This window comes from Grampus griseus, assembly GCF_964374135.1.
Source record: "Grampus griseus genome assembly, chromosome: 2".
Taxonomy (NCBI): Eukaryota; Metazoa; Chordata; class Mammalia; order Artiodactyla; family Delphinidae; genus Grampus; species Grampus griseus.
The window spans coordinates 145,011,274-145,082,146 of NC_139018.1; the positions used below are offsets into that span (position 1 = coordinate 145,011,274).

The following is a 70,873-nucleotide window of genomic DNA, read 5'->3' on the forward strand; positions in this document are numbered from 1 at the left end:
GGAGCGCCCTGCTGTCACCGGTGCCGACTGTTCCACACCCGCCCGCACACGCGGGAATCCCGAGCCTTCCTGGTTTCTCCAGAAAACCCCTCTGGGAGCAGATCGTGAATTCCAGGAACTTCCTGAAGGCTTGGGAAGCGAGAGAGGCCCCCCGCCCCTCCCTCCCAGCCCTTTTCTCACTCCGTCCCTTCCACTAGGAGCCCCTGCCGGCCTGGACAGGGCAGTGACCCACGGCCCCCCTCCGCACAGCCCCCCATAGAGTTCCTCCACAGCCCCACCCCATAGTCCCATCTCCCAGCCCCAGAGCCCCTCCACCCCCTTCACAGCCGCCGCAACCCCCAAAGCCCCCACCTGGTAGAGAAGGCTCATCGTGCCTGTTTCAGCAGCCCGGTAAGGGTCAGGGCAGGTGCTTCTGGCTGAGGGACCGTGGGCACTGCCTGGGGACAGGGATGCCAGGAGAGGCTGGAAGACCACCCAGTGTGGCCGGGGTCTCAGAGGAGCATGAGATTTGAGTAAAGAAGGCTGTTCCAGCTCAGGGAGCAGATCAGGAGGAAAGGGAAGATAAATCCAAGGACAATGCAGAAGGACAGAAAAAGTGTAAGGAGACGTCAGGGGTACAGAAGGTTGCTTCAGTAAGTCTACCTTCAACTAGTATGAAACAAAAAAGGAGAGAACATGGAGGGAGGAAAGTTAGCAATAAAATAAAAGAAGAAAACATTTCCAGTCCTAAAGAGTCTTCAGACGGAATGGTCTACGGAATGCAGGATGAAGGAAAAATGACCTGCCCTTAGAAATATCTGCATGAAAGTCCAGGACAACAGTGTAAGAAAAGGTTGAAAGATTCCAAAGAGGGTCAAAGCAAAATGTTCGCTGCAAAGGAGTGAGAATCACACTGGCACCAGACTTCCTGTGGGTAGCAATGGGTGTTACGAAGACAGTAATTTTGAACCTAGTTTTCCATACGGGCAGACCTCGGAGAGACTGAGGGTTCAGACCAGACCACCGCAGTAAAGCGAATACTGCAATAAAGTGAGTCACACAAATTTTGGGGCTTCCCAATGTATATAAAACTTACGTTTATACTGTAGTCTATTAAGTGTGTGATAGCATTGTCTTAGTTAAAAATACTTCATTGCTAAAAAATGCTGTCCTCTGGCAACACAGTGTTGCCACAGACCTTCAACTTGTAAAAGACAAAATATCTTCGAGGTGCAATAAAGTGAGGTCTGCCTGTACTTGGCCAAATTATCAGTCACGTATGGGACAGAATGAAGATATTTTCACACCTTCAAGGATTCAATAAAACACACACCTCCCATGCATTCTTTCTTGGACAGTTACTTGATGTTTTTCAGCAAAATGAGAAAGAAAACTGAGAGAAAAACATGTTATTTGGACTCTAGAATGACCCTCCTGGGGGCGGTAAGGGGAGTCTCAGGGTTGACAGCTCTGCAGGCGGGAGCAGGGAGCGGGCTGGGGAGAAGCTTTGGGAACAAAGAAATTGAGGCTCTGGGAGAGGCACCTGATTAGTTTACTAACAAGAAGGAAGAAAGGAATTTAAAAGCTACAGGGAAAAACATGTATACTACAAATGAAGTTTCAAATGTAAGGCAAACTAAAATGAGATAGGATTTTAAGCTACTGAGGGAGTGTGTTCACCCAACTGGCCCTGGATGCTAAAAATATCTTCCTGGAGTGGTCCGAAGTGAGGGTGACTGTAGGTTCACAGAGAAGACTTAGCCTTCATATCAGGAAGTCCATTAATCACAAGACCCAAGGACGGATAAGCATTCCACTGAGGCTTCGGGGAATAACCAGCAAGATATTTAAAAACAGAAATGATAAAAAAAAGGACTAGCCCTGGAGTGGTGGAACTTTGCGGGGGGAAGGTCAGGGGTGGGAGGGGGAGGAAAGAGACATTTTATCACTGCGTTTCGGGGGGAATTATTTGGTTGTTTAACCTTGTTCATACGTTTTACTTTGATTAAAATTCGTAAATGTTAAACATGAAACCAGTGATCAAATTACTTCCAAAGTCCACAAAGTTCATGACTGGACAATCCCTATAGTAAACACAGTTCGCTGTTTTACTTTGTAAAGTATTTTCGTTGGCACTTTCTCAATTAGTTTTACAACCCATGTATACAGAGCATGCATCCTTTACCCTATTGTATACAAGAAGGGGAAAAAAAACCAGTTTCAAATATTTACCTAAGGGCACGGTGCCAGCGGGGGCAGCGTGGGTGGGTGGCTGAAGAATAACAATAATTATAACAGTTCCCCACCCCTACCCCCCAAGTGGATGCTTCCAGGTACCAGAGCAGGTAACTGGGACCCCTCCCTGCACTCAGGGCCACATCCCTCTGTAGTCTCAGATCAATGAATCTTTCTCTTGTTTCAGAGGTTTCCCAGCAAAGAGCTCGGCCCCCTCCTCCCCTCGGGCCAGAGCAGTTCTATTTTTATTTCTGGTCATTGCATATGGCTTATGTCCCAGCCGGTGACTGTGCTCTGGGTGCCAGGCTCCTTGGCAGCGGCCCTAATTCGGGAGCAGAGATCTACCCAGTGCAGGGACAGCCTGCAGGCCTGCCTGGAGGAGCCCAGATGATTCACGCCAGCCCCATCCTTGGACGATGTAAAATTGTCCAGCGTTTCACACCTGAAGCAAATATGGAGAAAGAGACAACCCCGGAGGTCCCACTACCTAGTTCTAATCCTAAGTAAATGCTATGTTAAAGGTACTGGTGAAAGCCTCTTGGGCGTTTCTGAGCCACCCCACCCTGTCCTCCCTGCATCCTCTGTACTCCTGGCCAGTGGGTACCGATGCTCGAGGAACAGGGTCATTGCTCCACGTGTTTCCCGGCTCTACAAGCACGATGCTATGGAAGCCTTCCTGTTTGCAGCTTGCTTTCTTTGTGCAGCACCGTTTTTGGATATCGTAAGGGTAATGCCCTCAGTTCTGCATGGCGCCATTGCACGGATGTGCAGGCAGCCATTGGGCATGTCCTTTCTCACGTGGGCGCACATGGGGGCCTTTGGGCGTGTCCGGGTTTTGCTCTCCCCGAAGGCACTGCCATGAATGCTGGTGGACACCTCCTGGGGGTGGGGATGGGATGCTCCCCAGCTTAGCTTGGGCAAGCTTTTAGCCTCACACAAGTGCTATTGTGATTTTAATTCCAAACATTATACCTGAGTTTTGAAAATTCAGAGAATTAACCAAAATAAGTAGGCAAAAATAATCTATTTTTCACTACCTAAAAACTGCTTGACTTTTATGTCTTTTACCAGTATTTTTTCTGTGCATATAAATATGTAATTACAATTATATAGCTGTAGAGAACATTTTTTTAGAAGTTTTTTAAAAAATTTATTTAATTAATTTATTTATTTTTGGCTGCATTGGGTCTTTGTTGCTGCGCGCGGGCTTTCTCTAGTTGCGGTGAGCGGGGGCTCGTTGCGGTGCGTGTGCTTCTTATTGCGGTGGCTTCTCTTGTTGTGGAGCACGGGCTCTAGGCACCTGGGCTTCAGGAGTTGTGGCTCCTGGGCTCTAGAGCGCAGGCTCAGTAGTTGTGGCGTACGGGCTTAGTTGCTCCACGGCATGTGGGATCTTCCCAGACCAGGGCTCGAACCCGTGTCCCCTGCTGGCAGGTGGATTCTTAACCACTGCGCCACAGGGAAGCCCTAGAGAACATTTTTTAAAATTAAAATGTGTGGAATTCCCTGGCAGTCCAGTGGTTAGGACTCTGTGCTTTCACTGCCAAGGGCCCCGGTTCAATCCATGGTCGGGGAACTAAGATTCCACAAGCCGAGTGACGCAGCCAAAAAAAAAAGAAAAAAAAAGTCGTTTTATTTTGCATGTTGTTTTATAACCTGCCTTTTCACTTAATAATATAGTGAATATTGGGCATATTGGACATCACATAGCTCATTTAACTAACCCCCTATTCCTATTGATACTATTTTAAACATTTTGGTAATTTTAACAGATAACTTTAACTTTTTTATTATTTATTATTATTCATTTTTATTTATTATTGTTATTTATTATTATTTAATATTTGCTGCATTCATAATATATGTAATGGAAGTGTGAGTTTCGACCCCCCACCCCAGTGAGGGCTCATCATGGCCGACGCTTGCTGTGTGTGCCTCCCCAGCCCGTGTACCCCACCGCCGAGAATTTGAGGGGTGCACTTCCACTGCAGTCAAAGGCCACACACTAGCAGCTTTGTTCTCAGAGTGGACGGTTCACATAAGAAATTCCCCAGACTGTGGCTGGGAGAGAGCTGCGGAGCCCTGGATGAGCCACCCTCCAGGCTGGGTCCACACAGTTAACACTCTGGAACGTGCTTATGGTTAGAAAGAGCAGGACAAGCGAGGGGAGTAGCTTCCGCTCATCAGGGCCCGAGCTCAGTACCTATTTTCCCGAAGGAGTAATGGATCACTAAGCGGTAGCCCTTGTGTGACTTGTGCATGTGTTGACAACACTTCCTGGGAGGTCCAAGGGGAAGCCTGTTGATTATGCAAATCATATTGGTATTCATTGTTGGTACTCACCCAGGACTCCAGTGGAATTCACAAATAACTCGTTGCCCCACTGTTCGATGCTGGGGATGGAAGACACTGTGATGGGGGCAGGGGCTATAGGCTAAGCCCAGAGCACCACTTCTCTGGGCCTCTCTCTCCCGTGAATGTGGGTGACCACGATGTGAAACTAACAAGGGCCCTGTGCTTCCGGCACCGTCTCCATCAACACCTGCCGGTCCTGGGGCCGCTGCTGCAGGTTGTCTGTTCCACGAGGCTGCAGCCGGGTGCTGTCACTGGGTCAAGATGCTTTCCACTTGGAAAGCCTTCGGAGTGGTGCTAATGGCTGAAAGTTTATCATAGATAGAGGAGGCTTGACTGGGGGCACTGAGCCACCCACGTCCCCAGAATAAGTTACACAGTCTAACCTGTTACTCAAGGCCCTCTGCCGCGAGCCCAGCTCACCGAAGGCCAGCCCACACCCCAACAGGACTGCCAAGGCCATGGGGAGATAGTTGCCGATTTCCCCTTGAAAAATACTGCAGCCCCCCCTTTGCCTCCTGATCAGGCTCCCCTGCAGAAGGCAGATCCTTGCCACCCCCCTCCCCGCCCCCCACAGCGGGGCGCTCACGGCCTGCGGGCCAGTGCCATGCGATGGGAAATGCTCAGCCAGCCTCTGCCCTCTGGGAGGACACGCCCTGCACCAGATGCCACCCCACTACCTGTGCAAAGGCAGCTCACTAGTCATCCCCATCACGGGAGACCTGAAGCAGGCCAGGCTGGCCCGGCAGGGGTCTCCCCCTTATTCGGTAATAGGGGTCTGTCCCAGCCGGGAGCAGCACATGCCCACTGTCAGCTCTGGTCAGGGACTTGCTGTCGTCCTGCTGGCCTGCTGGCTGTTTTGAATTCTGTTAACCAATACATTGCCCAGTGCACCCCACGCCTCTGTGCAAACTCTCCCCGCGCCCTCAGCTCTGCACCTAACTGCCTTCAGTTTGACCTTTTAATCTGACACCTGGTCACTGCCCAGGGCTGAGGTCCTGTCCCCACAGACCCTCCCCCACACTGCTTACGTGCTCTGTTTGTGGACACGCACGAGTAAATCTGCTTTTCAAGCACCGGGAAAACCTATTGTTTACTTTCTTCCTTCTACACCACTGGGGGCCTCTCTGGGTCTCTACGGATCCCAGGTTCCTGAAATGGAGGCTTCCTGAACGCCAGGCACCACCCCCATCTTTTGGAAAGGAACCCCAGCAGAGCCCTCGACCTCTTTCAAACCTTTGCCGTGACATCAGGACGGATGGCTCTTTTTTCCCCATCAATGTTTTTGAAGCTTTTGGGCTCTCAGCACACAATTATTTATGGAAGCGGCTCCATCTCGCGTGCTGCTGTCCGGGGAGTTCTGAGCAACCAGGAACCGTCTCTAAGAAGGCGCAATCACGGCCGTCCTGGGAACACGCTCCCACCAAGACCGGGCTGGCTCCACACGTCTCGGCACCAGAAAGACTTTTGTTTGAAAACGTATGCTTGTTTCCCTGACAGTTCAGTGTGTGCCTGGGGCCATTCCCTTCCCACCCCTCCTCCTCGTCTGTAACGCAGAAAACAAGCTCTCATCAGGAAACGCCTGCCGGTGTGGATGGAGCTTTAGGAAAAAGCATCTCTCGTCCACTGCAAGGCCTTCCGTTGTTGCTATTTTACGTTTCTTCATGGTTTTCACGTAGCCTATGTATGAAGAGGTGATAAGAATCACAGTCCTGGGTCTGTGCCTGGTAGAGCTGCGACCGTGGGGCGGAAGCACAGCCGTGGTCCAGGCCCTCTCCCTGCCCTGCCCGTCTCGGACAGGCCCTGCTTCGGAAAGCGGCTGGGGCAGTTCATGACCATGGGAGATGGACCACAACAGATGCTGTCCCTCCCCGCAGATCCCGGGGACCCCTGGCCCTGTCTCCACAGTGCCAGCCTGGCCCCCGTGGCAGAGCAGTTTGGGGTCAGTCTCCAAGGCTGACCTGGGGGACCTAGGTGGGCTGCATCTAGGGCATTTTCTGGACAAGCGCTGTGCCCTGCACGGGAACCTGCTTTTCTTTTCAGCGCTCCTGGGGATTGAGGCTGATAAGCTTTCTGTGGGGTGGGAGGGGGAATGTGATGATCCGAGGGCCCCGGGGTAGAGCCAGAAGAGCACTGACCCGCTGCAAAGCCTTCGCCCTCTCCCAGTGTTAAGGCCTGCCAGTTCCAGGCTGGTGTGCGCCCCTCAGCCAACCACATCCAACTGCTTGAGCTGGGTCATTTCAGTTCCCTCCCCTCCCAGAGCCTCTCCAACGCCCATCAAAGGACCGGCTCTGGCAAATAATGAATCATAAATTTTATTTCAAAATGTAAACGTCACTAAACATGCATACACGTTAAAACAATAAAATTTACAATTTAGTTAATTTTTTTTTTTTTTGCATAGGACATCATTACAATATAGAATCTATGCCTTACAAAATACATACAAAGTTTTATCCGAGCAAGCCAAGGCCAGATTGGGAACTGTACAACTGTAATACTTCACTGTAGTGATCCAGGAAAGACGAAACATGGCCTTCGGAAGCATGGTGTGGTGCTGGTTAAAAAAAACAACAAAGAAAGTTCCTATGGAAAAGGAAAACGTGTGCTCGATGGAAATGGTCTTGGACCCTTGGATTCTACCTTGGGATTTTGGCAAACAATTCCAGAGAAGCTCCATGGATGGCTTTGGGAGGAGGAGGGGCCCCTTGTGCAGAGACCCGGCGTGCACCCGGCCCACCCACACAGCAATTCCCGGCCCCGTGGGAGCCACAGCGGCCCGCGCCCGACAACCCACAGCTGCTCGGGAGAGCGACGCCTCCAGCCCGCAGGGTCCTCGGCACTTGGCACAAGGAACTCTCCAAGGTGAGGCGAGGGAGCGAAGCCTCCCACCCACACCCAGACAGGCACCCCGACCCAGGACTGGACGCCTCCCCCCGGGTGTCTGAGCCACACTGGGAAGTGGCCCCCTGCTCCATGGAAGGCAGGCTGGGGAGGGAGGCATCTGGCCTCGGACAGGCGGCCCTGGGCTGAGTGGGAGAGACGGCCTTCACCCAGACCTGTGGTTGCCGGGCAGGCATTCAGCTTGGTTTCCAAACGAGCACGTGCAGCAGCCTGTCGCCATGTCACTAGGAAGACGTCCCAAGCCCTGAGAGAAAGCTGCTTACGCGGCCCCGCCGACCCCCATGCATCCTGTGTCCCCCGCAGGGAATGCATGATGCGCGGGGCAGGGGAAGCCACTTTCTCCCATCCTGTTCATCTTTAAATAAAAGGAGTAAGGTTTTAAAGCTGCATGAGAAGGGGAGAGGCTGGGTGGGGTCGGGGGAACACTGCAAGTCCAATACCTCGATGGGGGTCAGTAGAAACCAAGTGTGGCCCCAGGCTCACGCCTCCCACCGAGTCCAACTCTTCTAACTGATGAGAGACAGAGTAGCAGGTGGGGGAAGGGCCTCTCCCTAAACGGTGTTCAGGCATTAATCAGTAGTAAGTTGGACTGTGCATCCGAATTCTGGTACAAAATTCTCTGGGATGTGTCTGGGACAAACCTTTGAAAACTCAGCCTCAGAATCGGGAAAATCAGTTACAGGACCTGGCTTTTCCCAGGGTGATCCTGAATTCAAAAAGGGTCAGCCCACATCCTTGATTTTAGCTTTGGAAAATATGGTCACCAGAATCGCACGTGGAATCTTTGGACAGAAAGATGTGGGTGACCTGCAAAGCATTTCTTACCGGCTACAACATGATGGATATAACAGGCCCTTCAAACCTTCCAGCACTCAGTCTTTAAATGACTTTGGAAAAAGGGTTTGGAAAAAAAAAAAAAGTGATAGCTGTCAGAAGTCAAAAACATCAGGTAGCCTTGTAAACACAGCCGAAACCAGGAGTTGAGAAATGAGGGGACGCTATTGCTCAGATCACGCTTCCCTGTTCGGTGGCCCTCTCGTTTGCTGAGCTCTAGGGGCGAGTCCCTGGGGCGTGCTTGGACGCTGGCAGCCACCTTAGCACCTGCTTCTGGCAAGAAAAGCGGCCAGTCTTCTGGAGACACTGGGCAGGGGGGAGGGGAGGAGACTTGGAGACCCCGCTTCTGCCGCACTTCACTTGGACCCCAGAAAGCCACCAGCCCTGTCTGTGTGTCCCCAGAGGAGGGCTGGGGGCCACCTGTGGCCCAGCTGTCTGTCCCCACCTCCGAATCACCTTCCCTGGTCTGAGCTGTGACCCAGGGCATGGGGAGGTCTGGGGACCCCAGTGCTGCTGAAGTTTGCACCTGGAGGCTGCACCCTGGCGAATCCTGCACCTGCCCGGATGCGTGGCCTCAGAATAAAGGGGGATCGTCGTGCACCCCGAGTGCCGTGGGTGGGGTGCAGCAGGATGTAGGTAGGGCACCTCCAGGACCACATTCCCATCGAGGGCATCACTGCCCATTCCTACATAGCACCCAACAGGAGAGGACCCCAGGGCCCTTCGTGGAAGGGGCTGCGTTTTTCCCGATGGCTGTAGAATAGGGTAGGTGTATGGGGAGCTGACAACCCTAACATGGCTGACGCAAAGAGGGCTTCCTTGTTCGGGACATGGGCTGAACACCAGCCCCCTGGTTGAGTCCAGGGTCACTTGTAGGCCTTTTTGGAGGGAAACTCTCCCTTCAGTCAGGCAGCCTTTGTTTTGAGATCTCTGCCCCCTTGGCCTTGCAAGCACTGGAGTCGGCCACAAAAGAAAGGTTTGAGTTTTCGCTACTGTTTCTAGGAGTCCTGGGGGTTCCTCACTCACACTGAAGCCAGCAAGCATGGCCATAAACCAGAAAAATGAAAGACCCTGAAACAAACCCAGGCCGGGAAGACAATTCTACATCTTAGAAAAAAATACAGGCTGTTCAGCAGGGTCGCCAACCGTGTAACTGCTTTCCGTGGGGGTCTGAGCGAGTGCGGCCTTCCGGGGCCTGCCACCGCACGCTTCTTTTCCACACGCACTCCACGTGTCGCGATGATGAGATGCTAGCAAGAGCCCATTCGAACTTAGCCTGAGATACATGGATTTTTCCCACCCTTCAAGTGAGATGAATTTTAGCCCCAGATGAGTCAGGTTGCCTGCTGGCTGGAACCTCAGGCCGAGTGCTTGGGGCTGCCGGGCGGGAGTTCCCTCCAGGTGACCCGCGGCAGAAGTACGGTGGCCTGTCTCCCGACCAGGCCCACTTCAGAAGGACCGCAACCTGCCATCAGAGAACTACTTTGGGAACGAAGACACACTCATCTGCCGAAAAGAGCCAACGCCTGCATATTTCTGTTTTAAGGCAATGTCACCCTTCCATCTATCAGACGGAACAGCCCTGGGTCACTTAGAGGAAACATTAAATTAAGTGCTCTCTTTGGAAACAGCAAACGCCCGCTCTCCCTCCCCCACCCTCCCACCCCGCCTCTAAAACAAACCACTCTTCTTTTATTCCACGATGACTGGGTTTAGAGTCCTTTTGCCCCCTTCCTATATGCAGAGAGCAGGGGGGTCAGAAACCCTTGTTGCTCCGCGATGCTGCGGGCAGGTCACAGGAAGCGCGGCCCCTCGGGGCACGTGGCTTCTCCCTGCCTTCAGGGACCCGTGCGGGGCGAGCACACCAAAGGACTTTGGAATAAAATTCCTGAACCTGGAATGTGAGTTCCTGAGACATGAAGTGTATTCGGAGTGTGGCGTTCTCTGCCCCACCCAGAAACAACTTTGGGAGGGACCTCCGAGGGCCCTTCCGGGCCTCACTTTGGAACCGGGCGTGAAGAGCTCTCACCCCAGGTGCTCAGGGCGCGGCTCCGTCCAGGTGGCCAGCACGTCCCGTTCTCTCTCCTGGACCAAATGCGAGCAGGGCTGTCACACAACCCAACGAGAGCCAGGGTGGGGCCACCCCCTCACCCCCTCACCCCACGCCATTCCCGCCTGGTTCCCACCCATAGCAAGAGCAACGCTCCCGCACAGCTCAGGAGCTACCACGCTACTCAGAAGCCACCACCACACCACTGGCTGATCCCAGCTGACACACAGCAGAGTTAGAGATGGCAACCAGAGCGCTGCAGACAGCAGCCTGCCTGCCCCTGGCTGCTAGGGACGGAGGGTGCCCATCTGCTCTGGAGCCGCCCAGGGGCTACGAGCACCAGCTGGGCCTGGGTCTCCGGGGTTCCTCTGTGCTGCATCCCTCGCCACGACCGGCTCGGGGTGGAAGCAGAATGACCACAACCAAGGCACTCTGGGCTCAGGGAAGCCCCTCTATGGCCCTCTGAGGTCCCAAGGATCATCCCTCCTCATCGAAATGAACAGAGGTCTCTGCAAGATACCCCAAGTCCTTCCCAAACCCACACTCCCTGCCCCAACACACACACACACACACACACACACACACACACACACACACACACACACACACTCACACTCACACACACTGTCCTGGGGACTTGTATTTACAGGCCCCGACTCCCTGGAGGAAGGGAAGGGAGGTGACTGGGCAGGTGGTGGCTTCAGCTCTCCACTGAGGAGTGCGCTGGAGCCCGGCCTGACCCACCTGCCCAGGTCAGAGCTCCGGGAGAGACGTCCCCGGCTCTCTGCCCGCCCCCGTCAGCACGGAAAGGCTGGCGGTGGGGCCCTGCACCCTACTGCCCCACAGGCCGGGGCCTCCCAGGTAGGAGGGGAAGGGAGGAGTCCAGGGGACACAGGGCTCATGGAGAAGCTGAGGGTTCGCTAATTCTGAGCTGGGGACACGGTGGGTCTGAAAAAAGCGTTTCCCACAACTTCCGTCCGGTGTTCCCCAGGGAGGAAAGAGAATGCACGTTCTCCGACTGCATTTCCCATGACATCCGCCTCGCCACCCCCCAACGTTCCAAGTCACAATGTTCCGGTCTCTTGCTACGGAACAGTCTCTGTGAAGAGCCGAGCGCGGCCACAGCAAGCCACACACACAGAGCGTCTGGCCGGGTGGCCCCGCTTTACCCATCGTGTCAAACAAAGGCATCCCAAGAGCAGGGCCGGTCGGGGAGAATGTGGGAACTGGACGCACCAATGACACCTTCGGACACCCTTGTAGGAGGCCAGTCAGAGAACGTGGTGTAATAGTGGAAGGTCCTGGGGCCTTCTGTGGGGACACAGCAGTGGGCGGGGGCCCTGGCCATGTGGACATCAGATGGTGCGGCCGGCTGCCCAACACGGGTTTGCATCTCTGCTTCCGGCGCTCCGAGGGGGACCTGGGCAGGGTCCCGGAGGCGAGAACCCCTACAGTCTCCCTGGGGAGTCCTCCCCTTACCCATCACGGCTTAAGGCGTCCCTCTGAGCCGTCTGCATTCTGAGCCCACTGCCAGCTGGGGCGAGGCTGAAGCTGGGCAGGGGGCAGGAAGAGGGAGCCGCGGGCCCTGCTTAGGGGGTCTGCCCTGAAAGCACAAGGTCGGTGACCACGGCTCCAAACTAACCGACCGGCCTATCCGCCGCCTGCGCTGAGCTTCACCTGCACTGCCTTGCCCCCAGTGTGTGCCCAAACCTAAAAGGAAATTCCAGAGTGCAAATCTATGTACAGAGTAAGGCGGCAGGAAGGGGGTGTCCTCACTGACCTCGTGGAACATGTCCATCCCTGAGAAAGGGGGGTTCAACACCGCTGAATCACCTTCGTGGGTATGTCTCTTGTGCAATCGTGGATGGTGTTTTTTGGAATTTTTTCGTTGTTTTTTTACAAATTTGACACCTGAGGTGAAGAAAATCGTTTTTTTTGTTGTCATTGACTTCATAAAGTTCTCTCTCTTCTGATTACAAAAGGAAACGACACGGAATCACGGGAGAAAGTGAGAGCATCTGCTCATGGCTATGGTAAGGAGGAGGGGCCGCGGGGCTGGGCGGGGCCTAGGGTGGGCGTGGCAAGGAAGGGCGTGGCTTGCCGCGGGCCCCGCCCCGCCCCGCCCCGCCGCCGGCGCTCAGGGCGAGCTGGCCGGGCTGATGGTGGGGCTGCTGGCGTCCGAGCGGCTGTAGTCGCTGAGTGAGCCGGTCCGCGAGCCCCCGCCGCGCCGCTGCAGCATCCCTGGGTGGAAGTTGGCGTGGCGGCGCGCGTGCTTGGTCAGGTGGTCGCTGCGCATGAAGCGCTTGTCGCAGATGGGGCAGCTGAACTTCTTCTCGCCCGTGTGCGTGCGGTAGTGCCGCGCCAGCTCGTCAGAGCGCGCGAACTTCTTGTTGCAGTCCTGCCAGCTGCAGGCGAAGGGGCGCTCCCCTGTGGGCGACACGGCAGAGGGAGGGTCAGTCACAGCCCACACCCAAACCTGCCCCTCCCTCCCTGCGCACCTCCCTCGGTGCCCCGTCTCTGACAGCCTCGGCGACAAATCCTTCAGGGTACAGGTGTGGGTGCCAGCGCCCTCCTGTCCGCAGGGTGGATGTAAGCCGACATCTCCCGAGAGGAAATGGCAGCATGCCAGGTGCTGCGGCCCCCTCAAGTACCCGGCACGGCGTGCCACACAGCACCCTCTGCAGGGTCAGCTGTCCCTAGGCGGTGGCGGGGAGCACAGGCCGGTCCCTGGGCTCTAAGAAGGGAAACTAGGAGGAGAGGGTGGAGGGGTCAGGGAGAGCTCGCAGGCCTGCAACTTTGGCCACACCACCCTGGCCCCACCAGGAGCCCTACTCCAGAGGCCCCAAGCCCTGCAGGGCCTGCAGACAATTTGCTGACGCCAGCGCCCAGCCACCATTCAGATGGTCCACAGTCTCCTCATCTGTAACATGAATGGGTCAGGATGGACTATTTCCAGGGCCTGACAGTCTGTGACCGAGATGTCTGTTTACCGCAACAGGCTCCAACTAGAGTCTGCAGCTCCTCCTCTCAGAGATCTTCCAACATGGCCAACAGGCAGCACAGGAGGAGGCTGCGGGGTGACACCTAGCAGGGGGAGGTAAGGAAGGCTGGCTACGGTCAGCACCTCGTCCCTCCCTCCCATCCCCTGCTCAGGGCAAGGGGCAGGCCAGCCTTTACCCAGGCAAACTCTGAACCACGCACACACACAAAAGACATCAATTGCACAGGGAGAACCAGCAGGGGGTTCTAGCACCCCAGAATGCAGCCCTCTGGCACTGGGGCTGGCCACACCGTACACTTTCCTGCCCCGTTTCTCCCCCTCCCTCCCGGACTCTGGCCCTGAAGTTGAGAGCCAGCCCTTGAAGCTGGTCCACCAGTGCCTCAGCAGAGGAAATCGACACCGCCCACTCCAAATGAGCCCATCAACCTTAAATATAAACAGACACCCAAAGATGGCCAGACATCCAAGGAAAACCAGTGGCATGAAAGGGAAAGGCCAAGAGCAACAAAACCACTGACTCCAGAGGAAAAAAGAGTAAAGCCGGGAAACAGAAGAGAATATTAAGCTAAAAATTCTAATTAGCATTCTCAAAGAAATTTCAGATAAAATTTTATGCATAAAGCAAACAGGATAAAAAGGAAGTTCAGAGAACAAAAAATAGTGTTTAGAAGTTGAGAGTGTTGCTGCCCAAACAAAAATTCCATAGAAAAGCTGGAAACGTACTCAAGGAAATATCCCAGAAAAAGAGAACAAAAAAAACAGCTCTAGAAAACGTGAATGCTGCAGTGTTCTCTGTCTCCTAGCAATGCTGAGGCTGAGAGCTGTGTGTGGCTCTGTTTGCTCTCCTTATCGATTTTCTGTTATGGGGGGGGCAGGGTGGGGCGGGGTGGTTTCACAATCAAGCAAGAGAGCAAACCATCACTTCCCATCTGTTACTAACAGTAAGAGCTAGAAGTTCAGCGTCACGGAATCAATCCTGTGGGTACAGACATCTAACTAACAGAAGACACTGAGGAAAAGAACAAAAAAATGGAGAAGAGGAAATTACCAAAGAAACAATAGAACAGTATCTGTCAGAGTAAAAAAAGGAGACAGGAAACTAACATGGAAAGGGTTATTAGCACAGAGGTGGGCCGAGGAGTGAGGAAAGGCTCCTGCTGTGAGAATACCTGCAGTGTCAGAACACTAGGTAACAAGAGATCCCAAAACTTACTGGAGAGAAAGGGGAGAAGCAGGTCGTCCGGGAGGGAGCAAGGCTGCAACACACACCAGACTTCTCGTAAGTTACACTAGCTGCTAGATGACAGAGAAACACAGCCTCCCAAGTTTACCTTGCACACTCTAGCAAAAATAAGAAAAAACTGAGAAGCCAGGGAAGTAAGCGAACAATGAAGGGTCATCCCAGGACAAGAGTGAGGGAGACTTGGTGGGCCACTGGAGCTGTGGGCCAGGAATCACAGAGGGAGGGTTACAAGAAGAAAGGGAGTTCCATGTACCATAGAGCATGATCAAGAGGCTGAACACATTTCAGGACACGGCCAAGGCACATACTATTCTTTGGTTAAAGGGAAAAAAGAGAGGCAATTAGTAACTCCAGGAAAAATAGAAGACATGTAAGAAAATTGTCTAAATTAGAAGCAAACTAAAATGCCACATGATTACGAGCAACGAAGGAAGAGCTCTGAGCCAAACACTGTTTTAGGGGCTTTTTGTGTATTATTTGTCCTTCACAACAACCCCATGAGGTGGCAGAAGGGAATGCAGTTCCAAACAGAGGCCCTGGCATACGGAAGCAACATTCACACAGTCGTGATCATGTGAACCCCAGCACTACTTGTCAGTGTTTAGAATCGATCTTACAGACAAAGCCCATACCACTGATTCGTGGCCCCAGGAGAGAATGTGGGTTTAAGGGAGAGGTAGGAATACACCCATGTGCAGTCAAAGGAAATCTCTAAATGAGGTTAAAAGCTATAAGGATAATCAACAAAAGAATTAAAAACAATCATATAACCATCAATTCGGAAGGAGGTGGGGGAGGGGTAGGAATGAGGTAATTCCTTAAATTTCAGGGTAGGGAGGTAACGGATGGCATCTAAAGTTGATAAAATGAGAAACAGTAATAAAATCATACAGTTTTATTTATGGCAGTAACCACCGAGACAACTAAAATCAGAGCAGTATTGATCTCTAGAGAATAAGGCTGGACTGGGAAGAGGATTTTTTTGCTGCTGCAAACTCTTTTGTGTTATGTGTCTTTTAAAAAAATCATATGCATTTATGTCTTTGATAACAATAAAAAGGAATGCAGAAAAGTAATTCTTTAAATATCTAGCCCAACACCAAGTCAGAATTTTAAAACTGTTAATCGGTTCTGGGGGCGGGGGGAAGAATCAATACAAAGTTTGAGAAATACCGCACACTAATCCCACCCTAGGAGATTCACAGCGCAGTTATCATTTAAGTGTTTGGAAAGGTCCAGCACGAAATACAGTGGCGTCCTTTCACGTGACCGGCGCTGCACTCAAGACTTTGGTGCACCAGGTCCAACAGATGAGGCTCAGCTCCTCTCTCCGTGGTGTACTGATGCGTGGCCTCAGACAAAGGCCTCACTGCCTGCAGGGGGGGGGGTAAATAGTGGCCCCACCAAAGATACGTCCAAGTCCTGACCCCTGGAACCTGTCAATGTGACCTTATTTGGGAAAAAGGTCTTTGCAGATACAATTAAGGTAGGGATCATGAGATGAGATCACAAACATTAGAAGAAAAGGGGGAAGGACTCCAGGGAGTGATGTACCCGTAAGCCAGGGGACTCGGAGTCTGGGGCAGCCACCAGACACTGGGAGGGGGGACTAACGCTGCCAACACTTTGACTTCACACTTCAGCGCTCCAAAACAGTGAGAGAGCATACTTCTGTTGTTCTAAGCCACCCAGTTTGTGGTTAATTGGTTACAAAAGCCACAGGAAATGAACACAGCGCCCCATCCTCACAGTGGGGTCCACGTGGGGACTCTACAGGGTTGCACACAACCAGCCCTTGGCACTGCGCCTGGTACAGGCCCAGTGCTTACTCCCGAGATGTTATTTTTGCTCTTATCTATTATTCTTGTCAACTAGGTCTCCTCGGATTTGGGCCTGCCGGGAGGGGCAGGGGGTGGGGGTGCTGGGCACAGAACCAACCCAAAGCCACACTCAGCCTTGCTTCCTAATGAACCCTGTGTCCTCACTGGGAGGCTTGTCCTTTTCAGGGTCCTTCTGCTGCAACCCTGGGAGGCGCGTTAGATGTATATAATTAGAGACGGGATGCATGACCCCAGGGCGGCAGCGAAAGGCAGCATCCAACAGGATGGGATGTTGGTGCCCGGCAGCCCGGTGGCAGGTGGGGAAAGCCCAGCATCACTACTCGGCCGGCACGCAGCCCTTGGCCTACTGGGGCATCGGCAGCACGACACTTTTATGGAGCACAAAAGCAGTGCCCAGCCCTGGGAACGTGGGTGTGATGTCGACAGACAGGGCTCTCCCTGGTCCGTCCTCTATTCTTCTGTCAGCCCGTTCCAGGTGACCAATAAGCTGGTCCACAGACAGACGGATAAACCATTCAGAAGTTATGATGCAGGCTGGCGAGGAGCACCACCGGCTTTTGCTTGGTTGGCCTCTGAGTGGTGACATTCAAGCGGCACCGGGGAGGCTGACCAGGGGCAGCGGGAGAACTGCGAACGGATGGGGCAAAGGCAGCCTGTACAGGGAGACAGAGACCAGAGACCTCCACAACAGCACTGCTCACCCTTTTAGTAAGGAACCCGGGGAGCTTTTGTTCACCTGGGTTATGCCCATTGGCATTTATCGTAGAAATTAAAACAAAAACATTTAAACTCAAGCACATATTCCAGTAGCTGTCAGAAGGATGATGTCATCACACATCATGCAGCCTCTGGAACATTCCACTGTATTCTTTTGAGAAAATAAAGGACAAATAATGCTATTGTTGAGAAAATAGTTCTGACCTCAACTGGAGGTTCTGGAGTCCCTGCAGGTGTCTCTGGGCCTCACTTTGAAAACCGCCACTGCCGCTCAGGGACTCACCCCAGGTGGCACGTGGCTGAGCTGAGCTAGGGGAGGGGCGGTTGCACCCAGAGCGGGGCAGGGGTCAGCAGGTCCGGGACCGGCGGGGCGTGCACCCGTGCACCAAACAAAGCCGAGCCTCTTCCTGGCCAGGCTCAAGTTCCGCACCTGCCTCCTCCTGGGATGCGACCGGGAAACAGCAGCGGTACCGCGGGGCTGCCACCGGAGGGAGCTAGGCCCAGAGCACAAGGGACCCAGACCCCAGACCCCTGAAGGGGGCCCAGGCCTCCTGCAGCCTCCCTGGAGCCTAAGCCTGGGGTGCGCACAGGTCGCTCTGCCCGCCCCCGCCTTCAGAAGCCAGGAGGGCGGCAGGTGTGTGGGCGTAGGGGGCACTGGGACAGGATGGCGAGAGGGCCTAGTGAGGGAAGGAGGAAGGGGGCTGGAAGCACAGGGAGGAGGGAGGGCCAGGGTCACTGTAGGGGGCGCTGGGGACCCCGGGGCTGGAGGGTGGGTACCCGCCAGTAGGTGCCAGGCCCCAAGGAGCCAGGACTGAGGGGTGTGGGTAACGGTGGGGGCAGGTCGAGGACCTGCTGGTGCTGGTCGTTGGGGGCGCAGTGTGGGGAGGAGCTGGGGCGCCGGGCCTGGGGGTATGCAGTGGCGAGAGGTGTATAGTTGGGGGCGGGCGCAGGCAGGTAGCAGGTCGTGCGGGCGGGCCGGGGGCAGGCAGGGCGGGGGTTACATAAATGTTCCCTGGCACCCTGCGAGGCGGCCGAGAGCAGTTGCCTCATCTTATCAGGGAACAGGGCGTCCCACACTCTTGCCCAAGCCGCAAGCCTGGGCGGGAACAGTATGTTCTCTCCGAGAAGCCACGAGAGGCTCCTCGCGGAGCCACCCGCCTTGGCCCCGCCCCAGGCCCGCCCCCCGCAGGTGCAGCTGGGCTCACTAGTGCGCATGCTCCGGCTCAGACCGCCTCCTGCTCGCCCTCCGTCAAGGGCGTGTTCCCCGTGACCTCCCTCGCCCCATCCAGCCTCGGCCAAACTGCCAGCCTCCACGGGGTGAAGGGAGGTGCTGGCTCCAACAGCACCTACAAAAAAGACCATCGTGGCTCTTTTCTGTCTGTGAGCCTCTGGTGGGCAGTCAGGGGCGGGGAGTTGGGGTGTGTGTGTGTGTGTGCCCTGAGCCAGGACCACAGCAACATCTGCAGAACAGGGCCCCTTCTGGGCGGTGAGTGCCGGGGCTCTACTGGCCCGGGCTCGGGGAAGCCTGGCTGGGCTTCCCTCCGTGGAAGGGAGAAGGGGGGAGAGGCATCTCTGACCAGGGGCCCTGGGACAGAAAAGCAGATGGTGCAGGGGTACCCAGGCCTGCAAGAGCAGAACTCAGTGAGCACGAGGCATCTATGCAGGGGTGTGTCTGGGGGGGATGATGGTGAGAGGCAGGGCTGGTCCAGAGAGTCAGAGGGTGGCACGGGGAGAGGCCTCCACAGAGAAACAGCTGCTCCCGGGCTCCCAGGCCCCAGCTACTCGCTGCTAGCAAGAGGCCTGTCATTCATCAATAGATAGCTCCAATCTGTGGTCGCCAGCATAGGGCTGCTTCCAGCTCCCAACCTCAAAACGGCCACGTTCTTCACTCCTGGGAGGCCCGCTCTCCCTCCCACTCTGAGGCATCTCGGCAGATGGCCGACCACTGGGGCCGACCAACCACCAGCCTCTAAGGAAAGCCAAGCTGGTTGGGGTCAGCAGAAAGGCCTGTCCTCCGAGGGGGAGGCTGACTTCCCTATTTTCTTTAGGAGGACATTCGACTACTCTGCCGGTGGTTTACAGACCCACATGGAGCTGACACACAGATGCCCCATCTCCTGGGAAGTCCAGGCTGCAAGCTCTTACCCACCATTGTACAGGTGAGGGAGGTGAGGCCCAGGAAAGAGAGTTGCCACTCCGTGGGGTCCCCCTCACCCTAGGACTCAGCAGGCAGAAGAGGCGATTTCGGCATGGAAGCAGCCTCTGCAGGGGTCAGCGCCTGCCCCTCCCCAACTCCTGCACTCCCACTCATTTGTCATGGCCGCATCTCACAGTAACGGTGAGGGTTAAGTGGGAGAACACACAGGTGCTCAGAGGAGATATGCTGTTATCACTGGTGGGGCTCCTGGGAGCGTCCCCAGCCAGACACCAGCCAGTGCTCATCTCTGCTGAAACAGCCTGGCCCTGGCCTTGCCCCTGCCCTGGGTGCTCTCCCCCACCGCTGCTGTGGTGCACGCGTGTGGCTCATCACACGCTCCTGTGTGCTCTCGCACATGCCAGGGCTGGCAGGACATGAAAGGAGGCGGCACCTGGCTGGAGACTGCTACACACAGCCTGGGGGCACGGGTTAAACGAGAAAATCCGCCTTCTGCAGATGCGTGTGTCTCCACGTTTGTACAATGGATGCAGGTGTATTTTTAAAAGTAGACATTTTGGGTTGTTGCTTTGCCTTGCTTTGTTTTGGAATAGGATAACTTGATCCTAAAATTCATTCAGAAAAATAAACACATAGAAACAGCCAGAAAAATGCTGAAGAAGAAGAATGAGGTGGGGGGACTGGACCACCAGATACAACATGCCGTTGCACAAGCTGCTGACCGGCAGTGGAGCACCGCGGAAATGCCTGGACCAGATTCTAAGATCATAGGAACTGTGTAGCAGAAAGCAGTGACACCTAAGGCAAGGCAGAAGGGCAGTGTCCAAAAATGTCTTAGGACAACTAGGTAACAACCAGTCCATGCTTCACACCTTAAACCAGGGTAAGTTCTGAAGGGATCAAAGATTTAAATGGGAAAAGTGAAACCACAGATGTTCTAGGGGAAAACCTGAGAACATTCCTTTAAAATGCTAAGATAGAAGTTCTTTCTATGAATCAAAGTCTAAAACCCGTAAGTGAAAAGATTGATAAATTTGACAACAAAGTATAAAATATGTCTCCACAGAGAAAGTCACGAGGAAAGGCAAAAAAATAAATAACAAACTGAGAAAAATATATCTGCAGCTCTTGCTACAAAGGGCTAATCTCCAATACAGGAAGAGTTCACAGAAATTAAAAGGAAAACATAATACTCAATAGAAAAATAGGCAAGGGCTGTGGCTGACAGTTCATAAACAGGAGGTACAATGACTCCTGAACATCTGACAAGATGCTCAACATCGCCCATCAGGAGACAAATATAAATGAACCCCCAGAGACACCTGACTTTTCACCTGTCAGGGCGCTGAGACGGTGAGAACAGGTACTCCCACACTTTGCTGATGGAAGTACAAACTGCCACAATGTCTACGGAGGCCGACTTGGCAATAACTATCCAAGTGACAGATGTGCGTATCCTCTGAACTCACAACTCGGGGGAGCTATCTTACAGACACACCTGCACGCCTGCAAGATGGGATGTGTGCCTGACTACGTGGGGCGGTGCAGCAAAAGCCTCAAAACAATTCATGCCCTTCCAGGGCCCGTTACCTAAATTGAACAGACACCCGTAAGACAGAATCCTGTGAAGAAGGAGTGGAACACGTTCTGAACTGAGACGGAAAGGTCTCTGAGGGACAGCGCTGAGTGAGAAAAGCAAGGTCCTGAGCAGAACGCGCGGTCAGGAGGCTGAGTACTGCGTGCACACCCATGCACGTCTGCCTGTGTCTGCAGAGGTGCTCTGGGGGGGCATCTGAGAACCTGGAGCCGAGGATGGTGGGGGCAGAGAGCTGAGCGCACAGAGGGCAAGGGGGACTTGGAGAACTTTCCTTGGGAGATAACTTAAACCCCCGGATTTTGAAACACACAATGCATTTACCTATTCAAAAAATTAAAAACAAATCTGTAGCAAACTAGGAAACAGTAGCCACAAATAACACAAATTGAAAAGCGCGTGTTAAATGAACAACGCTCGCATTCCTGGCCAGGCTGTTTCCACAGCACATCCCAAATCCCACTGCCACAGATACCAGTCCAAGGGCTCCCCTTAGAACCTGGCAGGGAGGTGGGCCTGAGAGCATGAGAAACTCAGGAACAGCAATTAAGTCCAATCTACTTTTCTAGAAGGAGTTCCCAGGGCAGGACCCCAGGGCTCCAGAGCCCCTGGTCCCACTGCAAACGGGGTTGGAAGGCATTCCCTTATAAAGAGTTTGACAGACCTGGCCTGACTTAAAAGACCACGGTGACGCATTCTAACAACAGCAGACCCAGGGCTGTAATCATGCACTGGAGGTCCCCCAGGCTCCTGTCATAAAAGTCGCTCTGTTCACCCTCCCACAACTGACTGACCCTTTGGAACCAGCCCAGGTGGACGGGGCAGGCGCCAGCTGCCACCCTTCCTCCCCTTGCAGCCCAGGCGAATTCACCCCACTGTCAGGACGCAGACCCCAAATTCCAGGCAAGAGAATCGGTGTCCTCGGCCAGAGCTCGGTGAAGAGGTAGGAACTGGGAGTCCTGTTCAGGCTACTGGGAAAGGGTTTCCTCTCGGACCATAAAAAGCCAGGATGAGGGCAGGGTGTGCGCGGGGCAGGGGGAGCGGGCACAGCGTGGAAGAGCCTCTGGGGCCTTGTGGGACTGGGACATCGGGGGTGGCACAGTCACCGGCGGCCACACGGAGAGGTCCGAAGAGACTCACACCGGAGCCAGACCGCAGGCCAAGCCCCTGGCCAACCTGGCCACCCCCGCCCCAAAGAAGCCGACTCTTCAAGGTCAGCCGGGGCCCCTGGGAGAGGGCCTGGTCCGGTGGGCCACGCGACCCCCTTCCTGTGCCACTCACCACGGACACAGCAGCGCCCTGCTCTCACCCGCTTCTCCACACAGCCTGTGCAACCACTCTGGCCCCACTTCCTCTTCCTGGGCCCCCTCCCCCAGCCCTCAGTTCCTCGCCGCTGTGCCTGCCGGGTAGGCCTGGATGGCAGGGACCCCACGGCGCACAGGCGTGTACTCTCGAGGTGCGCTACTTGGGACCCCACCCACCCCAAGACGCAGGCAGGGGTCAGGACGGACCATCTCAGAGACGGGAACTGAGGTCGAAAGTCAGAGTGACCTCCCCCAGCTCACACAAGGTGTGGCTGGCCCGCGTCCAGCTTTCCTCCTTTCCCACCGTGGACCGGGCTCGGCTGTGGCCAGCTGCCCATGCTGACCTCGGCCACAACGTCCCAGGTGAGAGCAGGAGAGGAAACCCTGGAGGCCACTGGCCCATCACCCAGATGGGGCCCAGAGGCCAGCACCTGCCGCCGAGACCACCCTCCCCACTCATCCCAGAATGCCCCCCCCCGGCTCCCCAGGGAGGAGCCAGCAGCCCCCAAGCCTGGGCAGGGGTGTCCCTGGCTGCACCCAACGTGTGCCAAGTGCCGGGCGGCTCTCTCCTGAGAGGCTGGCCTGTCTGCAAGGACTGGGCGCCCAGAGGCAGCACCCTCAAAACCAGAGCCCGGCACCCCGCCTCCAGGCCCAGCACCTACACCTGGCCTGTTCCAGGTGCAAGAAGCAAGCCCTGTTTCCCTCAGGGAAAGAGTCACGAGGCTCAAACAAAACAGAGCCAAACAATGGACTTTTCAGAGTTGACTTCATAAAGCAAATAAATCAGAATAAAAATAAATAAGCCATTATACTATAGTCCTAAAATGCCTTTGGTTTTTGAGGGAGCTGATGCAAAAAAAAAAACCTCAGTCACTGACCTACTTTTGCTACAACAGTTGAAGATGCAGAAGACCTACCCCAGACACCCAGGAAGGAGCCCAGGAAAGCTCCCGGGCCCCACCCTCAGCAGCCCAGGTCACCAGATCCACCAGTGCCCGGCTAGGCTCGGCCACTTGGAGCAGTTTATACCCAGTTTTGTTTGTGGAGAGCAGATGCTGGAGCAGTAGGCCGGAGGCCTTGCCCTGCAGCAAACCTGGGTGCTGTTCCGTGCATCCCGGGCTGCACACACGGCGCAGGGGGGCCACCCACCACCCCGCGCTCTCCCCACCTGAAGAGATCCGCACTGCCCACTTTGACGGGGAACAGCACTCTCGGGGGCCTTCCAGATCAGGGGACAAAGGCCGGCGCCTCCCCTGTCACAGGCCTGGCTAGGGCCTGCCCTTCTCCTCACATCCTACCTGGTCCTCCACCTGTGCTTATGCCCTCCTCCGGCACAGCCTGGAGCAGATGTCCAAGGGAGCTGACCCTGGGGACACGGGCCAGGAAGGAAAGCAGAAGCCATTCTGAAATCCTCACCCCTGCAGTGCCCCCAGAAACCTCAGGGCTGGAGCGACCCCTTCCTCTACAGGTTCGCAGGGGACTAATGCCTAGGGAGGGCCAGTGAAAGCTTCCTCCTCCCCCCGGGACCCCGAGATGGTGCTCCTTGGAGTCGCCCCCAAGGTCACCGGAACCAGGTTTCACGTGCTGGGTGGGGCGGGTGAGCATGGAGCCGGCCGGCTGTCTCTCTGATGTTCTCGCAAACCACAGGCTGGGGTCCACTTACACACGCAGTTCCATTCCCACGGGCCAACCAGGAACACAGACCACAGAGCGGCTGAGCCCCACTGTCCTGTGCACATGGGAGACACACGTGCTGCAGAGCTATAACTGCAGGAAGGGCGCACGGTTATCTTGGGTGATCTAGGGAAGACGGGACTCACACACGTCCTTTCTGAATTCCTATAGTTTTCAACTGCACTGTTTTTTGCAGTCAGAAAGAATGCAATACACCAGTGACGTATACATACGCGTCCATACATATCTATATACGTATACAGATATTACAGACTTCTGTTACAGAATAACAGTCTCACTAAACTCCAGCTCAGCTGAATGGGCCTGCTTCCATGGAAGCCAGCACCCCTGGCCTCTGCTGAGGGAGCAGCGCTCATTTACACGCACGGGCGCACATGCCTGCAAAGGTCAAAAGGACCACATGCCAGGAATTTCAGAAAGGTGTTTTCCCTGTGCTTGCTAAGGGTTACAAAACACATTGGAAAATTTCCGTTCCCAAGGTCCCCTTTCAAATGGCAATAAGAAAATACCAATGGTTTCTGCCAGCAGGTGGCCAGCAGCCACTCCAGAAAAGGGCTCTGGAGTCTGGCTCTGTGTCTCACACACACACACACACACACACACACACACACACACACACACACACACACACACACACACACACACACACGACTGGCTCACAACCCCATGCTTCTCCTAAAGGGACATGCAGGGAGAGGCATATCGGCTCCCACCCCAAAAGCTTCCAGATCCCGGACTACTACCCACAAGGGACTTTCTCCAGGTGATTGAACGCCCTGAGCGACTCGTGAGCTGAACCCAAAGAACAGACACATGTTTCCACTTCTTTCCTCTCTGTTTGATGGTCACTTCACTAAGTGCCTCCAGAGAGAAGTTGCGAGCATCTTCCCCGAGCTGAGGGGAGCGACTCGGTCAAGGCCCCGGCCCCCTTGACTGCAGTCTTGGGGGAACATCCCCTGCCCGGGAATCTGTGATCTGCTGCACACTAGCCCTGGCAGCCGCTGACAGCCTGGGAGGGACATTTCAGGCCTTTCAGGCTATCTCATCACAGGTTTTCTCAAACACCCCAGAAAGGCAAGGACATGAGTCTGGAATCCAAAACTAAAGATCCAGGTTTATTGACTTGATAAAAATGTTCTTCACGTGAGGCTGATCAAAAGCAAAGGGAACTCGTGTCGAAAATATATAAAGAACTCTTAAATCTCAACAGTAAGTGAACATTTGATTGTAGCACTGAACAAAAGACCCAAACTCAACTGAAGATGTACAGATGGCAAACACCATGTGAAAAACGCTCAATATCATTTACCATCAAGGAAATGCAGGTAAAACCATGAAATGGCACTACACACAAGTGAGAGTGGCTAGAATCCAAAAAACTGACCGCGCTGAACGCTGGTGGAGTAGCTGAAACTCTCGTTTGCTGCTGGCGACAATGCAATGTGGGACAGTCATTTTATAAGACGGTTTGACAGTTTCTCATGAGGTTAAACACAGACTCACTAGACAAGGCAGCAATCCCACCCTAGGCATTCGCCACGGGAAAAGACCCTTTATTCACAATCGGCCAACACTGGAAGTCGGCATTTTCTGCAGGTGAGTGGATGAACACGAGCTGCATCCACACAGCGGAGCACAATTCAACCATAAAAAGAAAGGAACCACTGATTCCTGCACACACAGACGGATGCACCTTAAATGCGTCTTGCGAAGTCGAAAAAGCTAGACCCCAAAATCTGTACCTTGTGTGACTATTCAGATGACCTTACACCAAAGGTAAAAACCAAGGACAGAACACACACCAGGGGTTCTAGGGGTTGAAGGATTGGGAAGTGGTTGACCACACAGGGGCATTTTTAGGGCGATGGAACTGTTGTGCCTGGTGCTGGGATGGTGGATACAAGACCCTGCATTTGTCAAAACCCATAAGCTGTACTTCACCATGAATGCGCTTGAATATTTGCAAATGTTTAGTCTGTAAAGGCGGCTGGGGATCCCGGGATGGAAGGCAGACTGGGACGGCAGACTCTGGCCCTATTACAAACACATGGCATGGCCTCCGGGGGTGGGGGATTGGGCAGGGACAAGGAGCCGTCAGGAGGAACTGCACTTGAACAAAGCTCTAGCTTCTCACGAGAGAATCCAGGGTAGACCATCCCCGAAATGCTTCACACGTATGCTGGGGCTGAACAAACAGGTGAACGCACGGTGGGTGGTGGGAGCCTGTGTCTCGCTGTTGGAGAGGGTGGTTATAGCTGAACCAGGGGGAGGCCAGTGAGCCCTTCCTGGGGGGCTGCCCTGGTGTCTGAGATGTCATGAACTCATGAGACAGTGTGAACCCATGCTTAGACCCGAGTGCACACAGAGGGATAAATGAGTAACGGTATAAAGGCTACGACTCATCCATGTTTCCTGGCTCTGTCCACCGGGAAGGGCTAGAAGCAGCAATACCCTGGGAGCAAGGAGCACCACAGCACCCAGATCTTGGTTTCTAAATACCACTTTCCAGTAGAAGGAAACAGGGATCTGTGGAGGAATGGCTCATTCTAGGACTAGAGCGGGAAACACACAAGACCAGCCTGAAGCAGCTTGTGAGGCCAGAAAGTGAGGAAGTGCACAGAAGCCAACATGTGGGGGGCAGCTCCAAGGGACACAGGAGCTAACCTGACCCAGTCCCTGCCCAAGGCTGGAACGTTTGAGCAACAAAGTAAGTATCAGCAGTAAGTCACGTGGGTACCACTCTCCTACTGATATGAAGTGATGAGAAGAGCACTTCACCTCTGTGGTAGTTTCCCCCCAAAGCCATAAACCCAGTCTCACCCCAAGACAAACACAAGACAAATACAAATTGAGGGACATTCTACACAATCCCTGGCTACCATCTCTCACAACTGTCAAGGTCAGGGGAAACAGGAAAGTCTGGGAACCTGTCCCAGCCAAGAGAAGCCTAAAGAGAGCTGACAGCTATAGTTCAAATAGTGAACTATGGAAAACCCATTGCACTCACATTTTGTGATCATGACAGCAGTGACCATGTGGCTTATTTCTGAGCAATAAGTCAGTACTTCTTAGATACTGCAAAGGGCTAGTACAGTGCCACTTGGGTAAAAAAGCAAATGCTGGTGAAAGTAAGTGATTTCCGAGGTTCCTCAGATGTGTTAGCACTGGCTCACACAGTGGCCACCTTTGCCAGCCAGACACTTCCCTGCTCAACACTTGCCCATTCCAAGGACAAATGTGTAGGAGCTGCTTGGCGACTGTGGCAGAAACAGCTAAGTGCCCACTGGCCCAGCACCCACTGTCCGGGTCTTCTTTTTCTTTCTTTTTGTTTTTTGTTTTTTTTGTATTTTAGAGTCTTCTCTTTCCAGACAACATGACTTTAGCTTTTGCAGCAGCATTGCACCAGGTTAAAATGCTTCCTGCCCGACTCCCTTGCAGCTATGATGGGCCTTGAAAACTGATTCTGGCCAATGAGTTCTGGATGAACCATGAGGTGTATTTTCATGATGAGGGGGGCTATATCAACTCTGCTTTTCATGCTTCCTCAGGGCACGTCCTCCCCACCCAGAGCCAGTCCCCCCTGCCTAGGTGAGTCCTCCCAGCCCGGAGTGAGTTCCAACGTTGCAGGACCAGCAGAGTCATGCAATCACCACCCTCTGGGGCAGCCCTCTCCTCTCCCCACAAAGTTGCCTTCTTGTTTGCCCTAAGAAGACTGCTGGCTGGGTGGGGCTCTGGCTGTCCTTCCTGGATAACATCTCTAGACAAAAGGAGGGCCCTGGCTGGTGGGCTGGACAACACAGCCCGAGAGGCAGCAGTGGCACCTGCGATGGGAAGGGGCTTTCCCTCCCAGCGCTGCGGCAGGTACACCCCCAGGCAGCTCCCGGCTTCTGGGCAGCACTCTGAGTCACCACCGACCATCAGACATCTGAGAAGAGCCTCTGACGTGGGCGGGCGGGCCAGAGCGCCAAACAGGCCAGCAGAAAGAGGCAGCCCAGGGGATGCAGAGGGGCGGAGATGAAACTTCCAGAGCTGTCACTCATGCTCAGAGGTAAGATATGGTGTCTGTGAAGCAAGAACAGGATGCTCCTTAAAGAGAGGAGACCCAGAAACTGGGTCTGAAGGCAAGGACACAGCAGGGGGATACGGCAGAGACTCAAATCTCAATCTCAGGGTTGCAAAGAGAACACTGAGAAAGTCTCACAGAAAAAGAGTTAAAGACAAATAAATGGATGACAAGAGAGCAAAAGTAAGAAAATGGAAGGATCCAGGTAAAGGAGCCCAGAGAGCCCAAGGACACAGAGGTGGGCCGTCATCCAGGGCGGGCAATGACGAGGCCACATTCAGGGCCGGAACCTGGGCCAGGCAGCCCCGATTGAGACCACGCCCACAGCAGTTCCAAGGAGAGAGGAGCACATCAGGTACCGAGGTCAGGAGTCAGGTGGCCGTGTCCTGGGAGCTGCCTGCTCCCCGTGATGCGGCTCTGACGGTGGGTGGGCATAGGGACAGGCGGGGGACCCTCTCCACTCCCCAGCTCCGTGGTCACCGGTGGGGGGAGGAGCGTGCTTTGGGCTTCGACTGTCTTTATTCCACGTTACTCGGCGCTACTCTAGCCTGAGACACATTAGACTTTGGTTTCCGAATGGGGGCGCTCTGACACGTTAGGGGGTGTCCGGCGTCCCCTGCAGAGAACGGAGGGCGGCGGGGCTGCGGGGTGCTGCTCGCAGGCTCTGCTCTCTTGTCCAGCAGGCCTGGCCAGGAGGCCACCCTGCTCGCTGGACCTTACCCTTCCCCCGGTCCCCGAGGCCCACTCGCTGCTCCCCAGGCTGGGCTTTGGTCAGTGGCTCCGGGCCTGCCCTCTTGAGGCCAGGGTGGTGGCCTGCAGGCCGGGCTGGGGCCCTGGGCCCCGGTTGGGGAGCGGGCCTGGCCGAGCCAAGCGCCACGTTGGACCCCAGACTCTCCACGTCTCCTTGGCCCTGGAGGCTGGGGAGTTGCAGCCTCCAGGGGTCCGAGAGCCAGGAAGGGCCATGGGGGAGTGGGAGCGTTCCCAGAAACAGCCTGGTTTCTGTTTAAAAGGAGAAACAGAAGAGTCCTCCTCCTCTTCCTCACGTCCGTGCCCCAAGGGTGTAGGGTCCCCGCTGAGAGGGCCTGGGGGTCCCCGCGGCAGGCCCCGGGCCGCCCCCACTCCCGGCCAGATGGCTGTGGGAACTCTGGCCACAGACACCGCCGCCCCCCTTCCTGGCGCTATTCTTGGTGTGTGTCTCCCTTTGGGGGGAGGACGAGGGTGGAAATGATCAGAAGCTAAAATTAGCAAACGGCGAACAATTGAGGCCAGGAATCTGAGGTCGGCTGAGGATAACGATTTGTTTTCTGTGGCCCTGAGGTGGTTTGAGCAATAAAGGGAATTGAAAATGAAAACAAATCTGGAAGCTGCCCAACCCCTGCCAGGACCAGGCCAGACACGGGGCAGCTCGGGGTGGGCCAGCCAGATGGCAGGGACTCTGCCCAGCAGGGCCCCTCCCGGGGCTCCCCTCCTCCCTCCCACGGGGACTTCCTGCTGCCGCCCTTCGAGCGGGCCTTCTCCCCCACGGCCTTGGTGACTTCCCTGGCACTAGCCTGGCTGACTTCTTCTCCCGTGGAGGCGCGGGGGGGGGGGCGGCGGGTGTGGGCGGCGGGCCTCAGCGGGTGTAAACCCCCCGTGGTTGTGCCGTGAAGCCAGGCCTCCGAGCTCCTGCCTAGTTCCACGGGGACTCGCCTTTTCACCTGACCCAGTAAAACTGTCTGGGGACAGACCCGGAACTCAGGCCCAACGAGGGTCTCGCCAGGTCACACGGCGGAGTGAGGCGGGGTGGGGGGGGTGGGGGGTGGGGAGGCAGAGGCCCTGAGCACACAGGGCGTGGCTAGGAGGCGGGCACTTTGACTCCCGACCGCCCCCAGGGGGGCCGGCCGCACGGTGGCCGCAGATGGACAAAGGGAGGGCAGCCGGCTCATCGGCACTAGGCGGTCAGGGAGCTGCACTCCCCTAGAGGTCGCACCCAGCGGTCCTGGGACCTGGAAGCAACGTCCCCCTTCCTTCTAAGGGCACTCGGCTTGGCCCTTCGATGCACAGCCTTTGCTAAAGCCCCCAGGGGCCTGGAACGCAGAGGCCACGAGGAGGCCCTGGCCCCGAGGATGGGGCTTCGTCCCCAAGACACAGCGACTGCCCTCGGAGACCCTTCCACGGGGCCAGCCCAGGGCCAGGAGCTGGAGCCACCGTGTGTGACTCCATTGTCACACGTGCACTCATCTCAGTCACCGAAGCTGCCGCAGGGTGCATGCCAGCCCACACCTAGCCAGGAGGGCCCAGACCCACACTCCCCCGGGAGGGGGGGGCCGGCCAAGGCTGCATTTACATCTCCAGAAGCGCTGACCAGGGCCTGGCCGGCCACCGCCCTGGCCACCAGAGCCATATGTTCAGAGCAGAGAGCCAGGGGGTCTTGAGGGGTGGAATCGGAGTCCAGGCAGAGAGTCCCCGGCGGACGCCAGCGCTGAGGAGAGATGGAAAGCTCTGGGCGTGGCCTGAGCCCCAGAGATGAGCAAAGCTTCTGCGGCCGCCTTCCCAGGGCCAAGAGACAGTGGCGTCTGAGGCCAAACCACACGCCCTCCAGCCGTGAGGGCCGGGAGGTGCGGTGTAGGACAGGGCAGTCTGAGCGTCCTGGGGTAAAGAGCGGGTCTGGGGCCTTCCCAGCCAGCCAAGTCCTGCAAAGCCCTTTGTCGACTTAAGAAAAATATATATGCACAACGCGAGAGCTCCAAGTTAAGCTGTATTTGGGGCAAAATGAAGACTGCAGCCCAGGAGACAGCGTCTCAGATAGCTCTGAGAAACTGCTCCGAGGAGGGGAGGGGAGGGGAGAGGAGGGGCCAGGATACACAGGAATTTTGCAACAAAGAGCAGGTAATTGGGAACGTCAAAAAGTTTTGTTAAATAAAGAAAACCAGATATCTCAAGTTAAGGAATTTAGCGCTTTTCTGGGTGTGGGAAGACGCTGGGCTCACTGAAATCCTTCCTTTGATGTGCACCTCAGCTATCTGGGGCCTGTATTTTCACATCCTGAGTTTCCTCAGGGCTCACCGCAGGGAGTGGCTGCAGTCTGATGACTGCTAGAAGGCAGGTATTCTTTTCAGCCCTGAGTTTTCTCAGGGCTCACCGGCTCTCCTTGGAGAGTTGCAATCATTGGTGACTGTGACATCCTTTGTTTATTGATATGGCAGGAAATATTCCATTTATAAATATTCCATTCCATTTATAAATATTCCATTTATCACCCTGGACACCTAACAACACCCTTCCTGCCAGGGTGCCGGCTGGGTGCTCTCACACACATTCTTCCTTTCTAGAAGGGAATTTGCCCCGAAATGCACATTCCCTTGCTGGCTCCCAGGACAATCACAAGGACAAGCCCAACCTGGGTGACAGAAGAGCAAGTCACAGGAGGTGTCACAGCTCCTCAACCCAGGGCCCAGTTAGGACACCAGGGACGAACAGATGAGGACGCACTGGGCAACCGTGAAAGGCCAGGTCCAAGAGCCAGTAGGCACTTTGGAGATGTGACCATGACAGAACGTTACAGTGAGTGGGAAAGGGCCAAACGTAAAATGACCGTGTGGGACGATACCACGTTTAATGTTAAAATAGACACGGGCTGACCTGTTAACGTAGTAGCTCGTGGGATTAAAGTTATTGCTTTTCCTCCTTGTTAAGTTTTCTCTCAATACTTTCCTGTCTCCCAAATCCTTTCACGAACATGCTTGACTTTTTAAATCAGAAATAAAAACAAATGCAATGCACTGAAATTGCAGTCTTCCAGTAAAGTCAACTTCTTACGAGAAATAGGAACACTCTCACATCTAACCTGGTCCCAGAGCACCAAGAGCGAGTCATAACATGGGTGGAGCACACATTTTCCAACTGTTGATGGGACCCAACTCAGAAGCTGCCACCCAGTCCAGGGATGGTGGATTTGGGTCATCTGAAAAGGCATGTCATTGCCAGGGACACTATGGAGCTCTCCGCGTGGCTGTCCACCCTCCTGGTGTCCTTAGTCTTGCCATCACTATTCATGTTCTTGCAGAAAGGTCCTCAAAGCTGGGCTCCTCACAGGTTCAAAACTGCTGCAGCCCCACCAGCACCCTGGCTTCTGGCCCGGCTTGCGGGGTATCTCAGAACCTGGTGGGCCTCGCCTGTTGCACTGGCCCGGACCACCCCTGAGGCCCTCCTAGAAGGCTGTCCCCACACCAAAGCCACCCTGTGGGCCCCTTGAAGTCAGCCAGGAGGCTTCTTTACACGTCCAACTGCTTTCTCTAAACACGAGTGGGTGAAGACAGGACCTAAGGGGGCACTCTGCCTGAAACCTCACATACATCCCCCGAGACCTGTAATGAGATGAAGCTCACAGACGCCCACACGTGGAAGAGCCTGGGCCACCTATGGGACGACCCTCCCCCACACTAGGATCACTGGGTCCCCATGCCCACTCCCCGCTGTGACTCAGGCAGACCCTTCCCCTCTGGCCTGCAACTTGCATACCGGCTTCAAAACAGAGGCCACAGGCCAGACCACTCTGAAAGCTCGGGGACCCTGGGACCCTCTGAAGGGCTTCACACAGTAGGGAAGAGCCACACCATCCAGAGGAACGGCCACAACTCCCGTGACGGCTTCTCCCAGGACTTGGTGGCTTTGGCAACTCCCCTAGTGCTCCTGGTTCATCCAAGGCCACACGGCCGACTGCTGATTCTGCCGCCGGCTTTATGGGATTCTAGGGACGCTCGACCTTGTCTGCTTTAGTTAATTCACACCCAACCTCACAGGGGCTGAGAGGCGCCGGAAGCTGTGACCCGCAGGGAGCCCCACAGGCCCAAGACAGGGTCGGGAAGCAGCCTGGAGGGACTGAAGCCCCCTCCTGCCACCTGCGCTTCTGACTCCCATCCTCCCGCTGGGCCCCCATCTCCTCCTCAGCCACCTGGTGGGCACCCCCGCAGGCTCACGCGGCAAGAGGCCAGGGCAAGCATCAGAGGGGAGGTGGCTAACCAGGGCTGACAGGCTGACACCGGCCAGGCCCAGAGACGGGGTCCAGGGCTGGGCAAGCACAAGGCAAGCACACCCGAAATCCCCGGCCCCCTGGACGACGGCCGCTCAACCGACCGGAGGGCTACTCCTCCCACCGCGGCCCCACGGGCACACACTTCCCACGGGGGCCAGGCAGGAGCTGCTCTGGGAACAGAGTGCCCGGGTCAAGACCGTGGGTGGGTCCCTGGAGAGCTCGGGGCAGCAGCACTTCCATGGGTCCCGGGACGCCCCCAGTGGAATGACAGTCGCACAGTGTGATGCTACAAAGCCCCTGTGGGTGGGCGGTAGGCCCCCACTCCCCCCCACAGCTGCACTTCAGTTCCAGACAGAACACAGGCCTCCACAAACAGCCCACGGTGGCCACCACGGCTGCAAAGCAGAGCCCAAGGCGTGGAGGCTGGCGAGCAGTCATGTCTGGACAGGTGGCTGTGCGGCTGTGACCTCGCGGCCAGGCCCGGGTGCCAGGAGGGCTTCCGGGGCTGAACACTGGTGAACTGTCCCCCAAGGGTGAGGACAGGGCCAAGCAACTGCTCTGGGAGGTACAACTGGGTGCCACATAATCTCTCTTTTTTGAGCTTTTCTGAAATTTCCCAAATCATTTACAGTTAACGTATCATTTTCAATAACGTGTGTGCACGTGTGCCATGCGTGGCCCTCCTCCTCCCAGAGAGCACTAGGGCTGGGCTGACACAGCCAGACCCTTGGGTTCTGCTGTCACTTTAGCGCAAAGCCAAGTCGGAGAGGGTAGCAGGGGCCACCAGCCACTCCGGTGTGCTTCGCCGAATCCTCTTCTCTTCCCTCGCGTGGGCAGCCTGACATCCTGCCAAGTCCTGTGCGCTTTTCTTCACTTTCCTCACCAGCAGAGAAACCCAGGGTTTGGGTCTTGCCTTCAGAAGTAGACAAGGGGTGCCCAGCAAGAGGAGGAGGAAGCCACCAGAGCCGAGGCTGACCGCGGGGAGCCGTCAGGAAAGCCGGGCTGCAAGCACTCGAGCATGAGAAGGGCTGCTAGGAACACACCTTCCCTCCTCCTGGGCGGGGGCTGTGCATTCCCCCAAAGATGCCCATGGAGGGGAGGGGCACACATGCAGTCCTGAGGCCCAGAAGCCGGGGGACACGAAGGGCACCATGACACCCACTTCTCCTTTCTTCTTCCCCTGGCCTCCTGAGTCATGCCGCTCCGCCCCCCCTTCTCTCCCCTCCCTTGGTGCCCCCAGCCAGACCCTGCTGGTAAGGAGCCCGCACAGGACTCCCCTTCCCACCATCCCTCACGACCCCTGGATGCCCACAGTCTGGGCCTGGCTCTCATCACCAAGGCAACATCCCTCCAGCCCAGACCTGCCTCCAGAGGAGCCCCTCTGACTTGCCCTTTGCCCCCCACCCCCCAGTGGCTGGGCAGTGCCTCTCTGCTCCCACCCCCAAGCCCCCCTCCCTTACAGGAAACTGGCTCGTAGCTTTGGAAAGACTCCCCCCTTCCCCTCTCCCCACCCACAAGCACCAAGAATGGCGCTTCTCAAACCTCCGCCAGTCCAGCGTGGCCTCGGCACAGGAGCCAGCACTCTGGTGACCCAGGTCTCCCAAGTGGTCCCCAGGCTCGGCTGCAGGAGCCTTCTCCTCGGGAGCCTTGGTGCTGCCAGAGAAGCTCTGGGGGGATGCCTGTGATGCCGGGGAGACACAGCCCCAGCTCTGTGCCTCTCTGAGCGGTTTCTTAGCCCCCAGGCACTCCCACCTCCTGAGTGTGGCCCCACCACAGCCCTGGCTGAAGGCCAACGGGCAGGGCCCCTGCCCTGCCGGCCACCCAACCCACTGCTCCTGTAGGTACCTCCCCGATGGCAGGGGCTGTGGCGCGGTGGGCGGGGAAGCCGGCACCGCAGGGCCACCAGCCCACCTATGGACTGACCACATGGGCCGACGACCGGGGGCCCGGGACATCCTTATCTGGGAACTGAAAGGTTCGGAGAACAGGTGATGCTTTCATTTCTTCTTCAATTGAAGGTGATGCCTTTGAAAGAGGAGGCATGGAAGTGAGCCGCTGTGACAATGTGGGCATCACCTCATGGGAGCCCCTCCCTAGAGCAGAGGCTGGGGTGAGGGTGGCAGGGTTCACCCCTGGCCTGGAAGCCCCCGAGGCCGAGGTCCAGGTAGGAAGAGGGAGAAGGAAGAGGTGGCAGTGGGGCTCCAGCAGGACCGGGCCCAGGGAGATGAGTGGAGCCAGGCTGCAGCTGGGGAAGGTGGCCCAGGGGTGACCGAATGTGGACGGTGGCATGGGGAGGAGTCCTGAGCACGTCCGTCTTACTTCTCACCAAGGGGTTGGGGACCAGCCCGGGAGGAAAGGCAGCTGGTGCTAAGGAGGCGCTCTGAGCTGAGAGAGGGAGGGAGAGAGAGAGGGGGAGAGAGGGAGGGAGGGGGAGAGAGAGAGAGAGAGAGAGAGAGAGAGAGAGAGAGAGAGAGAGAGAGAGAGAGAGAGAGTGTGTGTGTGTGTGTGTGTGTGTGTGTGTGGCGGCGGGGTGGGGTGGGGTCAGGAAAAGGAAGAGGATACTTTCTGCAACCACAGATGGGTGATCTTCCCAGAAGCAGTGGAGCCCAGCTCATCGACCTGGTGTCCTGTGTGGAAGGTCGGGTTCCTGTGGGGACACACAGGCTGGAGGCTCACCCGGGTGCTGGGCGGCGGGGGCCTTTGCCAGGACTGGGGCTCGTGGGCACACTCGGGTGCTCGGGACGGCACAAGGAAAGCCTGTCCTCCGACGCCCTTCCCCTAGAACTGGGATCAGAGTCGGTGACCACTGACTTCACCCACAGGGTAGGAGAGGCGACGAGCCAGTGGGGGCTGAGGCCCACCCAGGAGGGCTCCCGGTCATACATGGGAAGGTACGGATAAAACATGGAGACCTGCCACCAGCCAGCTGAGCGGGTGCCCTGGGTCAGCGGTGTCCTGTGTTGGGAGGCGCCCACCCGCACCTGCTGCAGGGACTCAGCTCAGCCTCACGGCAGCGACAACCCCAGACCAGGTGGGTGCTGCCCAGCGGGGACATCAGGCCCCCCACTGTCGCCGGTGAAGGGGCGGGGGCAGCAGGAGCGGCTCAGCTCTCCGCCTTTTGAGACCCCACCCACTCCTCACCCTCACTCAGTGCCTCCTTTCACCCCAGGGTGCCCTCACCAAACGCTGTGCACAGGGCCCCACGGTGGGAGAGGCGCAGGCCTCCCAGGCCCAGGGCAGCTCACAGGGACAGGGCCGCATGGCGCTGGCCGTGCAACACCAAGTCCTCTAGGGACAGAAATGCCAGCCACAGGCAGGGTCTCGGCGGCACTCAGGGGACCGTGAAGAACCCCCCACCGTCCCCTGCCCCAGCACTGTCCAGGCACCCCACAAACACAGCTGCACACGCAGGTCCGTGTGGGCCACTGGCCAGGCCAGCCCCCAGCCCTGGCCCTGTCACCTTGACCCGCAGCCCTTCTCTCTCCTCGACAGCCCAGTGCTCCTGGGCCGGGCTGCAGCGGGGGCCGGGACCTCAACGACCGGGAGCGTGTGGCCTCACGTGCCTCCTGGCTGGCCGACCCTGCCCCCTGGTGTGGCCCGGGTCGCATCACTGCCTCCTCGACCACAAGCCTGTGAAAGGCCCAAGAGGAAGCACCTGCCCCAGACCACAGGCCCCAACTCCCCGGCCTGGCCCCAAGCGTCGGGGCACCCAGCCTGCGGCCTCGGGCGCTGGACCTCGGCCCGCCGTGTAGAGGCAGGACCCTGCCCCAGCCTTGGGGCAGCCGGCACTATCCTCCAGGAGCGCAGAGGGGCCCTGACCACAGCCCCTCCCGCCCCACCCCTGCCGGCCATCCTGCCGGCTCCTTACTGCCCTGGAATCCACTGAGATGTGCTGACAGAAAGGTTCTACTGCTTTTAGGGAAAAAAATCTGTAAGCCTCAGAACCAGGACTCATTCTCCACATTCTTAGGACAGATCCTGTGACCCCGGCGTTTGGCCTCAAGGAGGAGTGTTGAAGGACAGCCCAGGCCTCCCGGAGCTCTCCCTTCTCACAGGTGGAAAGATGCCCCTCAGGCCAGGCTCTGGAGCAGGGGGTGACCCCCCATGAGCCAGGCCCACATCGGTGGGGCAGGGGCAGGCCACCCCAAATACCAAGCACCCGGCTGCGGCCAGTTTCCAGCCTGCTCCCAGCGGCCCAGCTGGACTTACGGGACACGTCTGTGCTACGGCCCCGGCCTGAAAATGGGGGCGAGGGCAGTGAAGAAGACGCTCAGGAAACCACTCTGCTGACCCCCAGCCCCGGGGCAGGAGTGGGGGGGGTGTGGACCAGATGTCAGGACAAACCGGGTTCCCCGTTTGCACAGGAGGGAGGGGCGCGAGGCCTGCCTCTGGGGCAGGAGTAACAGGCTCCGACCTGACCTCGCAGGCACCAGGCACAGTGGGCAAGGAGGGGCCCCTGAGGGACAACTCTGCCCCCAAGGAAGATGGAAAAGCAGACGGAACCTGGACCAAGAGATGCCAGTCCCGGCCTGGGAGCCAAGGCGCCCTCGGGCCATCCGCCCCAGGCTTTGCAAGACTCCATCCTCCAAGGGGTCAGCAGCGGCCACCGTTGGAGCCTGCAAACCAGAGAGCATCCCATGACCTGGCTGGCCGGCTCTTAACAGCTCTGGGCCATGTGAGCAAAAAACCCTCCCTGGTCATTTCCTGTGCTTGGAAATCGTACCCTAACACATGAATCCCGGTCGGCATCACTGCGGCCCAGAGTGCTGCCGGCACAGGTGGGCACATGTGAGGGCAGAAGCGCCTTCCCGCTGTGGTCCCCACACAAGGCTGGACCCCATTCGCGCCTCCTTGCCTTCTCAAGCAGGTGAGCATCCTGAGGGCAGGAGTGGGGAGGGGCTCAGGTGTCGCTGGGCGTGGCAGGGCAGGGTGAGGCCTTGCAGGTACAAAGCTACGGGAGTGCTGGGTGCGCCGGGGCTCAGGGGTCTCTCCACACTGAGGGCCGGGTCACTCCAGCCCACACGAGCAGGGGAGGAACACAGGTCCTCAGCACCCTCCTCCGTCCGAGCAAACCCCTGGAACAGCCCCTGCCCCGCTGGGGCACTCACAAATGTCCTCTGAAACGAGATGCCAGGACAGAGGAAGGACGGCCACGCTGGTGCCCAGGTGTCACCTCAGGATACAGGCCCTCAGCTCTCATACTCCTTCAATGTCGTCCCCTCAGACCACACAGGAAGCATCTTAATGCCGAACGCACTTATGCGAGGGTGAAAACCTAGCAGGAAAGGGGCATGAACTGTGGTTCCACAGCTGAAAAGCCAGCCTCAGGAGTGCTTTCATGCTTCCCTCTAGGAAACAATTCTCGTATCTGAAAACATAAAGCTGTGGCCCAAAAAAGAGAGAAGAAAGGGGGAATAAATCCACAGACGGCCCGAAGCTCCTGAGAGCAACTACCCCTGCAAACAAGAGGTGGGAAGCTACTGAGACCAGCAGCCCAGGAAGCCGTCAAACAGCGCCTGTCAGTCCTGAGCGGGATCCCCTGGCCCCGGGGACGGTGCCCTCTACCTGAAGGGGCCGCTTCCACTGCAAACAAGATCTCTAGCCTTCCGACCGAAGAGGCTGCCAGTCACGAAAGCCTCCCCGAGGTGGGCACCCCTCCCAACGACGGCCGGCTTCTGGAAGCCCCACCCAGAGTGCCCCATCCATCCGGGTGGGGTCATCTGGCAGGAATGGCATAGCCACTCATCACCATGAGACGGCAGAGACCAGTGACGCCCAGCAGAGAGGAGGTGGAGGGCGCCACCCCTACTTCTACCCCAGGCCGCGGGCACACCCAGAGCTGCTCTGGGAATAGGGGCCTGGGCTGTCACCTCAAGGTTCCAGTTCAGGGACTTCCCTGGCGGCACAGTGGTTAAGAATCCTCCTGCCAACACAGGGGACATGGGTTCGAGCCCTGGTCTGGGAAGATCCCACAGGCCTCGGAGCAACTAAGCCCCACAAGCTGTGCGCCACAACTACTGAGTCTGCGCTCTAGAGTCCACAAGCCACAACTACTGTGGCCCGCACACCTAGAGCCCATGCTCCACAACAAGAGAAGCCACTCCAATGAGAAGCCCGCGCACTGCAATGAAGAGTAGCCCCTGTTCGCCGCAACTAGGCAAAGCCCGCGCGCAGCAACGAAGACCCAACACAGCCAAAAATTAATTAATTAATTAAAAAAAAAAGGTTCCAGTTCAGCGGCTTCTGTCTTTAAAGAGTGTGGCCAGGGCCAAGCGGCTGGTACCTGGTAACAAATGAGGCTCACCTGCATGGGCACCACTCCCTAGCCTAAGCACAGCCTCTGGGCAGCAGGCTTCCATAGCAACAGGCCTTGGGAGCCACACTGTCTGCACTGCCTTTCTGTGGCCCAGGATAGACTGGCACTTGCCAGGCGGGAGCTGAGGCTGGGACACAGCTCACCCACATGCAGAGCCACAGGTCAGCTCCAGGAGGCCCTGAGACATGAGCTGGCACCTGCTTCAAAAAAGTAGTTCTGAATCATCTGTTTCTTTCCAAAAGAGAAGTCAGCAAAACTGTCCATTCTGAAATTCTGCTCCCACAGGTTAAACAGACACACACACTCATATACACACATGCACACAACACACACTACACATACACCACACACAAACACACACCTCCCAATGGGTGCCTTACACACAGTCTCAGAGGACAGAGGTCAGCGTGCCCAGCCTGCTTCACAGCTGAGAACCTGGAGCCAGGCTCCCTCTGTTCTCCCTCCAAGGCCAGGCATCCTCAGCAATGCTGCACTTTGCCTCTGTTTAAATGACTGTGCACAATCAGACAAAAAGGCCTTTCTCTGATAAAAACAAAACACCGAGAGGCTCCTGACCAAGGTTACTAAGACACAGCACACGTGGAGTCAAGCTTCCATGAGCCCGGGATGAGGCACAGCAACAGCACGGGACTCTAAGTCCAAAGTCCAGACGGTCAGGACTTACAAAGGGCACAGGGCACCAGGCACCAGACAGAACCTCTGACACCCTGCCCCGGTGACCCCAACAGACCCCTCCGCAGGGAGCTGCTTCGCACGCAGCTACCCGCGTGGGGTCGACAGGGAGGCCGGAGTGGGGGCCCAGGGGGCAGCCCTGTCTGTGCCGAGGGTAGGGAGCCAAGGGGCCTGCACACCCCCCGTGAAGATGGGCCCCTGGACACAAACCTGCCGTGCCTCTGCAGACGGCCTCCTGGGTCGGCTCCACTCATGGTAAAATCGGTGAGGTCAGCTTTCTTGCAGACTCACCTGGCACCTCCTCGGTGGGGGCAGACGCCTCTGCAGGAGCTAATTCACAGGTGGATGGAGCAGGGCAGCCCAAGGCAGCCCCAGGTAAAGGGCAAGGCCTGCCGCCAAGTCTCACCCACAGAGAGGTGCTCCCGTCCTGGCCCGGACCCTCTCAGGCACTCCCACTGAGATGGGACACCAGCCCAGCCACCGACGAGAGCAGTTACAGCTTAACATCAAACACCAAAGTGTCACCTTGTACCAAGGTATAAACTAGTTCATACCGTGGCCTCCCAGGAGGACCTGGCATGTGGTGGGGAGGGCGTTGCTTGGGCTCAGACAGACTTCTGGGCGCTTGTTATGGGGCTCTGAACACCCTGAGATGAGAGAGGCATCTCCCCAAAACTCGACGGAGCGTCATCAACCTCCAAGCCCACACAATCCCGGGGCAGTGTTTACGCAAGCACTCCCGCGCCGGGATCCTGCCAGCGCCCCGGCCTGCAACCGTGCCAGCTGTCAGCAGTGGGGGCCCTTTGTGCCACCCCCGCCCTGCCACGCCAGGGCCTCTCCACAGCTGAAAAGAAAATGCCCATGAATCACTGCAAGAAATATGCCTCCTGTAAAGGGAATATAAACGTTTATTAAGAAATTCTAGGAACCAGGTCAGGCATCTTGGTATCTTAGTCACTCCAGCTAATTAAAGAAAAAAAAAATCAAAATAGAAGCCCATCCTAGGAACATGAGACAACGAGAGCTTCTCTTGCCACAAGTACTTTGAGCCGCGGCTCAGCCGGTTGCCAAGGGGACCCAGTGTTTACCTCTCCCTCTGCTGTGTAGGAGGATGCTGACCTACCAGGAACAGCTAGGCCACTGCCTCTAACACCCCACAGGAAGGGCCGCCAGGGTGTCCCCAGGGGCCCAGACGACGGAGGAGGAAGCCACAGCCCCACCCCAGACCTCTGCCCATCGGTCTCCGGTCTCCGGGGCTGAGCCAGGCCACAGAACAAAGGAGAGGCGTCTCCAGGCCTCCCCAGCCTCCTGGGCCCTGCTCCCCAGCACACGGACCCTCCCCTGTGCCGAGGACTGGAAACCCCTGAGGGCAGGTTAAAAATGTGCTTAGACCCCAGGTGTGAGGAGAGGAGGAGGGAGCGGGGTGGAGGGAGAAGGGGAGGAGGAAATGTGAGGACCAGGCTGCACCCTCCACTGGGCAGCCACAGAGCTCGGCTCAGACCCCCATGCCAGGCTGCTGGCCCCGATCGAGGGCACAATGGCCCCAGAACAAGTACCCCACTGAGGCCTGGGAATTCACAACCTCCAGCTCGACTCCAGGATGCCCGCTCCACCCTAAGGCCAGCGCTGCCCCTATAGCCTCAGCTGGACACACACTGCGCCTTCCTCCTGGCTCCTGCAGGGCAAGCCTCGGCATGACAAGCCCCCTGCCTGCCGCAGCAGGAGCCACCTGGCCAGAGGCCTCCCGATGGGCTTCCTTCCACAGAAACAACTGTCCTGAGCTTTGGTACGCATGCCTGCACACACACACGTGCACACACGTGTCTGCCTCCCGAGGCCCCGTGCATTGCTGAACACGTGACGGGAGGAGCTGAATATGGGAAGGAGTTAGAACACTTGGTTCGTAAGTCAGGGAGACGAGCAGGGAAAGGGAGAGAAAGGGTGACGTTTTCCAAAGGCTAAAGTGAGTGAACTTAAGACTGACGCAACCTGTCCAAAGCAGGATGCTAGCACGGAACACCCAGCCCAGTATCAGGGAAGGACAGCTTCAAATCAGCACCTGTAAGAAGCCAAGGCTGAATTTCCTGCAAACCCCAGAGGCCTGCCAGTAACTTAGGGCAACCACCCTGATCGCCAGTACGACAGCACGAGGCCTATGCTGTGAATGCTCGGGGCCCCACCTCGAAGAGGGCTCGGAGAAAATACTAAAAGACATTTCATCATCATAAAAGATGGCATCCTGCAAAGGCCCTCAGACTCTCCCGGGGGAATACCCCCAGTGCCTTAGGCCAAGCAACAAGGCAACTTTATTTTTGAAAATTTTCTGGCTGTGCCGCACAGCATGTGGGATCTTACTTCCCCAACCAGGGATCGAACCCATGCCCCCTGCAATGGAAGTGCAGAGCCCTAACCACTGGACTGCCAGGGAATTCCCAAGGCAACTTTTGAAAACAGGATTTGCCATGCAAGCCGCCCAGAGAGGGCACTCTGGAAAAGACAAGGAAACCTGGGGAACCACCCTTGGCACCCAGGGCTGCAGGAGCTGGAGTCCCTGGGGGCCTCCTAACGCCACAACGCCTGTGCTCAGTGACAAAAATGGCAACTGATGAACAAACATGGGGAAATCCTTCCAGAGTGGGACTCGGGTAAGACCTCAGTGATGGGTGGAGGGGACCTGTGGATGGCGTCTACACCGCCTGAGCCCCACCGCCCTGCCATGCTCACTCAGCATGCCCAGTGGGAAAGGACCACCCACAGCCAGTGGGCAAACCAGAGTGGCCGGTTGGGGATGGAGGACAATGGTTAGAAGTTAGGGAAGCACGTGGGACTGCCCATCACGCAGTGATAGTATCAGTGGCAACTACGTGACTCATTCCCACTCACTGTCCCTCCTCCAGTGAAAACTTGTGAGGTTTGTTGCGGATAAGGGAGCACCCACGGTGCCAACCCCCCACCTCCCAGACCCTCTCCCTGATCTCAGAATTGGTTTTGAGCAACTCAGCCAGCCAAAGGCCCAGGCAAAATACCACTCCCCACCAAAGACACGCCTGGGCCCCTGGGGCCCCGCTCCGCCCCTCCTAGTGGGCTGAGGCTCGTGTGCGCCTTTTCTGGTTCCTCTCTTTCCCAACACTTTCTTGCAAAAACCTCTAGTTTTGATCTGCCATTAACTTTAGCTTCTTCCTCTGGCCCCCAAACAAGTTCTCTATCCTTTTTTTTTTTTTTTTTTTTTTTTTAGTGAGCATTTATACAACAAAAGTGAGTTAAAAACAAGTGAAAAGCTCAGAGAAGGAATTTACAGGAGAAGGAAATTCCTGTACTGCTCCCACTGGAGGAGAATGACCTTGGGTCAACTTAACCCAAGGGCATGAGGAGCCCCATCCGGGCCCCAGGTCCCTGCCTGGCTGCCCAGCCAGCACCCTGCTGGGGCCCCTCCCCGCGTGGGGGCAGGAAGCCCCCTGAGCTCCTGAGACCGCTTCACCCTCTTTCACACCTGAGCTTCCTTCCCACTGGCCACGTCTGCAGGACAAAGGCCGGCGCCAGAAGCCCCTTCGAGGCAGGAGCCTGACACAGGCAGAGCCACGCGCTCTCTGGTGAGTGACTGCCAACTAGCAAAGCTCTCCCACCACGCGCCCTGGGCTCTGGCTCCAGGAGCCAGGCCTGGGCCCTGTGCTCCGGGACCACGGGTCGCCCATCTGTGCAGGCAGGCCACGCCCCTGTGGCAGCAGCGCAGGGACATTTAAACTGAGGCATCAAGTCTCAGCACTTTTCCAAACAGGTCACCTTGGGACAGACTGGCCAATGGCCACAGAGTGCGGCCAAGTTCCTGGTTAGCAAGTGTTTTTTGCGTGATGAACTTCAAAAAAGGAGAACAATAAACAGATCCCCACCTCTACCCCCCGCACACACATCACAGTTAAAACCTGGAGCGTGCCCCGTGCTGTGCGTTCAGAACAATGTCAGTGCAGATGCCGCTCTGGGCCAGGCCGCCCGGACCACACACACGAGGCCCATGGCAAACGGGGAGGATGCCCCAGTCCACCCGGCTCAGCAGGGGACCGGGAGCAGGTGGAGGACACGGCAGAGCCCAGCCACCAGAGGAGCGAGGGGACGCAGCCCCCTCACTGCAGGGCCTCTACGCTGGGGGGGGGAGGGTGGGCCCCGACGTGTAAAACTGAGCGTGGAACTGGGAGTCACAGGTTCCACAGAAACACGCTCCAGCCTCGGATGCTCAGGTCAGCCACAACACACAGGGTACCGCGCGCGTGCGTGCGTGCGTGTGTGGCAGAACTCGGGTTGGGTGAGGAGTCCTTCTGTCCTACGTTAAGTGCCTCGTGTCAAATCACTGCCTGCAGGGTAGAAAGTTAGAGTTCCAGCCTCCATTGTATTGGCCCAGGGCAGTGGCCAAGGCCTTCTGAGCCCAGTGCTCGGCTCTGGGGGCCTCTGTCCCCACTGCCCCATCCCAGCCACACCGCAGCAGCTGCTTCTGACCCGCCAGGCTAGGCGAACACTCAGAAGGTTGTTCCCATCTTGACGGGACACTGACTTCTCAAGAAAATAATCCCATTTGGGGCTGTGAAAGGAAAGGAAAACAGGCTCAGGTGTGTGGACTTAGATCCGTATTTGGGTTTTTTCTGGAAAGCATGTTGAGACCCACCAGGAAATTAAGTGTGTCACCGGCTGCAGGCCCTGCCCGCCCAGGCCTGGGAGACAGGTCACCAGCAGGCACAGAGCCGAGGTGTGGGTGGGCTGACTGAGAAGAACATGCCCACGAACACCTCCTGAGCTGCTCCAAATACCATCTGGAAACATCTGATCCAACGTAAAATCAGGGGATCCGGTTTGTTTGGGGGAAGGAGCTCCTAAGACTCTCCTGAGCTGCACTTTTACTTTAAAAAGACTTCCAACAACAAACCTGAAAAACCCAGCACCTGTCCAGTCAAGGACATTGGAGGATGAACAGAAGCCTGGCAGGTGGACTGGGCAGAAGGGGCTGAATAAAGGTGAGCAGACGGCACCCCAGCACGGTACCTGGCTCCGCGAAGGACCAGCAGCACCCTACCCTGGCCCTCTGGAAAGCCACGGTCTCAGAGTGTCACTTACTGTCAAAAAAGAACAGCCCTGTACAGCAGAGAAGCCTGGCAGACACCCCTTCACCCGCGATCCAGCACTGTGGTGCACAGAGGGCCCAGCATCACCTGCGTTGTAGTTTTGACCAAAGATTGTTTAAAGTGGATCTAATCATGAGGAAACAATGAGACCAATGCAGATTGTGGGATCGTTCCATACGTCAACTGGCTTGGATCCCTGAAATGCCAATGCACCAAAGACCAAAAGATGGGGGGGCACACTAGTGTCTCTTAGTGTCAGATTGAGGGATACTAAAGAATTAGGACAACCAAATGCAATGTGTGATTAACCGCATCCCGGCTCCTGTATGGGCCACCTGGGAGGGTCACTAGAGAAGCTCAATATGGACTGTATGTTAGATACCGTGTAATATTTAGAGAGATGAGAGGCAGGGGAGGGAGAAAACATAATATTTAGAGAGGGAAGGTGGGAAAGAGGGAAGAAAGGATTTTTAAAAAGGGTGACAGAATATTAACTAATGACTCGAGAAGAAGAGTATTTGAATGTTCATCCTACAACCCCTTAACGTTTCAGAAGTAATGAGAATTTGTGGGGGAAACGGTGTGCGAAGGGCACTTGGGCTTCTAACACCCTGAGGCCCTGCTCATCCGCCGTTCCCTGGAACCCGGTGGAGACAGGCACGCGGGCACACCCACACCCCGAAGCCGGGGAGGCTCCACCCTCATCTGCTGTGCAACCTCCAGCATATTTCTTAACCCATCTGAGCCTGAGTGTCCTTATCTAAAAACTAGTAATAATTGCAGTGCCTGTTCCATAGGGTCCTTGTGAAGATGAAACAGTGTACTGGAAAGTACTGCAAAGGGAAGGCCCAGCCCCTGGCAAGCCGCGTGGATGTGCACGACACAGCGTGAGCACTGAGTGCGTCATTCTACAAGTTTTTATTTTAAAAACTATTTTTACTGCCTTCTTAGGGCACAAACCAGACACACCTTAACAGTGCCCTGAGAGCTCCAGATCTCTGTTGGGAAGGTCAGGTGTCACGGAGCGCAGGCCCCGGGCACGGCAGGGAGGACCTTGCAGCCTCTGCAGATGCCCTGGGTCTGCTCCAGTGCTGTGGGGTTTTGTGGGGTTTCTCAAGTTATATATTTAAACACACATGCGTGCATGTGAATAACCCTTTGGTTTGCTTCCTCCCTTGCTTTTAGGCACCAGCAACGTATCTTACCCTTGCCCTTTTGATATGCCACGTCTAGGAATCAAACAACCACCGGGATTCAGGATTCAGCCTGTCAGAGCAGGCAGGCCCTGAGAGCGTGGGGGCCGCCACGAGTGGACTCAGCAGCACCTTCTGGGAAGGGGCAGAGCCCCCAACCCTGTTGGTTCCAGAGGCTTGAAGCCACACACACAGGGCCTCTGGCTAAGTGAAGCGTGGTCCTAATCAGATGCTCACACAGGAGGGAGGGCCTCAAATCCGCTTTCAGCCAGGGGAGCGGGGAGCAAATGGCATCACATCGGTGCCCCCCCACACCCGCCCAGTGCAGGCCATGCCAGGAGGCCGCCGGGGGCACACCTGACTGCGGCAGGGGCTGCGGGCCACCGGGTAAGCTGAGTCAGGATGGCAGGACAGCCGGTCGTGAGGGATGCAAGAGTAACAATGGTTTTGTTGAGTTTGTTTCAAATGTTCTCAATATGATGCTTTCACGTGTACAAAAGGAGAACTGGGAGAAGTTTAAAAAAAAAAAAAAAAAAGCCAGAGACACAGCAGGAAACTTAGCACCGGGGAGACCAAGATCTGTCAGCCTGTTTCCTTTCAAAACATAATGTGTCCTTTAAGTCAACAGAGTAGCTCTACCACACATTTAAATGCTGCCTATGCCCCCGTCACTACCACCACCAGGTCTCAATCCCACACGAACGCCAGATGGACACCAGGACACGCACCAGAGTCTACTGCTGCATGGCTTCTAACAGCACACAAACAAGAAGAGCAGTGCAGCTGTGCTTCCAGCAGGTAAGAGACTGGGTAAGTGACAATACAGGCACACAGCCGCACCCTGGAGTACTATGCAGCCACGAAAAAGAACGAAGCTGCCTCACTGAGCAAATACACAGGACAAAAGCCTCGGTGGAATGTGTTTGGTGGATCCTACATGTGTGTTTTTAAATCACCTACTCCATGGATGCACGTGCTTGCGTGTATACACAAAAGTCCATTAGAAGGGTCTGGAAAGGGATGCACCAGTAAAGGGCAACAGTGGTTAGCTGGGGGAGGGGAGGGTTGCACATTCTGTCTACACACTTCTGCACTGTTTGAAGAGTTTCACAACTAGGCCCACTGGCAGCCTGCGACTGTGAGCGAGCAGGGGCGGGAGCTGCTGGCCTGGCCGTGTCCTAGACAAAGTGCTGGCCTTCTGCCAGCTTGGTTTGCTCTGGGCGAAGGAGATCCTGGCCAGCCATCCTCCACTCTAACAGGCTGCCTTTCCAACGCAGCTGCCCAGGGGAGCACCTGCCAGGGGTCCGGGCGGGCAGTGTGCTTGGAAACCATGTTCTAAAGCCAGAGTTTGGGTTGGGGGAGGGGACCTAAATCCTTGCCCCAGTAATCTCACTGGGGATCGAATCCCTCGTTCAGTGGGTCAGGGTAAATTTCAAAGAAATCCTGCCCCAAATTATCACAGGAAATGGCTGAGACAGTGAAGTCTCACTCTACTTTCCACCCCACCCCACCCCACACAGGGCCAGGTGGCTAGGAACATCTCTCTGGGGCTGCAGGAGGGAGGGGCTGTGTCCAGCACAGTGCCCACCTTCCTGGCCAGGCCCCCAGAGCTGCTGAGACGGGCCCAGCCCAGGGTGCAAGGAGAGGTTTTCGCCACTAGCGCTGGAGGGAAAACAGGGCACAGAAGCATTGTGAAAACAATCCTTTGTGGGAACAAATAGGTAGGAATGTATTTGTGATATGTCTGCCTAGAAAGACTGCAGCCACTCTGCTTGGTGCTCACCAAGCACCCCCTGCCCCCCGCCCCATCCTGGACAACAGGCAGGAACCTCCTCCAACATGTGCGACCTGGACAGCTGCGGGGGGCGGGCGGGGAGTCTGCCCTCAGAGGGGTCCAGAGCTTCCCTTCTCTAAGTCCTTGAATTTTCAAATCAGAGCCCTTCAGCCTCCAAGAAAATCTGTTCCTGGTCTAGGCAGTCCCCAAAGCGAGTCTTAGCAAACCTCCCAGGTCTGGGCTGGGAAGCTATGAACAAGCAAATAACAAGGGGCTCAAGTTGCAAAGACGTTTGTGTCTCTGTTTTGTTTTATCATGAGCTTGCTATAACATCAACAGTTACCTAAATGTGACAGAGGGTCATGAGTTCCTAGGATGACCATTGGGGGACCACACAGCCACAGAGCTAACCAGGACAAGCAGCAGCTCTTTGCGTGCAGTCGGTTAGGGGTGGGGGTGGGAGATCAGAGCAGAGCCAGGAAGCCCAGGTGCCCCCAGAGTCAAAGATGCCCCTAGGGGACTTCCCTAGCAGCCCAGAGATTAAGACTTCACCTTCCAATGCAGGGGGTGAGGGTTCAATTCCTGGTTGGGGAGCTAAGATCCCACATGCTCCGCAGCCAAAAAAACAAAACATAGAACAGAAGCAATACCGTAGCAAATTCAATAAAGACTTTAAAAATGGTCCACATCAAAAAAAAAAAAAAAAAAAAACCATGACCCTAGGAACTCTCAAAGTAATTTCACGTACACACATCCTCGTTTCCCGCACACCTTCCAGGTGGTCAAGGGAGACATCACCAAGCTGCAGGGAGACCTGGGAACCAGTCCCTGGTCACAAAGCTAGGCAGAGCAAGGTGCCAACTGCCTCCTTGGCTACAGGTCATTTTGGTATTCACTCCCCACCATACAATTGCTATGGGAGTAGGGGGGGTCCCTAATGAAAGGCCTGGCATGACCTGAGCCACTGCCTGCAGAGACCACCCCTCCCACCACAGAACACTCTGGGAGCCCACAAACCAGGGGCTGTTGCTCGGGTCTTCCCAGGGTCACCTCTCGGTCACCCCCTGCAGCCAACTTGCCTTTCCTCTCCCTTCTGTGGGCTACCTCTGTCCCCTCTATGAACACCAGTGACTTATGCTCTGCACACCTGGGCTTAGCCTGGAAATAGGCTTCCTGGAGGTGCCCTGGACCAGAGGTAGATTCTTGGTTCATAAGCAGATTCACCTGGGGGACCCCTTAAACTGCAGTCAACATCTGGTACCTGAAAATCTGCATTTCCGAAGGCCCCAAGGGAACCCTGTGCACTCCTGACTTGGAGGTCTACAACTGCTCTGGAGGTGGGGCTCCAGAGTTTCTGCACACCTGGAGGTTGGGGCCGGCTTCCTGCTCTAAGAACAGACACAGTACTTTGCAGGCAAAGTACGGATCCATCCTCTTCTGGCTGCCTTGGGCTTACAGGCACCCCAGAGAGGCTGGCTTCCACCCCACTGTGAAGGCGCGGGTTCCCAGCGCCCCTGACTCAAGCATCTAGCCATCCTGCCCTGTGCTGCGCAGGGCACATGGACCCTGGACCAGGGGGGCTGAGGCAACCCGGAAGGCATCCCCCGGCGGAGGCCCGGGCGAGCCCCGCCCCGGGCCAGTCCCTCCGCAATTCGCGAAGCTGGCTACCGGGTGCTGCCGGGTGGAAGGCCACAGTAAAAGAGGCTGCAGAAAGGTTTTCCAATCAAGTTCCCTACCCAGTACTGGCCTCGCCTCAACGAGGTACTCAACCCCAGCCGCACCCCAAACCCTGGCCCCGCCCGGGTACTCGGGGTCCACCAGGCTCCAAACCTCGCTTCGCCCCTCCCCCACGACCACACCCACTCTTGCAGTAACGTCCCCACCCCCCTCATGAGTCCACACAGCCCGAACTCTGACTCAGACAGCCTAGAAACGGCCCGCCTTCACCCGCGACCCCACCACCTGCCACGTGGTTTGAGCGGCCACAGCATGGGACCAGAAATGCGGGGACAGCCTCGGGGGGGAAGAGGTCGTGAGATCCACGGTACCTGACACCCGCAGACCTTGGGCCGACTCAGTTCCAAATGTACCGGGAGAAACAGCCTTTCAGCTCTAGGTTCTTGAAGACTACTGCGGTTTTTAAATCAGTCATGTAATCAGTTTGTGAGTTATTTTACAAATGAGAAGATGAAACCTTTGATCACGAAGTTAATAGTATAAAGGCTTAAAAACTGTCCCAAAGGTGGAAGACCTAAGTGTCCAGAAGAGTTCGCGTAAGCTCAGATGAAATACACGATTCTTTAAACCAAACTGGGAAAGAAAGGTTGTTTACCCATTAAAAGGTTGTTTCCACTTTTGTGTTTAAAAAACAAAAAACCACCACAGAGCAATCAATGACAAAGTCCCGGACTCGCGCGAAGGGAAATGCTGCCCTGGGGTCGGGGGCGGGCGGCGGTCCGCGGATCCCAGGCTGCCGGCTCCGGCTGCCCGCCCCCGTGCAGGTGCTGCCTGCCCGCATCCGGCCCCGGCAGGTGAGAGCACGGCGGGGAGGAGGGCGGCGCAGACCCACGGGCAGGAGGCAGGGCGCTCCTTTCGAGAGAAAGCGCAGCGGGCCCCAGGAGCCCCTCGGGTCCGGCGCGCCCCCGCCGGCCGGAGGGGCGGGGCTCCCACAAAGAGCCGCGAGAGAGGACCCGGGACCGCCCCCCGCGTCGGCCGCCGCTGGCTCTGGTTTCGACAAATTAAACCTTAGAGCGCTGGAAAAATTACAGGAAGAGAAGAGCGAAGAATGTGCCGAGTGGCTGGAGGCAGCCCTGTCCCCGCGTGAACTCCGCCCGCCGCGCGCCCGGGCCGGCCCCTCCCCACCCGAGCGCGCGCCCGGCCGGCGGGGGAGGGGCCGGGCGAGGACACCCCTCCCCCACGGCTCCCGGGCCGCCCACCTCCCCCGGCCGCAACCGCGGCCCCCACCCAGCTAGCCGGCACCTGCCCTTGCGCCCCCCGGCCTGGGCGGGGTCCCCGCCCCCGGCCCCGGCCCTGATGACGACGATCGCCCCCGCGGCCCCGCCCGAGCGCGCCCGGGGAGGGGGCGTGCCCGGCGGGGGCGCGGTCGCCGGGCGGGCGCCGGCTCCCAGCGCCGGGACCCGCCTCGCGCGGTGCGCGGGGTGTCGCCCGCAGCCCCAAGCGGCTCGCACAGGGGCGAGGCCCCTACCGTTCCCGGCCCGACCTCCCCTCGCTACCCGCCGGCGGCTCCGGGGGCGTGGCCGGGCAACTCGCACTGGCCCCGGGCCGCCCCACTGACCTGTGTGAGTTCTCAGGTGCGCCTTGAGGTGCGAGGATTTCCCGTAAACTTTCTCGCAGCCCGCGTAGTGGCACTTGTGCTTTCTCTGCGGGGACTCGAGGTCGGCGCGACTTCGACCCCGCCGGCCCCTTTGTCTGAGGCCGGGCTCGCCGCTCCCCGCGGGCCCCGGCTCTCGCTCCGGCTCCAGCCCCGCCTCGGGCTCGGGCTCGGGCTCGCTCCACGCCGGGCTGAGGGGCGCGGCCGCCGCGCCACCGGCGCCGGGGGAGGTGGGCTCGGAGGCGGGTGGTGGCGCGGGCGGCAGGCGGCAGGGGGTCCTCGCCTTCCGGGCCGCGGCGCCCTCTCTGCGCTCCGCGGGGGCGGGCGCTGGCGCTTGTTGGTTAAGGTCCGCCAGGATCCGCGCCACTACGAAGAGCGAGGCGCTGTCCTTGCCGTCGCGGCGCTCTTCGACGCGGGGCAGCGTGGCGGCGACAGCGGCCGCGCCCTCGGGTCCGGGCTGCGGCCCCTCCCGCGGCCCGTGCACAACCGCTCGGCTCGACATGGACACGAGGCACTCGGCGGCGAAGTGGTCCACATAGGCGGCGGCTGCCATGCTGCGGGCTCCGGCCGGCGGGCGGGCGGCACTGCTGGTCGCTGCGAGTCGTCAGCGGCGCATCCGCACCCACGGCCTCCGGAGAGCTGGCGGGGGGCGGGGGCGCGGCGCGCCCTCTCCGCGGGCTGGGCTGGGCGCGCAGCCGCCTCTGCCGTCACCCGCGCGGCTCCGCGTCTGCGAGGCGCCCGCCTGGCTGGGCACCGAAGAGTGAGCGCATGGGGGGCGCGGGCGAGTTGGGTCCCCGCGGGGCGTCAGGGGAGGCCTGCCCTAAGGATGCCGAGTGGCGACGTTAGGGACGACCGCGCCAAGTCGCGGCCGCAGCCTCGCCGCGCATTGTGGCAGGCGGGACAGCCGCCGCGCGCGCCGCGGCTCGGTGTGGGCGGCCCGGCCCCGGGGGTGGGCGGGGCCGGGGCCACATCTGGACCCGACGTCAGCCCCCAGCCACATCCTGGCGGCGCAGGTTACAGGCGGCGGCGGCGGCAGCGGAGAGCTGCGCACGCGGAGGGGGCGGGGATCCCGGAGCGCGCATCGGCGGGATGGAGCGGTCACGCGCCCACGCCTGGGGAGGAGGCGTGGCCGAGGACAAGGGCGGACGCCATTGGCCCTCAGGTTCGCGGCAGGGCCAATCCGTACAGAGAGAGGCGCCCACCCGGCCTCGGGGCGTGCGCGTGCCGATGGGCGTGCCCCCTTGGCCGGCGGGAGGAGGGGCGGAAATTGGAGCCCGGAGCCGGGCACGCTGACGCACGACGTCCGAGGGCGGCGGGCTGGGGCGGGGCCGCGCCCCCTCCTTTCTGCGGCGGGGACCCCGCGGGGTATTTTCCTGTCGGAGCTTTTGTACCGTGACAGCCTTGAACCCCGGCGCGGAGACGAGCGCTCTGAAGGGCGCCCCTTTGTCCCTCTAGCCCCGCCTGTGCTGGGCGCGGCGGAGAGCTCGCCTTGCGGGGCTCGCCTCCGCTTCTCCCTTTCCTCTCCGGAGTGAGGTGCCCGGCGAGGAGGCGTGTCCGCTCCAGCCGGCGCGGAACAACCTCGCCGCACCCCGCCGAAGCCGGGTTCTTGGGCGGCCTCGCCGCGAGAAAGATCGCTCGCCCTCTGCACGCTCCTCCCCTGCTGAGTCCGGCGCTCGGCCCTGCCCGGCCGGGAGCGGGGTCTCGGGTGGGGAGCGGCCACTCCCGCCGGAGGGACCCGGAGCTCCCCGACCGTCCGGCGGCCGGGGATCGAGCCGCGCCGCGCTGCCCTTGAGCCCGGGTCATCCGGAGCCCGGCTGGCCCCAAGCTGGTGGTTAGCCTGGCAGCGCGGGTGATGTGTCCACCGCGTCTTGCGTTCGCAGGAGTGAACTACGTGCCGGGGCGTCGGCGCCGCCGCTTAGGGAACGCAGGGCCCCTTCCTCCGCCTCCCCTCCCCAGGCCCGCTGCCAACTTCTCCCGGCTGCCCCTCTCCCACCTCGGCCGGGGAGGCTTCAAAAGCCACCGGCTGCGAGGGCCCCGCCCACCGCGCCTCACCCACCCACTGTCGGGCCTGGCGGAGGAAATGCTCCCTGCCCCGCCCCGCCCACTTGCCCTTGGCCCTCACCGGCGCCCTCACCCTCACTCTTCTCTAGGCCCCGCCCCCCCGCCGTTCTGCTACAGGCCTAGGCCATCACCATAGAGGGTAGAGACCGGAACCGATCGCAGCAAGCCCCTGACCCGGGGAGACTGGCCGGCGTCTGCAGCTCTTAATGGACGTTCAAACATGTCAGCTGCCCGCGGGGAGCCTGGAGAGGGAGGGCAGCCCAGGCACTGGATCCCTGCGGACCGGAGAAGAGGGGTGGGTGGGACAAAGTCATTCTGCGCACAAAATTAATAGCAGCCATTCTCACAGAATTAATTTGGGGCCTGGGTAGAAAAATCTCTTTCCAGGTCACTAAGGAGGAACGGAGACAGGCATTCTGCGTTGCATGTCATGGTGACCTGTAAACTGGTGTGGACGTTTGGGCGCCCTGGGTATCTGTGACTAAAACCCTAAAGTTCCTTCTCACTGGTGGAGTCCGTGCCCCCGGGAAGACCACACGGCATGCTATTTGGGGGGGGGGCTCTGTACCAGACAGCTGGGTCAGGTTCCTCTAAGATGGTCTCCTATTGGCAGGAAGTAGTCATTCTTCTCCCAGGCAGATTGTGTTGATGACATTTAAGAGATTTGTGTTCTGACCAAATAATGATTCAGAATGTTCCTGCAGTCTCACCACATGTCACAATCAGTCACTTCATTAAGGATGGAGCTGGCCCTACGTTGACTTACCAGCCACCCATCCCCTCCCCATCCCTCTCCAGCCAGCAGTATTCTGCCCAAGTCTTCGAGGTACCACATCTCTCCACTTTCTCCATGATCCCTCAGGACACCCCAGCCTAGGACACACACCTAGGAGTAGGCACCCTTCTAGACATTAGGCTTTGACCATTGACAAGACACCTGCCCTGGGTGAGGGGAGGCAGGCCTGGGTCAAGGGTCATCTGCACTGACACATACCCCACCCCCATCCACAGCCCGAAACAGCCCACAGGCCTCCGCCTGGATGCAGCCTCCCTGAGGATTTTGGCTGTGCCCCTGTGGCATTCTGGAGGCAAAACTCAGCCCCTTGGTTTATTTCTCAGGCCTTTAATGATTGTTCATGGGGACTTCCCTGGTGGTCCAGTGGTTAAGACTCCACGCTGCCAATGCAGGGGGCCCGGGTTCGATATCTGGTCAGGGAGCTAGAGCCCACATGCATGCCGCAACTAAGGAGCCCGCCTGCTGCAACTAAGACCCGGTGCGACCAAATAAATGAATAAATGTTTTACAAAATAAAATAAAATAAATAAATGATTGTTTATGGAAGGAGGCCCCAGGGCCCAGCAGACTACCCCAATCCCACATGGGAGTATCTTCCAGATACATATAGTTGTCTTCCCCAGAGGAAAATCTCACCATAGCCACGGGCCCGTGTTTTCCTTGCTTAAGAGGATTTTGACAGAGGTGGCTTCTGTACGTATGAGGTGGGTGAGGATCTAGTGTCAGATGGAAGGAACAGGATAAACAAGAGCAGGGTAGGGAGGATCAGCCCAGAGAAAGTGAATGGGGATGTGTCTGGAGTGAAGAGGCTGGACTGGAAAGGGGGCTGAGGTTTCCGCTGGAGGTGGTGGATTGACAGTATGTGTTGACTCTGACTTTTGGAGCCTCCTGACACAGGAGTAAGTTTGCTTGCTCTAAGGCAGAAATTGGCAAGAATGGGGCAAGCAAGGGAAGAAGTAACTGCAACAGGGTTGTTGAAGCTAAAATACTCAGCAGTCCTGAGAAAACGAAATCTTGAAATGGTAGCCAGGAAGGAAAACCAAGAACAAACTCTGGAGTCCCCCGAAGGTTCACCAATGGATGGCACTAGGCACCTCTGGATGCGGGCGTGAATGGAGGCTAAGATAATAGCTGGCATAAAGTCTGCTTAAGAAGCGCCCAGATCCTCTCACCAGATCTGTGCTGCCTTCCCCATCCTGATAAAAGACTAGATGTCTGTCATCTAAAGAAGGTAAAAGGACACATCTTGGGCCGAGAGATACCATTCACAATTAAGGGCAGAGGTTCCATAATAGGAACAGAGGGGTTAAATGAACCTATAGGTGTTAGATGCTGAGAACATGCCCCATCCCCTCTTCTGGGTTTTCAGAATGGCCGCAGCCAGGAGGCTGAAAGAGTCTTTCCTGGGGCATTAGACCAGGCTGAGGGGAACACCTAAACTTTCTGACACCTGTGGTTGCCCAAGGGAGCAGCCAGACCACCCTAGAGGGAAGGGCGCAAGTAATGAGCCCCAACGTGTGCAGAGCTTCTAATCGGGGTTTCACAGGCAGCCGAAGCTGACCCAGCATCTCAGGAAAGCCTGTGTCATGAAACCTAAAGCCCAATAGATTTTTTTAAATCAACTTGGAGGAAACAGAGACTATGCAGAGAGAAGTACATGGCAACGTAGTCATCAATAATGTCATCAGAGAAAATATCGCAACCCATGAAGCGAGGCCACATATAAAGAAACATTCGGAGAACAAACAAAAAGTGTTCTTGGAAATTTAAAGTAGCAGAAATGAAAAAAAAAAAAAAACCTCCAGAGAGGGATTGGAAGATAAAGTTGAGGAAATCTCTATGAAAGAAGAACAAAAGGAACCCCAAAAATGGGAAGCAGGAGAGAAAAAAATAAAGGGGGACCATCCAGAAAGTCCTTCGATCAAATAATAGGAACCCCAAAAGAGTGATCAGAGAAACACGGGTGGCAGGGGGTGGAAGTGGGGGGAATCATCATTTAATTCATCCTTAAAAAAATCTCTAAAACTCAGGGGCATGCACTGAAAGGGCCCACAGGGAGCTCAACGGGAAAAAATAGTTCTACCCCAAGGCACATCACTGTTGAAGTTCAGAATAATGGGGACCAAAGTGTCCTGACATTAGAAGTAGGTCACACAGAGATGGTCAGGAGCCAGAAGGCGAGAGGCAAAACCTTGAGAATCTAAAGGAAAATTATTCTCCAGTCTTTACCCAGTGAAAATATAAACCAAGTACTTTGAGATGAATGAGATCTCAAAAATTTTTACCCATGGGTTCTTTCTCATGGTAGGATGCTACCAGAGATAATTCTTCACCAAAATAAAGAAGCCAATGGAGAAAGAGGGAGGCATGTGATCCAGGAAGGAGGCATTCAATGCAGAAGGGAGGGGAGGGGTGCAGAGGGCCACCAGGCCAGGCTGGAGCAGGTCAAATGCTCCATGGACATTTCGTCAGGAGGTGAAATAGACAGGATCCCTGTATCCATCAGGAGAAGCTGGGCCCGAAGTACAAACCACCTGCAAATCTCAAAGTTTTTTTTCTGGGCTTCCCTGGTGGCGCAGTGGTTGAGAGCCCGCCTGCCGATGCAGGGGACACGGGTTCGTGCCCCGATCCAGGAAGATCCCACATGCTGCGGAGCGGCTGGGCCTGAGATCCATGGCTGCTGAGCCTGCGTGTCCGGAGCCTGTGCTCTGCAACGGGAGAGGCCACAGCAGTGAGAGGCCCGCGTACCGCAAAAAAAAAAAGGTTTTTTTCTGGCCGTGCTACACATCCATCGTGAGTTGCCTGGGGACACCCAGGTCGATGGAGCAGCCTCTGTCTAGAACATGCCGGTCGCCATGGTAGAGGGACCCAGAGGTGTCCCTCATGCTTTCTTTCACACAAGATACACTGTCCCTCTCCCCAGGTGGGAAAACTTTTAAATCCTGACCTAGGGGCCAGAGACAGGGAAATCGGAGATGAGAAGGAAAACAGGGATTCGAGGCCAAGGGAGGTAGCATCCTGCTCGAGATCGAGGACCTCTGTAGGCGGCTCCACCCCACTCCCAGCTCCAATACACAATCTCAACATTCAGTGATGGAGAGGGACAGAATGACACAACAAACAGCCCAATTCAGAAAGAGGAGGAGGGGGAGATCCCAGCAGACAGTGTCCATTAGCAATTCTGAGACCCTGCTGGGCAGATTTTGCCCCTCATCCTGGAGTGACTGGGTGAATAGTCCCAGTCTCACTCCCTGGGAGTCCCAGCCACCCAATTGTTCTACGGGCCCTGCTCCACCTTGCGGGGTTCCTCCTCCACCATCATCCTCCTTGGCTGTATGTTGCGGGAGAGGGGCCATGGGAATATGCCTTCCTTGGAGGCTGAGCAGTTTCCCCAGCCCACTTTCAGCCTGTAGAAGGTTAGAGGTGAAGGGTCATCTTAAGTTCCAGCCACAAACTGTATTAGTGCTTGTACATGGTTTATTTTGCCCTACTAGTTCCTCAACACTCTAGTTAATGTCTTACCTAATCTGTTCGATTCCAGCTTGCTTCATTGTCAGTGGCCACTCTCAAGGGCCTCACAAGACATATTTGTCTCAACTGAATTGCAGCTTCTTTCAGCCTCTTGGTCTTTGATGGTAGAGGAACACCCTCAAGTCTCTTTAGTCTCTGAAACTTCTAAGTTATCCCAGGGGACAATGTATCCCACGTTCTACCGCTGGCTATGTGATGACCATCCTTCCAACCTCCACAATCAGTGTCCTCACTGCCCACTGGACCAGCCTTTATACCAATGTCACATGCCTTTTTTTCCATTGCAGCCATGCCCCACTCCTGGTTACCGTTTTCTGTACCAGTCAGGAGCAGCTAAGTTATGCTTCAGTAACAAATAGTTCCAAAACTCAGTGGCTTCAAATACCATAAGTTTAGTTCTTAGTACCTGGAGGGTTGGCTGAGCACTCTGCTCTGTGGCGTGATCATTCCCACCCCAGCATCCAGATGGACAGAGCAATCCCTCTCTGGAACACTGACAGTCACCACATCAGAGGGAAGAAGGAAGGTCTGGCAATTAAATGCTTGGCCCAGAAATGACGCACATCACTTGTGCTCTTAGCTAGTCACATGGACCATCCTGCCCACAGGGAGCCAGGGGCAGCCCCACAATGTCCCCAGAAGGCAAGGAGCTGAACTGTGCTGAAAGCGTTAATGGTTTACACAAAATCTGATGTGACCTGAGAAAACTGGCAAAGAGTTTGGGGATGGATTAATGGTAAGGACATATAAAACTAAGCAAACGGAAGATAATCAAGAGCTCCAGAGAGAACAAAAGAAAGTCCATTGTCACTGACCACTTGGTTCAGCTGCAGACAGTATTTCCATAATGATCATTGTAAACAAGGAACATTGATCTAATGGAGGAACCAGGCCCCCAGAGATGCCCACGTGGGCAGAGGCGGCGGGAGGAAAGGGAGCCAAGTCCACACCTACATCTCGGAGATCAACCAACATCACCCCAGACCAAAACCTTGGGAGGCGGCAGTGTGATTGTGTGTGATGGCAGAATTCCACTGTGGCCCCCCACCTCCCCACCCCTGGTGTCCACACCTCCTCCCAGTCAGCCCAACACCAGCCCAGCTGTTTCTGTGAAGGGCTTTTGCAGATGTGAATTCAGTGCCACATCAGTTGACCTTAAGATGGGGAAGATTATCTGAGTGGGCCTGACCCAATCACATGAGCCCTTTCATCTGGGTCTAGGGTCGGAGACAGGGAGGTCAGGGAGATTGGAAGCAGGAGTGGGGTTTGAGGCACGAGAGATTCTCTGTTGCTGGCTTTGAAGGTAGAAGGGCCTCATGGCAAGGAACATGGGGGGCTGGGAGTGGCCTCCAGCTGACAGCAGACTGTCAGGAACAGAGGGCCTCAGTCCTACAACCACAAAGAACAGAATACTGCCACAGCCACCTGAGCTTGGAACAGGGCCTCAGGCCCCAGAGGAGAACATGGGCTCAGGCAATACCTTGGTTTTGGCCTGAGACAGAAAACCCAGCTGCACCATGCCCAGACTTCTGACCTACAGAACCGCAGGCCATAAATGTGTGTTTCCAGCTAAGCTTGCGGCAATTTATTATGCAGCAAAAGGAAACAAATGCATATACTGTTTGAGTTGTGGAAATGATCAGGTAAAAGAGGCAAGTAGGATTGTCCCTGGGGAGGGGGAAGGAGGGTAGGGAAGGGATTAGAGATGGCTATGTTTCCTAACCTTGCAGCTTTAAGCTATCTGCATGTACAACTTTGATGTAAGGAAAAACTAAAATTGAAAGATCATGTCAGAGACTACCAGCCTCCCAATTACTTTCAATGGAATGTTTGTGTACTCCCCAGATTCATATGTTGAAACCTAACACCCAATGATGCTATTAGGAGGTGGGCCTTTGTGAGGTGATTAGATCATAAGGGTGGGACCCTCATGAATGGGATTAGTGTCCCTATAAAGGAACCCCACAGAGCTCCCTCACCCCTTCTGCGTGTGGGGACATAGTGAGAAGACAGCCACCTATGAACCAGGTCCTCATCAGACATCGAACATGCTTGGTACCTTGATCTTGGACTTCCAGCCTCCAAAACTGTGAGAAATAAATATTTGCTGTTTATAAGCCGCCCAGTCTATGGTATTCTGTTACAGCAGCCCAAACGGACTAAGACATCAACAAAATCCATCGCCTCTTTCCACAGCAGTGAGCAACCATACTTCCCACACACCTGTGCAGTTAGGTGTGACCAGGTAATTAGGTCCCCAGGGCAGGACTATGAGTCGAGGGGCTGTGGGCTTTTAAGAGAGTGAATCTCTCTCCTGCATCTTCTCGTTTCCTTTCTGCCTGCTGGATGCTTATGTAAACAAAGCCCTAGGGGATGATGGAGTCACGAAATAGAGGAGGCTGGAACCCAGAAATCTGGCCCAGGGTGCTCGCAGATGGTCACTGTGTTTGAGCCATAATAATCCAGGGCCTACCTGTTACTGCAGCTGAGCCTACCTTCACTAATACAAAGGTGGGAGGGGGTGGAGGGGATGGAAGGCAAACAACAGAAGAAGGCATATGAGGAGAGGGCTTGGTGGCATGTGGAGTGAGGTCTGTGCTTTGTGCTATAGTGTTCTTCTCTGGGGCTGGCTTCCTGGTGGCAGCCAGGGTTGCCAGCTCTGGGCATCATCCCTCCTCCTTCCCAGGGAGTCACTGATGGCTTGCCATGCTAATAGGAGAACAAGCCATTCTCTGTTGTATGACATGGGGGTGGAGCAGAAACCCTTTTCCACGTCCTGTCTCCCAGTGGTCCTGGAGTGCAGAATAATTCATCAGGGTCCAAATGATGAAAGCCAGCTTCACATCTGGTGCACGTTTACATGGGGAAAGATTAAAACCAGAAATGCTTCTGAGACCCAGCCATCCAAAGACTTAAGAGATATTTACAGGGTCGGCAACAAATGTATGAGGAAAGCATGTTAAAATGATAGATAGTCCCTTCCAGGCTTGCTGGAGCAGATGGCTCCCACTCCTGAGCTCAAGTGACGTGGGACCCCCCCCCCCCGACTTCACGATGATCTGGGAGGGTCTCTGGTCTCAATGGTAATTGTCTGTTCTTTTGTGAACCGCCTCCTCTGCCCCGACAATAAACCCCTAGTAGTCTGCCATTCGTAACTCGTAATCCCCTCCCTGGTGGATGCTCTGGGCCAGATGTTGCGTTTTATCCTTTTGAGTTGACTCTGAAATTCTTTCCCAGCACCGGTCAAGGACAATAAGTCCCAACCTTCAGGTAACACTTCATAGCTCCCCTGACACGTTGACACACGTGGAAAAGGCACAAGAAAGGGGCCACTCCTTCCCACTCGACAGGTGAGAAAACCGAGCCTCAGTCAGGCAGAGAGAATTCCCCAAGGCCATACCTAGCAAGATGCAGAGGACGGGTTCTTTGGCCTCGCCATGGTGCCTGCATCCCCAACCTCTGGGAAGCTAGCTAATGAATGTGGGGATTTATCAGATCCATTAAATGAGAGCCAGGTTAGTCCATTCTGGGCTCTCATGGGGATCCTGTCTAATAAGTATTCCCGTTAATGGGAATGGGTGGATTTGCCATGAACGATGTAGGATAAAGACTCTAATTCTTGGCTGTTTGCATGTAGGACTTAGTGAAGAACTGAAGGATGATTGACAGGACACAAGGCAAGCAGTATTCTTCTTGTCAGTGATGAAGGGAGTTAGAAAGTGGGGCTGGGTCATGCCCAGTCAGGTGGGCACTTCGGTTTGGGCACCGGGGGTCTGCGGTCACCTTCCGGATCACATCCTCGTGCATTCACTTGGTTTTCTGGGCTTGGGCTTCCTATGTAGGATGGTACATTGAGAGAGTCAGTAGCTATTAGACCTGATTTTACAGTTCAACTAGTGGATTTAAAATTTTTTCCAAATGTAGTATGAGTTGGTTCTTTCTACTCGAGGCTCTTTGAACTGGAGCTTTCTGACTTGGGATTTGGTCTTTGGTATGAAACTTCTTTCGCATGTAAAGCAGAGAACTGCACAACCAGGGCTATTGATGTTCCAGGGAGAAAAAAAAAAAAAAAAGTAATGTTTTCCCCCAAGGAAAAGGAAAGGAGAAGTTGAAAATGAATTAGTTTTAATCACATTTCAAGTAACTTGAGAGCAGCCAAGAGGCTGCCATCTCTAACCAGAAGTCATTTCCTGAAAGTCCAGAAATAGTTCCCACTGCAAACGGCTGACGGAGGCCCTTTGAGTGGTTTGCATTGGCTCTGGTGGGTCACCAGGAGGCAAGTCCTCCAAAGGCTCCTCTCCAAGGGGACAAGGATGCCCCTGGCTCTGGGCTAGCCACTGGACAGTGCTCTGTGACATTCAGTGCCTCGGGGCATGCAGCCCCTCAGGAAATGGGTCCTCAGTGAATGTGCCGTGTCCTTGAAGTCTCCCCTTAAAGACCTTTATCCGCCCACGTGTCATTATGAAGCAGTAACTCCCAGGCTGGGAGAGCCTGACTCAGAGACTGCAGCCCAGACTCCTGGGTGGGGAGAGGGAGGGAGCCAGGCTCATCTGAACCTTCCCAGTGATGCACACAATTCTACCTACAGTTTCAGCGTGCCTGGGACACAGTGGCAAATGGGAGGGACCTGGGGGTCCCCTGAGGCTGCCAAGCTAAAGGGGAGCTCATTCTTCAAGTCAGAAATTGTTGCAATAGCACAAGGCAGTTTAAAATATTGTTGCAGTTTTTAAAAATGGCTGCAAACCTTTTGATAATGCTCGCATTGACTCTGGGCAGCTGGCGACTGCTTCAACCCATAGAGCCCCGCACAAGGGGAGTGGTGTGACCTCTGGTCCTAAAAGGCAGCAGCCTCCCCAGGCTGTCCTGCAGTGCACCCATCACAGGCTCCCTCTTGGAGCCCTGAGCTTCCATGTAAGACTTGCAACCACCCTGATCTGGAAGCCAGCCTGTGGGTGAAGAAGCATCTTGCAGCTGTTTCTCAGGTCTTGCCACCTCCAGACCTCCCAGCTGAGGCCCAAGTATCAGTGGAGCAGAAACAAACCATCCCTTCTGGGCCCCGTCAAAATTCCTGATCCACAGAACAATGGTTGTTGCTCTAGGCTATTACATTTAGGGTTAAACCAAGAAATGACTGACCTAGTCTGGATCAAAGAAAAGGGATATCTTTTGATCCTGGGGAGGGAAAGACCAAGATGGTGGGCTTGGGTCTGAGGTCTGGACTCTACGTGTGAGCTGAGGGATTTTCAAGGGACTTGACCTATTCTGTTTGACTTAGAGACTGACTTGAGACTCCCCTCACGGCTCAGGGAGAGACCCCAAGTGGCGAGACCCTCAGACCCTCCTCTGAGAGGCTGGGTGGAGACTGTTATGTGGACCCATCTCCATGACACACCTCTATCTGGCACATGACCCATTTGGGGTCTTTGCAGCAGCCTCGTCTTCAGGAAGGTGATTGGGACTATGGCTGTCCCAGGCCTAGCTCCTGTGACACACTCTCTAAAACTCCAGGCTTCAAAAGCATCCTTTTTTAAAAAAAATATTTATTTTATTTATTTATTTACTTGGTTGCCCCGGGTCTTAGTTGCCGCCGGCAGACTCCTTAGTTGCGGCATGCATGTGGGATCTAGTTCCCTGACCAGGGATTGAACCCAGGCCCCCTGCATTGGGAGCTTGACTGTGCCACCAGAGAAGTCGCTTCAATAGCATCCTTACTGTAACATTATTTAATTTGAAAAATATTCAAAAGCTTAAAAAGTAAAAATTGTTATTAATCTCCATTCTCTCCAGGAAATGAATCCCTTCTTTGTTCTTTTCTGTCATCTTTTCCATCTAGAGATCAGTTTTCTCTATTTACTCATTGTGACAATCATTGTTAATTGTTTCCTGTCTTACTCTGCTACTGCTGCATAACAAAGTGCCCCACAACTCAGTGGCTCAAGATAGTAATAAACATTTACTATCACTCACAGTTTCTATGGATTTGGAAGTGGCTAAGCTGGGGGGATTCTGGCTTGGGGTCTTTCTCACAAGATTATAGTCCTGACGTCAGCTGGGACTACAGTCATCTAAAGCAGGGGTCCCCAATCCCTGGGCCACAGACCAGTACAGGTCCACGGCCTGTTAGGAACCAGGCTTCACAGTAGGAAGTGAGAGGCAGGTGAGTGAGCGAAGCTTCATCTGCCTCTCCCTGTGACTCCCCATGACTCGCATTACCTCCAGAACCATCCCTGCCACCCGCCATCCATGAAAAATTGTCTTCCACGAAACCAGTCCTTGGTCCAGTCCTTCCACGAAACCCTGGCGCCAAAACGTTTGGGGACCACTGATCTAAAGGCCTAATGGGGGCTGGAGAATCTGCCTCAACATGGTTCACTCACAGGGCTGGCAAGTCGGTCCTGGCTATCCACGGGGCGCTCAGACAGGGCCATGGGGCTGGGCCCATGGACCCTCTCCAAAGTGGGTCTGGTGGGCTGGCTTCCAAGAGCAAGTGTCCCAAGAGATGGAGATGGAAGGGCACAGCATTTTTTTTTTGCAGTACGCGGGCCTCTCACTGTCGTGGCCTCTCCCATTGCGGGCACAGGCTCTGGACGCGCAGGCTCAGCGGCCACGGCTCACGGGCCCAGCTGCTCCACGGCATGTGGGATCTTCCCGGACCGGGGCACGAACCCGTGTCCCCTGCATCGACAGGCGGACTCTCAACCACTGCGCCACCAGGGAAGCCCTGGGCACAGCATTTTAAAAACCTGGCACCCAGAAGTCACATGGCAGTACTTACTTCCACAGTACTCTCTGGACTGGGGCAGTCACAAGGTTCCCTGCTTCAGGGAGGACACCTCTTGATGGGCGAGTAGCAAGGTTCTAGAAGAGTGTATGGGATGGGATGTATTTCTGTGGCATTCTTTAGGAAATAAAACCTGCCATAGGGAGTGAGGGTGCCAGAGGCCTTTCCATGCAGAAGTGGGATGGTGTCTAATTCTACAGCAGTTCATAAGGACATTGGGGAGGCCTGAAAAGCCACAGCCCTATCTCCCTTCCCTCCTCCTGGGAAACCGAAGCTCTTTTTGAGAAAAAGAGGTGTTATTTTCTTTTAAAGATAAACTATAATTTTATGTGTCAAGGTGAGATACGTCTCCACTTCAAACTGTGGTCACTGTGGAATCTGGCCCCAGCGGGAGAGAGGCTCCAGCAGTCCGAGGGTGAGTTCCTGAGATGGTACCCAAGGCCACTTCCCAGAGGGAATGCTGAGAATGCCCCCCACAGAGCCCTGCTGCACCCTGGATGTGTCTCCCAGGGCCTTTGCAGGAGAGACAGGAGAAAATGTAATCTCTGGTCTTCCCAGCCTCCCTCGGAGGATCCCAATGGGATCTTAGGGGGCCCATGGAGATATGGCATCCCAGAAACCCCAGGACAGGGAGAGGTGGACCCTTGTCACCTTCTGCTCGCCGTGTGTGCCGGGACTTCCTGTGGGAAGGCCTGGAGGGATAAGGCCTGGGGAAGCACGACAGTGGGACATGTGGACAGCAGAGCTGCCTGGCCGTCCTCTGGGTCCTTCCTTCTGTGGGCACTGCGGCTGCTTCTCTCCACCTGCTGTGCACAGAGTCTCCAGGGAACAGAGCCCCAGGAGGAGGCCTGATGGATGGAGGGACAGTCCTGCTGGTGGGTGGTTCACACAGCAGGCCTCCTGAGGGCCCTGGTCAGCAGGGCAGCTGCCCCACTGAGTATCTCGGATCCACCCTGCTGCAGGGGGAGCATGGGGAGAAGCGTGTAGCTGGAGCCAGGGGGCTTCCTAGATGCAGCCAGCAGAGGGGGAGGGGGTGTCTGGTTTGGAGACCCAGCTGGACCACCTCTACCACCTGGCGTCCGCATCCTAAAGTCAGAAGCATCCTCCTCCATCAGAGGATAAACACCCCAGTGTTAGAAAGGGCTCCAGATGATGCCCCACCCATGGGAGACAGCCACCAGTGGTAGCAGAAGGGGCAGGAGGGCAGGGTGTGGGTGGAACCACGCCTGGACTGTCCCAGACACCCTCAAACTCGGGGGCACCACAGAGGGTCAAACGGCTCTTGCTTTTCTCCCCAACACTTTACTTTGAAAGTTTTCACCCTGAAAGAGGAATGCATCGAACACCCTTTATGCAGATTCACCAGTTGTTGAGTTTTTGCCATGCTTCCCTTTATTTCTCTTTCCGTATATCTTTCTGTATCTATTTTTTCCTGAATTGTTTGAAAGTATGTTGTTAACATCATGACACCTTACTCCTAAATATTTCCAAAAATGAGGACTTGCTCCTTGAGAAGCCACAAAGCCATCATTGCATCTAAGAGGTTCATCGTCCTTTTATGACAGTTACATAATATGCAAACCATATTTACATTTTTTGCAAAGGCTTTTAAGCTCTTTTTCTAGCCACACATCTCTTCTTTATCAATCAAACTGAGAAAGCCACACTCTCACTCAAACACGCCCTACCTTAGGTATCTCTATGGAGCCTGCCCACCTTGACACTGGGTGGGGAGTGGTGAGGGAGTCACCAGGGACCAGGATATCTCACTGTCCCCCTGCTATCCTGGTCTGGCCCTGAAGGGATGGAGCTGAGCCCTGACAAAGGCACCATGGGTTTTCCTGCCTTTAAGCGGCTTGGTCTTTAGACCAAGGCTTTAGACTGTAGACCTGGGCTATCTCAAGCCACAGGGCTGCCCTCAGGCCCCCAGGCATCTGTAGCCTTGTCCCCACCTGGTCACCATCTCACGCCTTCTTATAAAGATAGAGAAGAACACCCATCCCCTCCCTCAAACTGCCTTCCAGAAGGAAGGGGATTATGTCTGGAAGAAATCACTAGTCTACATTTGTCCACTCACAGATGACACCAAGCACTATTCTCTGGTCCCCACCATGGCCCCATGGTATGGGCTGAATATTTGTGTTCCCCTCAATCCATTTGTTGGAGCTCCAACCCCCAATGTATTAAGAGATGGGAGGTAATTAGGTTTAGAGGAGGTCATGAGTAGGACCCCCATAATGGGATTAGTGCCCTTATCAGGAGTGGAAGAGACACCAGACCTTCTTCTCTCCACCCAGTAAGGACACAGCAAGAAGCTGGTTGTCTGCAAGCCAGGAAGAGAGTTCTCACCAGATATTGAATCTGTCGGCATCTTGATCTTGGATTCCCAGCCTCCAGAACTTTGAGAAGTACATGTCTGTTGTCTGAGTCACCCAGCCTACAGGATTTTGTTACAGCAACCAGAGCTGACTGAGGCAGCCTGTGAGGAGGGGATAACTTTCCCACTGCACAGGGGAAGCCCTCTCTGAGAGGCGTAGGGGCCATACCAAGTCACACCCAGGGCCTAGGTTGCAGCCCTGTCCGGATTCCAAGCCCAGCTGATCAGTTGGAAATGCTTTGGGCTGCAAGTAACAGAACCCAGTCAACAGTCTCTTAAATAAACAGGGATCTCCCATCAGAAGATGACAGGGCTGGAGAAGTGCTCAGGGTGCCCATGGGGGCCCAGCATCTTCTCCCTACCCCTTCACCATCTTTAAATGTTGGCGTTTTGCTCTAGAAACACTGGCCACAGCTCCAGGTCTGCAACTGGAGCTAGAAGCTGAATCGGGGGGCTGGGGGGAAACACAGAAGAACACGACCTATACCCTCTGTAAGAAGCAGCAGCTTTCCCAGAAGACTTCTGCTTTATCTTAGCTCACCATGCCAGTCTCTGAGTAGATTGATGAAGCAATTCTCTGGGGCATGTCCCGTGTCGCCTCACCCCCCAACCCACCCAGCACCTGTTAACAGAGCCTGCTTTCTGACTCGGGGTGTTTGCCAAGTCGGGACTGTCCAGGAAGTCATTGAAATTCACAGTGCCCTGTAAGGTTTCATAGGATCCCTAGCAAGTGAGCATGCTCTGGTGTGTGGTGTTTGTTTTCCTAGTGGGAAGGGGCAGAAGACGGGGTGTTTCTAATTCCATACCTCTGGCCCATCTCTAAAATGTTCCAGGGTTTTCATGGTGAGGGTTGATGGCCTGTTTGTTGGAGAGATTTTCAAGTGCACCATGGGCTTGGTCAAGGTGGCAGTGACCCCACGGAGCCTCCTCGCAGGCGGGAAGGGGGATCCCCTGGAGGTCCTTCTTCCTCCAGCCATGCATCATGGCTCTACCTTCTCCTGCTAAGATAAATGATGTCACACAGGATCACTGTAAAGTGGTTGGCCCTGGCAAGGGCTCAGTTCCTGGTCCAGTGGCCAGGCTGCCCTAAATGCCGCCCTTGCACTGTGACACTGAGTCTTGGGGTGACCAGGCCCCTCCCAATACTCCCACTTAGCCAGCCAGCCCTCTCTCCTCCAGGCCCAGCCTACCTGCAGCCTCTCCTTACAGCCTCCCCCCAACATGCCTCCTTTTTCGCCTGTGCTCCTCTCTGGCCCCCATTTCTCCTCCTGAGGCCCGGGCTCAGCCCTAACTTCCCCAGCTGATGAGAGTTATCTTGCCCGTGGCCGCACCTTTTTGTCATTAGCTGTGCTGGGCTCAGGCCTTCACAGGGGGCTGTGCTCCTGGGCTCCTCCAGCAGGACCCCCCACCTGCCCCCCCGGGGATCATAGGCACCCTCCACCTTCCTTGGGCCTCTGGTCAGTTTTGGACTTTGGGAAGTCCCAGAAGGAAATCACAGGGAGAGAGGAGGAGGGGCCCTCCCCTGGGGTCACCCTTGGGAGCAGGTCATGGCTTTGAAGGAACCCCTTTCCACTCAGCTGTTTCCCGGTTCCAGGTACTGCCTGCCTGCCCCATGAGGACCCTGGATGGTAATGGCCCCTCGCCTGCTCTTACTTCCCCGAGGGGATGCCCTGTCCCTGTGATTTCCCTACTTGCTAGCATCCTTGTCAAGGCCACATGCACTCCCCCAGGCATGTGGGCGCATTTGCATCTGTGGCCAGCCCGACCCTTGCCCCTCCAGGTTAGCTGGAAACACATACAGGGTTAAATGTTTCTCCCGAAAGCCGGGGTAACTGCAGTGTTCCCCACTGGAATACAGTTGTAAAGTGGATCTAGTTCCACAAATACTGGCTGATTGTAGGTATTGAGGTGTGGCTTCTGGGCTTAGTACCCAGGGCACCAGATCGCAGATGCTCACAGTCAGGACAGGAGGCCCTGAGTCAGGAGAAGGCAGCCGAGCTCTGGGGAGCCTCCGGGAGGAGTTTCCAGGGAAGGTGAGGCATGTGCGGGGGGCTGGGTGGGTGGGCTACCGGATTTGCGGGTCCACCAAGGAAGAGAGGGTGTTGGGGTGCGATGGCAAAGGCAGCCCAGGACCAATGAGGCGTGCTCAGGGGCCGGGAAGTCTGACCGGCTGGAGAAGAGCCCTCCGAGAGGCAGGTGCCGCCTGCTGATGGCAGGGCCCTAGGAGCTTGTCAAGGGCAGAGGGTCATATGTTGGGGAGTCCCCGACACAGGCAGGGGCCCACGAGGGGCTCCAAGGGGAGTGCACAGGTTGGCCGAGGCAGCTGGATGCCCTAAGGAAGGATGGGTAAGGGAGGAAGGGAGAAGCTTCAGATGTTCAGGAAAGAAAAAGAGGAGGAGGGGCCTGAAGCCTTGGGGCAGCTGAGAGGATCATATGTTGAGGAGCTGGGTCCGCGGCTCTGCTGTGTGACACTGGGCTGGCTAGTGAACCTCTCTGAGCCTGCTTCCCCAGCTAAAAAAGCTGCTTTGTGGGTGGGGCATCAAATAATGCAATGCTCCAGGGGCTTCCCTGGTGGCGCAGTGGTTGAGAGTCCGCCTGCCCATGCAGGGGACACGGGTTCGTGCCCCGGTCGGGGAAGATCCCACATGCTGCAGAGCGGCTGGGCCCGTGAGCCGTGGCCGCTGAGCCTGCGCGTCCAGAGCCTGTGCTCCGCAACGGGAGAGGCCACAGCAGTGAGAGGCCCGCGTACTGCAAAAAAAAAAAAAAAAAAAATGCAATGCTCCAGCCTGGGTGTGGCACCCACCACGTAGCAGGTGCGTGTCCCCAGGCAGTGGTTTTCCCTCCTTCGAGTTTAGTTTCACTGTTGGTGACCTGGAGACCTCACTTCACCAGGCAAGGTCAGCCCCTCCCCCGGCCCCAGGCCTCTGGGTCTGACCCGGGCCGTGTCCCTTGCAAGGGCCGTGCTCGCCCCGCGGAGCCCGGAGGCCCCTGGGCGGCGGCTCAGGGAGCAGACGCAGGCAGCTGCTGCTGGCCCCGCAATGTGGCTTTTGTCAGCCGGGGTGGCTGTGGAGCTCAGGATGACCTGGGCTGGGGAACAATTCCCCAGGCTCGCCCGAGCACGGCTGCAAGCTCTCAACAAAACCATTGGGCGTGGGGCGCAGTGCGGCCTTGGGCCCCACTTTTGTGATGCAGATGTGGCAGGAGGGGCCCAGCCTGCTCCCCCAGCCAGCCCCGTCCCAGCCACTTTGTGATGCAGATGGAGCAAGGCCTCCGGCACTTGCAGGGCGTTCCTGCCTGTCCCCACCACCCTCCCCAGCCAGGCTTAATGACTGTTACCCGGCACTGGCCTGGCCCGGCCCTGGCCCTCCGGGACTCTCAGTTCAGCAGGAGATGCCAGGACCAGAGAAAAGAAGTGGAGGCAGAGGACCACCTTGAATTGCACAACCAGCTGGGAAGGATGAGACCAGGCTCCTACGTGCAGACGGCACTCAGGCCACGCTGGCCAGGCCAGAGGACAGCGTCTGGGGTGGACAGCCTCGTAGGCAGAGGTACAGCAAGTGCCAAGGCCCCGATGTGGCTGGCCAGCTGCAGGAGGAGACTGGCTGGTGGGAGGAAGGCTCCTCCCTGGACTCCTGGGCTTCTGAAGGAAAGGGCCTGATCCCCACACAGTCGGGCACCCTTCCGGCCCCACCACACATTAGCCTGGAGGGTGAGTTAGCAATTTCTCTGAGCCTTTGTTTCGTCGTCTGGAAAACGAGGATAGGAGTAGCCTCTATCACAGGGTTCTGTTGAAATGAAATTAGATAATCCAGAAAAAATATTGAGTTCAGTGCCCAGCACATAACAGGTACGCAATGGCTGATAGCGATGGACAGACATTTGGCAATATTTATCAAACTTAGAGATGCATACACCCATTTCCCTATAATGCTAC

At 56.2% G+C, this 70,873-nt stretch overlaps 1 protein-coding gene across 1 annotated transcript; it reads right to left on the bottom strand.

The window, feature by feature from the left end:
- Positions 1-6,862: 6,862 nt before the first annotated feature.
- On the bottom strand, positions 6,863-51,946 carry KLF13 (KLF transcription factor 13; the record flags this gene model as incomplete). Its single annotated transcript, XM_082649726.1, has 2 exons — positions 6,863-12,778; positions 51,358-51,946. The coding sequence occupies 2 exons, from the start codon at positions 51,944-51,946 to the stop codon at positions 12,489-12,491; spliced, it is 879 nt and encodes a 292-aa protein (XP_082505852.1). The 3' UTR covers positions 6,863-12,488.
- Positions 51,947-70,873: the final 18,927 nt, after the last annotated feature.